Raw genomic sequence first — 72,089 nt, 5'->3', positions numbered from 1 at the left:
ACATAGATTTGATTTTCCAATTAACAATAGTGGTTGATGGTTTTTATTTTGCTAAAAGCTTGGGTCACAAGTTTCTTTTGCTAAGAACATTTTTGTCGCACCCCTATCTCCATTTAAGAACTTATAATGTGTCACATGTCCATTCGAAGGTAGATGTCATGCTACTCTAACAATGATAGTGGCTCAATGTGTAAGGATTTTGTACTCTCATATATCTACATGAAATATGTCTGTGATATGTCTAACAAAAGACATGTACTGGTTGTTGCACATTGACATTGTAGGAAGAGGTCATGTGAACTATTTTTAAAAATGTCTAAGAGTTCTCACAAGCTCTGAATTAAGCCATATGTTAAATATTGGAAGATCATTTCTAGGTGGTCAACAAACTAATCTACCCTGAGTGTAATGTCCTCCCATTATCATAGACAAATTGAAAATTCCCTCGAGTCTGTGAGATAGTGAGATGGAAAGAATTACAAACAAGGTGTCTAGTAACACCATGTGTCAAGAAGCATTGACATTCATTGAGTCCCTTTAGATGACTCATATGCAACAATATTTGATGAGCATGAATACCACAATGAGAGCAGAAAAATTCAAACAACAATTTAAGTTAAGACTTGTCTTGGTTGGAGAGCTTCCATGATGAAGGGCTCATGGCCATAGGGTTTAATTCTAATAAATAAAGAATCAAACATAGACACATCCTTATTTTCATCCACAAAAAGAGTTAGATATAATTTCAAGACTTGATGATATATGTGGAGGTGAAATCCAAATCATAGGGGTTGCTCACAAGTGTATTTGATCACGATAGTTGTAGAGCCAAGTGGTAGTTTCCACACTATGGCATGGACGACACATAGAATTTCAATATTATTATTAAAATGTCATTTAGGACTACTTGTGACAATTACAAATAGTTTGGGAGACTTCATTTCCTAATACATTTTCATAAATTGAATTGGTTAATAAATCAAAGTTCCTAATATGATTAGAAGAGCCACCTGTCCCAAAGTACATTCACCTTTGATTCCACAAACCTCCCCATTACTTTTACCCTTATTAACATAATATCCATAAAGTATGTGCCTAATAAAACATAATAATCAGAAGTCATATAAGTAAAAAGGAAGGAAAAAACAGTTCTAGAATTTGGTTTTTATAACCGGTAACCATCGATAGAAAGGAAATAAATATCCTAACAAAAGAGAGAAAAAAGGTTCCAGATTTTTTGAATTTTCCTGAGGGGAGACTTTGAGCAACAATAGGATAAGGGACTATGAATACAGGGAGAGAAGGGAGGCAGTTTTCCAGATAGTGTTTTTTATGTGTATCAATCAACAAAGTCTATTTTGTTTTGTTGTATTCAGAGGAGGGTATTTTTAGTACACCAGAACTTTGAGTTTGAGTTTTAAATCTTTGATAAATGTTGATCTTTACATTTTCTTTGTTATCTCTAAATGTAGTTTGATATATATGATTAATGTCATAGTTATATTTTGCACTTTGTGCTTTAATTGTTTGTGTGTTTGGAAAGGACCATTCATCTTTCTCTCTATGATCATTAAGTAATGTAGCATTCGAGTAAATGAACTTTGTGTCGTTTACTATTTATTTCCTTTTAGTCAATTAGTTTTTCAACATCTATGTCATGTTTATGGATAGATGTTTGAAAACCTTTCTTACTTTCAGGTTAAAAGCATTATCAAACATAGTGTAGTTGATTCATTGTAAATCTTACATAGGAAGTTGTTCTAGGATAAATTCAAAGGCTGTTTACATTTTTTCAATAGCGAAGTGACCCAACTATTAATGTTGATTTAGTCTTCCTTTTTGGACATTTGAAGTTAATTTTTATCTATTTCTTTGGAGTACAATCTATTCACTAACCATATGTGTGTGTGTGTGTGTGTGTGTGTGTGTGTGTACATACATACATACATACATACATATATATATATATATACATATGCATATATATATATAAATATATGTATATATATAGATATATATGTATATACATATACATATATATATCTATATACATATACATATATATATCTATATACATATACATATATATCTATATATATATATATATATATATGTATATATGTATATATATGCATATTTATATATATATACATTTATATATACATATACATACATACATACATACATACATACATACATAGATACATACATACATACATACATACATATATATATATATATATATATATATATAAATATATATAATAAGAAAAAAATATGATGTGAATTTTTTTAAAATAAAGATAAAATTATTAAAAAACACATAAATAATATAAATATTAAAGTTATAATATAATGATTTCATTAATATTAGAAAGATTTTTAAAATAAATAAAGGATTTATTAATAATAATATTAAAATAAGAGTGAAAAATTGTAATCTTCAACATGATGCCATGTGATTTTTTCATTTACCTTTTATTAATTTATAAAAAAAAATTGTGAAAAAAGAGGGGTAAAAATTTGTTCAATCAAAATCAAGTTACAAAGCATAAGCCCAAGGCTCAAGACAACACTACATACTCCTGTCTTCCACTAATAATTGCTCAAAGATCTCAACATACTTAGAAGGTAACTCATCCCTACCACTAATTTCCCATCTACACTCATTCTCTGAAGCCCACTTTTCAAAACAATCTGCCACTCTATTCCATTCGTGAGGGATATGATAAAAGGAGACAAAGTCCAAGGAGCTACAAATACTAAGAATTTGTCTAGCCAAAGAGGCAAGTTGCCAACTAACATCCTCCAAGCTCTGGTTATTCAGAAAATCCACAACAATTTGGGAGTCAAACTTATAGATGATCTTCTTCCACCCTAAAGAGCATCCACACTCAATTGCCATCTTAATAGCAAAGGCCTCGATCAGATTATTAGAATGTTGACCCTTGTAAATAGAGAAGAGGAAAACAACATCACTATCATAGCCTCTACCTATAGCCCCAATACCAGCATGACCAAGGTTCCCTTGAGAAGAGCCATCTGTATTAATCTTCAAGATCCCAGCTAGAGAGGGGGTCCATCTCCCAACCTGACAAACCCATTGCTTAATAGGGCAAGATTTTCTTCCAAGAGTGCATCCCTGACTATTATCCCCTAAATTAAATTTTTTCACAATAACTTGATCATCAGGATCTATGGTAGCAGAGATATCACACCTTGCATAAATAGTTTCCTAAAGCCTATTAAGAATCATCTTCCATAGTTGAAGGCTTCCTAATTTGGAATCACAAAAAAATTCTGTGATTCCATTCCAACCAAAGGTTAATGAGAATGAAAATTGGCCCAACCATCTAGGCAACCTGCAAGAAAGGAGTCTTTGTTGGAGGTCTGCCCAAACTATCCAAAAAATCAATTAGAGAAGTAGAGTGAATACAACCCTGACACCAAGCTTCCCACCATCTATGCCATACCTCCCTCGAGAAGTGGTAGAGAAAAAAAAAATGGGAGACACACTCCTCATTGTGTGAACAAAGAAAACAAACATAGGGACCCTAAAAACCTCATTTTTGAAGGTTCTCCCAAGTAAGGCATTTCTTCTAAGCCAAAAAACATAAGAAAAAATTACATTTGGGCCAAGAAAAGTTGCTCCAAACCTTCTTCCACCACTGCACTTCATCTAGACCATGTACATTCCTATCAAGTATAGCATATCCTTGAGCCACAGTAAATTTACCTTTTGAGCTAGGACTCCAAGCCAAAATGTCTCTCTCACTGAGGGAGCTGCTAAACCTATTCTCCAAATCTTTATAAAGGAGAGCTTAATCCTCATTAGAGCCACTAGTAGGTCACTCCTAAGGATCCTTCCAGCAAGTCACCTCTACCTGACCCAATTGCTTGATAGTCTTAAAATGTTCTACCATAAACCATCTAGCATTAGTAAAAGTTTGACAAGGAGGTTGAAGCTAGGGATAGCTAGAGAGAATGGGAGGATGGTCATCCCAAGAGACCTGCCAAAGCAGAGTCTCCGAGCCTCTGTTACAAATCCAAAAAAGACCTACCTTAATTAGCTAGGTTCCCTTCTTGAAAGTATCCCAAATACAAGAGCCTTTACCCTCCAAAAGAAGCCTTGGCACATCAAAGAAATCAACTCCAAGAAAGTAATTATGGGTAAGAATCTTGGCCTAGTTTTTATCTTGATTGTTGCACCATCTCCAATATAGCTTGGCAGCCAAAATTGTAACAACAAGAGCCATCGATCTTAGTCCAAGGCCACCTACATGCTTTGGCCTACATATAGTCTCCCACTTGACCAGACACCACTTCGAGGATAGAAGGCTACCAGACCAAAGGAATTGCTAAGATAAAACATCAAAGTCCCTCACAAAGTTAGAGGGGGAACCTGAACACAACACCTATAAATGGGAAGAGACTGAACCATAGTCTTTAACAGAACCACTCTCCCAGCAGAAGATAACCACCTGTAAGTCCAGTGAGTAACCTTGCTCCAAAATTTATCCAAAATCCCCTACTAGTAGCCCCTCCACTAATCAGCCAAGGATAAAGGGACCCCAAGGTACATCAAAGGGAGGGATCCAATTTGGAATCTAAGAATTCTAGCAATCTTGCTCTGTATAAGTCGAGGAGTATTAAAGAAATAAATAGAAGATTTATCCTCATTAATCCTCTAACTTGAGGCTTTCAAATAGGTATCCAAAGCTCTTCTAATATTCACTACCTCACTGATTCTAGCCATGCCCATCAACCTGGTGTCATTCACAAGCTAAAGATGGGAGTAGGGAGGATTATCATTATTCCAACTCCAACCTTGGATGAGGCCCTACCACACCAGAGATCTAAGAAATCTGCCAAGACCTTCTGCCATGATGATGAATAAGTATGGGGATAGAAGATCCCTTTGTTAAAGACCTCAAGAAGCACCAAATAGATCTAAACATACCCCATTAATAAGAACAGAGAAGGATGATGAAGTCATATAGCTAAGAACCCAATTCACCCATTCCTCATCAAACCCAAAAGCCAAAAGAATTTTCTGTAAGAACACCCAACTCACCCGATCATAGGCTTTAGACATATCCAGTTTAATGAACATAGCTTTCTCTTTAGAAGTAGCCATAGAGTGGACCACCTCCATTGCAATCAAAACCCCATCTGGAATTTGTCTACCTTCAACAAAGCCACCCTATTCAATAGAAATCAATGAACTGAGAAGTGGCTAGAGTCTTTCAATAATCAATTTGGTAATGATCTTATAGACAATGTTGCATAATGCTATAGGATTGAATTGGTCCAACTAATCGACCCCTTCTTTCTTGGGTATTAGATCCAAGAAGGTAGAATTCAAAGACTTCAATATATGTTTGTTCCTATGTGATTCTTGAACCACATCTAGGAGATCATACTTCACTATCTCCCAGAATTCTTGAAAAAACTCAATTGGAAATCCATTTGGGCTAGGGGCCTTACCTTTCTTCATATTAAACACAACTTTCTCCAATTTAGGTAGTAAGATAGGTCTTAAGGAGGCCTCATTCATCTCAATAGAGAAAAGGTAGGGAGTCCAATCCAGGATGGCCTGCTCCTCGGCCCCAGCAGAAGCTCGCTCTTCAGCCATAGTAGAAATGTTCTCCCTGCTCAATAGATTAGAAAAGTAACTGATAGCTTCCCTAGAAGGTAGTGTTCCTATCCCACTTTTGAAGCTAGTCAATGCGAGATTTTTGCTTCCAGAAAATCTCCTCCTAAAGCTCCCATTCTTCCAATCCCATTCTGAGCAACAAGTTTCTAAGCATGTAAATTCCTAAAATGTTGTTTATTCTATCTCTTAAGCCTGAACTTCACATGTTGGAGCCTCTTACTAAAAGAAAACATAGCCGTCCCATGGGCAGGCTTCCCCTCATACCACCAATCTAACATAAAGTTTGGAAGGGACAAGTTTGTTAACCACATCAACTGAAACTTGAAAGAGGGGTTTTTGGTGGCACTATAAGAGGTGATAGAGAGTTTGATAGGCTAGTGATCAGAGCCCCTCCAATCAAGAATTTTAGAACTGGTGACCCAACTATTGTTTGTCTAGTAGCAGGAAACTAAAAATTTGTCAAGCCTTTTTGAAATAGCCTCACCATCGCATCTTCGATTATTCCATGTAAAATACCATTAGTTGGCTTCACATGAATTAGATTCAAAAAACCAATCATATCCCTGAGAAAATTTGAAGACATATCCAACCTAGCTAATCCACCATGTTTTTCATCCATACTGGTAACAACATTAAAATCTCTAGCCACAATCCATGGAAGAAATGGTTCTAGGGATCAGATGAATATGATATAAGCCCATAAATGGGACTTACCTGAAAATTCAGTAGGAGCATAAATATTGGATAAAAGACACCTTTCTCCAGTCTCAAAACTAGAGGTAGCCAAAGAAATGGAGGACCGGCTGGAAATCCACCATAAGGGGGAAACTTTCCTTGAGTTCTAGAAGCAAGCCACCCCACACCCCCCGCCCCCAAACTGTTCAAAGCTCCAAACCCCTACAAAGAGCCCTAGGGCCAGATCTATGGGGCACAAATAGCCAAACTATCCACTTTAAGCTTGGTTTCCTAAATAAAGACCACATTCAGAGACTGAGACTCAATTAAATTGTGAACAACCTTTTATCTGGGGATTTTGTTCAACCCCCTTAGATTCCATGACAAAAAAATCATTTATGGGGTTGGGAGAAATGAGAATCAATGGGTTTTACAGACCCAGACTCAACCAAATTTTCACCCATTATCTTCACCTTCTCTTGATCAATCTTTCTAGCACTTTTTGATGGTTTGTCTAAAGGACCTTTTTTGAAGGATTTCTATTCTATGCCTAAGACAAGATGAGCCTTAATACACTTTGAAAAATTTGGGGTCCCCTTAGGTGCAATGGGATTAGGAGTCACCAAGACTAAGCCCTTCAAACCCTTTGACCCTCTCAGGTCTCGAATATCCTAAATAAGAGGCGGCAAATCAATATCCAACTGTCTAGCATATTGGCCTCCTATAGATAGAATCAGTTCCTCTTTCTATATACCTTTAACTAGAATTTCATGTTGACCCATAACCCTAGTAGAGAGCTTAACTAGAATTCCTTCCTCTTGAACCATATCCCCAAGGGCTTCAAATCTATTAAAGGTGTCATCAATCTGCCTGTCCATCCAAGTTCTCTTCTTTCCCTTGCCTTTGTTATGAGACTTGACCTACATAAATCCCTTAGTATCAATAGGTCTAGTAGATGAAGGGGCCTTCCCCACATGCTCCTTAGGGGGACCGAGGCCAACCAAAAAGGGGGACTTATTCCTAGGACATCTATGATGTAAATGACCATATTCATGACAAATTTTGCATCTAAATGGAAGAGTCTCATAGTCTAGCTATTCGATCCAGGAAGATGACCCCATACAAATATCCATAGAATCTGGCAATGGATTATTTAAATCAACTTCAACATAGATGTAGGTAAAAGAAATTACCTTACGATCTTGCGTCTGAGTAGTTGAACCCACAGGTTTTCCAAGAAGCAAAGAGATCAAGTGAAGAATGTCTTCCCTCTAGAATTCCAAAGGAAGCCTCAGCAAGTGAACCCACACTGGAACTCGCAAGGGGATCTCCTCAGTAGAGTTGAATCACATATGCCAAAGTTTGATGAAGAGCCCCACCTGGTTAAAGAAATAGGGTCCCCCTTCAAAGGTCTTATTCCTATCCACCATGCTTGAAAAGATAACCATAAAATAGTTATTGGCTGCTAGCAAAATCTCCATATCTCCTTCTGGGTTCCACACCTAATGGGCCCAGGATTCTAACATAGGAAAAGAAAGGTGAAGGCCTAGAAATTTACAAATAAGGACATGATTACTTCAGTATTCAACATCCTCTGATACTTGTTCTAGTTGAATAACCAAAACTGACCAATCCTCAAATCTCTACAAGCAACCATTAACTTTCTTAATTCATAACATCCCTTTTAGAGAGGGAACATTTTCCCCCGCTTGGGGTTTACCATTTGGAGTCTTATTATTGACATGCATAAAAAAATATGGCTCACCCATCTCCATATCTCCCGCACAAATCTATGAAGAGACTATTCCTGGGTCCCCCATTCACCAAAGAATCTGGATGCAACAACCAGGAAAAGAAAGAAGGGGTAAAGGCACCAAACTCATCGAGTGCCGCAAATCTCCCTCCAAAAAAAGTGCTTTGGCATTGTAGACTTCACAAAAATGACCCCCATGGGGTCAATGTTGGCCAGGCCAGTCCAACACTAGCACCCACCCTTAGCAAATGACACCCAACCCCCAAAACAACACTATCCTCCCTCCACTATGCAAAAACCAGACACAGATTAGCTAGGGCACATAGGCCCTAAGGCAAACCTGCAGTTTGATCACCATCCTCCTATTAATTTATAATTTTACTTTATAATATAGTTATAAATAATTTTGTATAATAATCTTTGTAAAAATAAATAAAGAATAAAAAATTATAAAATTATAAAAAATTATTGTTATTTAGAAATCTAACTTCAATTAAAAAAATTTAAACTAAATAATTGTATTAAAAAAATCATGCAAACCTTCACCAAATTCCATATATCATATAATATAGAAATCATTTGACTTGGATAATTTATTAAAAAATAAATCAAAAGGTGTCAAACGATATGTGGAATTGCACAGAAGGATGAAATGGCCATGTACAATTGCATATGGTATATATGGGGCATGGCCATCCAACCAAAGGTTGGATAGTCGATGCCAATTTCTAGTGCCCATGTAAAAATCCTTTACCAATTGAATTAAATAAATAATTTTAAAATAATTTTTTCATATTCATATAATAAATTATTTAAGTTTGAATATGTGTTTTGATAAAGAAAATGTTTATTTGTACTCATAAAAGAATGGCTGAAGTGTTCAAAATTAACATCATATTCATTAAAGTTTAATTGTAATGAGGATGTTCTTGTTTCAATAATGTAACACTCAATGGTTTTTTAAAGAGTTAACATTTTCTTTCATTTATCTATGCAACAATCAATCTTGCTCTTGATCAAAGCCATCTTAGCAGTTAGTAGGGGGTTACTATGTCTTGGAATCATGAGGTGGGAGCATACCATAATTTTTACTCATCAATAAATCATGACAAGGCAACAAGTAAAGTCACAAATTTTTCTATTTAGAATGGAAGAGTTTTAGGAAACTAAAGTTGATGATTACAGTACTTTGATGAGGTGTAACAACCATTTAATAAATGCTATACATATTTTGCGGGCTATCATCATTGTTACTTCTCATTGTAGCTAATAATTATTGCAGAGTGAAACTAAATTTCTCTGGTTCTACAATTGACAAGATGGGAGGAAACTTAAAAAGAAGGGAGATAGGGAACTGTGAAAATGGAGAAAAGAGAAGGAGGTTTGGGAGAAATTAGTTAATGGATTGTTGGTTCCATAAATAGAAAGAATGAAAGATGCAAAGTCAAATATTATAGTGCTATTTCTCAAGGGTTGTGACAAAGGTATGTTGAATTTGGGTGGAAGAAATTTGTACTTTAATGGAGATACCATGGGTCTAAGCCCTAAAGTTAACATTTTTTTTCATGACAAAAAAGTCTTTGATATTGCTGTTAGCATTTTCCCTATAGAGGAGGATGGGAATTTTGTTAAGGAGAAGGGTGGGGTGTATGTTGTGTCATCCATCAAACTTCTATGGAAAATGGTTTTGATTGTTGTGATGGAGTATGTGATCCTTGACAGGAGGTATGATAGGGCTATGAATACATATCATTTTATTTTACTCAACCATTTTAGAAATAAAAAGAGAGCATGTTTCCCTTTATTCATTCTCTATTCTCTCACTCACAACATTAAATATTTCAAAGAAAAACTGAATAAGTTGACCCTTCACGATGGGTTAAAGAGGCTGATTTATAAATACATCAAGAAGAATATCCCTCACCTTATTATGTTCAAGGTTTCAAAGTTGAAGGAAAAAACTAGGGGTTCAGATAGAAACAAAGGTAAAGGTAAAATGAATTATTTTTGAGCTTGATGCTTCCATGCCTAAGCCTTCTAAGAGGAAAAAAGAACCAATTAAGTATAATGATCTTGCTACAGAGTCAAAGGAGGAGAGTGAGTATGAGGAACACAAAAATGTTTTGGGTAAACAAGGGAAACATAACATGGAAATAGAGGAAGTTGGGGAAACTAAAAATTATTTTGAGATAGTGGTAAGTTTTTTTAGACCCACTATTACTCATCCTCCTCCATACTCCATGCCCTATGTGCAAAAGGATGTATCTACACCTACGGTTAATAGAAAAGCTGACAAACCTGATAATCAGGAGGACAGTGCTAAAGAATAGGAGAAGGAGGTTATTAGACTAGTGCATTATAATGATTCACTTGACCATGATATCCAATTGTCTCCCCACTCCTTAGGTGAAAAATTGATGGAGGATTTTGGTTATATTATGAAGGAAAATGAGAAAGGGGTTAAGCAAAAGGAGAATAGGAAAACACACATTTCGATGCTCATTGTAACAAACACTGATGAAGTCAATGTCAAAATTTTGGAGAAGGATCTTAGGGATGTTAGTATTAATCCATTGCTTAGAGTACTTCAAACTGTGAAAGTTGTCTCCTTGTACAATTTCAGGCTTGAGAAATGGTCCTTCAATTCATTCAAGACCCTTAATTTGAAATGTAGAGCCCTTGAGGCCAAAGTTTATGAGCTTTAGAGTAGGGAGGTTGAAAGAACTTTGAAGGAGAGGGAAGAGGTGAAGATTAAAAATGAGATTTTTTTCAAGGAGATAAAAAAATAAATCAAGAGCATCTTGGGTCTTGGAGAAATCTTGCATCAACTGAAAATATTTTCTTTACTAGTTTGTTGTTTGTGAAGTAGCCTTGCTGCTAGAGTGATACTTTCTATTTTTTGCATGCTACTTGTGGGTCATGTAACTAATTATTTTTAATTATTGAGAGGTTTCTCATTTTAGAGATTGAATAGGGCCTAGATTATTATCTTTAGTTAAAGTTTCAAGTCCTAATTTATCATGAGTTGGGAGATATGGTCATTTTCCTTGCGTATCAATTTTTTGCCAGTTTTCACGTTTGATATTTGTACATGACTTTCATGATGTATAAAACATTATCCTTAATGAATTGGCCTTTTATATTTTAAAGAATTAATTAGGACCTAGATTAATACCCTTAATTAAAATCACAAGTGCTAATTCATTCAAAGTTGGAATATATCTCAATTTTCCTTGGATATCGATTTTTAGCCAGTTTTCATGAAATGTGTGAAGTTTTTCATCTTGTGTAGTTCTATATGATGAAATGGGACCTTGTTAAATTAGGGACATATTCTTGCATCATGTGTGGACCTAAATATATCTTGGTATTGAGTTTTGTTTATATTTTCTATAGTTTTGGTTTACTCTTCCAATGTGGACCTATAATGTAATTAACTGCCAGACTAACTGACTTGTGGCTTAGCTAGCTATACAAGAAGCTTGGATTGATGGACAAAATAATTATGTAGAAGATAGATCATGAGAAGATCTTAGAGAGGAAGGAAATATGCAAGCTTGGACTTGATTTCATAATTCTTTATATATGGATACAAACCAAAAGGCCACACATTCGGGCACGTTTGGATTTCTTTTATGAAAGTTAATTGATTATATATGTATGGTTGTGTGGAATTTGGTATATGATTCTCTATTATTTTTTAAATTTTTATGTTTCTTCTGTGCATAACTCTAAGCAGGGGATGTTCATAGGTTTAAGTTGGACTCATTCCTCTTGAATCTGTTTGTCCCTGCATCAACTAGATTAGATCATGGAGAACCTTATTGGATTAGTTGTAGGGTGGTAGATCTGAAATCTAACCTATAACTTATAGAAGGTTATGGTCTTGTGGGAACTATTTTGAAGATGGATCATGGTAGAGGAAATGTTGATAATTCTATAATGGACGTGTTGAAATAGATTGCAACCAAACTTGAAGCTATAGAGACAACCCAGAGAAGAGGTGTACATCTTGAAGATGTTAGTGATGAAGAAAAGGCAACATCTAATCCTAAGCCTATACCTATATAGGACTAGAAAATTGGTTAATATCTAACATACTATGAGCAATCACAAAACTTAATAAACATACGTTAATACTCTCTATTCTACCATGAAATAAAAATAAAACAAAGAAAGCAACACAAAGTAAGACCCCTTTTAGTTGTAGCTCCCATGTCCTTCTTTCTTCTTCATTTGATGTAGTTCCAATGGCCTATATTGCACACAATCTAAAGAAAAATCCTCTTGATGAGATGATCCTATGAGAGTACTAGAAGAGTGATTTTAAGCCTAATGGATGCTAAGAGATGATAGGTATCATAGACTCTAAAAGATTAGGGACCAAGGACAAGAAACATGAGCAAGAAGGGTCAATTTATAGCCAATGTGCAAGAGGAGAGCATTGAATGAGAGGATGGACACTTGTCAACAAAAATGTGCAACTTGGCACAATATTCTTTAGGATATATATGACACATTTGACACAAGATGCCAAATGTGAGATTCCATGAAGTACGAAAGTCAACATGTCTAAAAGTGGAAGAGAATCTATGACATGCATATGACACCTCAAAGTCACTTGTAGGATTCTATGATGCATGGAAGTCAACATGGCTAAAAGTGGAGGACGATCTATGATGCATCATGTGACACCTCAAAGCCACTTATAGCCAAGAATCTATGATGATGGAGGCTTATTATAGATATGCGTAAGGAATAAAATATATGGATTATGACATATTTTAGCCAAGTGTAAGGATAGAATCCATGATGTAAGATGTCCATGTGGCAAGATTATGTGGAATATTTGAATTAAAAATCCATATATCCACACAAATAGAAATTTGTAAAATGGAAATTAGGGGTGGAAAATATAACTTAGGAAATTGTGAATTTCCATAGTTTATGAAGATGAATCAATTAATTAATAAAATATCAATTAATTGAGAACATTAGTTAGGAAGAATGATTAGTAATGCGAGATGAAAATGATTGGACTGACATAGGATTAGATTATGGGTTATCTAATCCTATAAGATAAATTAGTAAATGATTGGCCAATTTTATGAAATTAATGGTGATAATATCCTTTGATGAAATGTGATGATTATGCATATTGACTAGGACGATGATGGGTATATCAAAGCCATGATCAAATTGAGTGAATAATTATAATTGATAACATGTGAAGGACACATGACATGGATTAAGGACATGTAACATTTAATTGACATTGTAAATGCTATAGGATCAAAATTGATTGATTGATTTGATCATAATAACATCAACGAACATTATCAATGTTATTAAACATATTTGATGATGTCACAATTTGACACCGAGGGACTCAACAATGTCAAATATTAGATGATGTGAATGATAGTTTGACCTAGCACTAAGAGACATGACAGTGCTAAGGTCTAGTTTGATAATTTTTATAGGTTTCGATAAGTTTCCAAAGCATTGAGAGACATGACAATGCCTAAGATTGGACAAATGATGGTAGATCTGGGATAACTCTGGGTTGATTTGATATGAGTTCAGGTTGCGTAGATGAGATTCCAAAATGATCTACAAATGATGAAGGATATGTTGAGATATAATCAAATGACAATCAAGTTGGCAAAAAGATCAGAATTAGTTAAATGATAAAATGGGATGAGTTAGTGCAAAAAAGTGATGAAATTATAGACGCAAGCCCTTTTGAGCATCTAAATTTTTCCCCTCTTTGATACAATGGGATTTAGAGCATTGTTTCAAAGAATAACTAATGAGAAATCGATAACAAAATGCCCCAATAGGGATGATATATATGGGTGCCCCCTCAAGAAATTTACTGAGATATGCATATGATAGGTCAATTTGTCAACAATGAGAGGAAAAATCCATAGCAACTAATGGATCACAAATTAGAGCTCAAATGTGAGAGTTAAGGGGTTCAAAGTACAAAGAGGGGTCAATCAAGGCCCAGGAGCAGTTTCATTGGTTCCCACTCAAGAAAGTGATTAAATAATGAAATGATATGTTAGTTTGTTCACAAAAAGGCTACTGTAAGAATTTGGTATAGCTCTAATAACATGTAGGAATTTGTCTTTGGGAAAAATTCACTCAAGACCAAGGAACTCAAGCACAAACACAACAGTAGACAAAAAGAGTATGATCAAAATAACAATATGATACTCAATTCAATGTGTAATTGATATGAATTGATATTATAGTACACTAGAGGTACCTGTATATAAAGGCCTCTATGATGCATCTAGAATTCCTAGGAGTTAGCAATATGATACGTCTTACAACTAGGCACATGTCCACTAGGTGTGAGTTATCCTCCATTAAGCACAAGAGTAAGTGGGATGATTGGAGGATAAGCTTACAAAGGTTTAGCACAAAAAATAATGTTTTAGATACCATGTGCTGAAACAAGAGTGCAAATAATTGTGTTGTTTACATGACAACTCAATTAATTATGCAAACTCCAGTATTGTAGACACCATGTGCTAAAGTAGAGTTTCTTACTCAAACTCCTAAGTGTCTCACCTAAGAAATAATAAAATAATGCAAAATAATAAAATAATGCATTGATCTAAATAAACTTAAGTAAAGTGTAATAAGTAAATACTTATTTACACCAACACCCCCCGTTAAGTGAAACCTAGGGTAATGCACTTAAGCTTACAAAAGCTAGGATGAAATGCAAGATGGGTCCTAGCTACGATGCCATGTTAGGTACCCATGTGCATAATGAAATGAAATCTCTCATAAAGTGGAGAAAGAGGTAAAACCTCATGGGAACACCCCCCCCCCCCCCCCCCCCCCCAAAAAAAAAAAAGAGAGTTGAAAAGATAAGATGCATGGATGGATGGAGTAATGAAGACTCCCCCATTATGACATACATAAAGTATATACAAAAGAGAAGTAGGAGAAGGAGAAAACCCCATAAGAGGAAAGAGTCCCTCCCATAAAAGAGAAGAAGAAGAGAGACAAGGTAGTCCCCCCCCCTACACACACAAATATAGGGTGTCGATCAGTGATAGCTGCTCCAATGTAGAAGTTGATTCATGACTGTTGAATAATATTCCTCCCTTTTGGAAGAAACAATATCATAGGTACATATGAGATGCTTCCTCTATGTGTAGCAAGAATCTTGAAGATCAATGATGCCTCTAAAACCTACTCAACTATCACTGACTATCGCCCCTTCCAACGTTGTTGAAAATAACAACATCAAATCTAGCAAGGATGGATGTAGAACCTATCCCAAAAAAATATCTTTCTCCTCAAATGATAAAGAGACCTCCTCCAACTATTGTACATAAGGATCCACAATTAGATCAACCTATGAAGATTGATCATGTAGAGATTGGACATGAGGGTAAAAGTGAGCCCTCACAACAACTAGAGAAAGATCTTCTTCATCAAAGAGAAGATGCATATCATCAATGATGTCTTCCAAATCTTCTATCTGTGACTCCACAAAAAAACTTGAAATATCTGTTAAGAAGTCATCCACTAATACTGGAGATGGAAGACAAGGTGTACCTTGCTATTCTGGACCTATCACTATGGTTATGGATGAAGTATTTTCCTCAAAAAAGAGAAGACAAATATCATCGATGATGTCTCCCACATCTTCAATGTGAGACTCCATGAATAGACCTACAATGTATGGAAGGAAGTTGTCCCATGAAGCTGAAGTAGGAAGACATGGTATTTCCTGATGCACTAAATCAAAAGCATTTGTAGCTGGAACTAGATCAGTAGAATCAACAGGAGCATCATGAAGTGGGATCTCATCTGGAGTGGAAGGAACCATTGCGGAAGTGATGAAAGATAGAATTTCCTCAGGAAATGGAGGGACTTGTGGATCTCCATATGCTTCCCAAAGAGCCATCCAAACATCATGAGGAAAAATTTCCATACAAAGAGGAGCAAAAAGATTCCTTACTCATATTGTTATACATAAAGTGAATAAGAAGATCAAGATAATTTGTCAAATTAGGATAGGTGGTGGTATCTTTGAGTAGAGATAAGGAAACACTTCGTGATGTTCTCTTAGATGATCAATGATTAAGGAACTTTATTTTTGATAGTTCCTTGGTGTCAACTTCGATCTTAAAATAGATTGGCATATTTGACAAGATTCTATGAGATCAATGTATGTATGCACCCCCCAATGGATTATTCAGGCATTTTATAGCCACTTGCCAATTTAGGACCTATTTTTGAAAGTAGTATTTCTATCCATAGAACTTATAATCTGATTCTAGATCTGGAAAGTAGATAGAAAATTATGCACTTACAAAAAAAATGGAACTTGAATATGTGTCTAGATGAGCTTGTAATAAGCATTTGAAGTGGCAAAAATTAGGATTTGCGAGTTGCAAAAAAATTCAGGAACAAAGATCTCAAGCCACCTATACCAATGTGTAGATCATGAAATTCTACCCCAAAACAAAAAAAATTGCACAAAAAATGTAGTCCATACGAGGGAGATCACTTTTTGAAAATCACCTCTGTAATTTGTTTTCCTGAATCACAGTTGTCGCACCTCTAAAAAACAAATGGCTCTAGATTTTGACTTAGATGTTCGGTTTGGATGAAAGAAAATTTGATTTGGGGGTTTTTTGACCTTTTGAATGTGATGCAAATATTTGATTTGCACCAACAAGCTTCAATCTTCACTTGTAAAAATCTCTCCTACTGGCCTGATGGCCAAAAAAAATTTGGAAAATAATGTAAATCTAAATTTTTTTTTATAGAGATGTAGATGAAAAAAATGCAGATCTAAAAATTAAATGTATAGACCTGAAATGATCATATCAATTCCTCAAATCAAAGCCTTCGGGTTGCTAGTTTGCAAAACAAAAATGTTACCTCAATTTTGACTATGGCCCAACATAGGTAAATTTATAGTCAATTTATTGAATCGACATTTTGGATGTAATGGCAAGGTCTCCTTTGGCTCTAGATACTCCCAATTTCTACGGATTCTCTGGATCTAGGTTGAGGTACTGAAGCAAAAATGATCTCAAATGACTATGTGAAGAGAATGTCCTCAATTTCTGATACCATGTAAGAATTTACCTTAGGGAAAAATTCAACCAAAATCAAGGAACTCAAGTACAAGCACAACAGTAGACCAAAAAAGTATGATCATAATAACTATATGATATTCAATTCATTGTGTAATTGATATGAATTGATATTATAGTACACTAGAGGTGCCTGTATATAAAGGCCTCTATGATACATCTAGAATTCCTAGGAGTTAGCAACAAGATAAGTCTTACAACCAGGCACATGCCCACTAGGTGTGGGTTATCCTCGATTAAGCATAGGAGTAAGTGGGATGATGAGAGGATAAGCCTACAAAGGTGTAGCATGCAAAATAATGTTGTAGACACCATGTGTTGAATTAGAGTTGCTTACTCTAGTGTTGTCAACATGACAACTAATAAGAGTATGCAAACTCCTAAGTGGCTCACCTAAGAAATAATAAAATAATACAAATTAATAAAATAATGCATTGACCTAAGTAAACTTAAGTAAATACTTATTTACACCAACAACTATGAATCCAATGCAACTGATGAATCACAAATTGAAGTTCAAATGTAAAAGTTATGGGCTTCAGAGTGCATAACAGGGGTAAATCAGGGGTCTAGGAGTAGTTTTGGGCATCTAACTACCCCAAGTGCACCCAAAAAGAACCCAAGTGCACATAGAGTGCACTTGGTCATGCCAAGTGCACTTTAAGATGACCAAGTGTACATTGAGCACACTTAGGAAGCCCAACTGTGCTCTAACAGTGCAAATACTGCCCTAGAAGGTTATGGGGGCCAAAATCAGCCTAACTGGACTCAAAATAACTATTAGGTCTCACCTTGTTAGAATATTTCAACAACCTATTAGAAGTGTGCCTGGTTAAAGGAATTTAACTTACAATTAAGCACCTTGTTAGAGGATTTCATATAGCCTATTAGGACAACTCTATTAAGAGATTTTAACTAAAATCACCTGTCAGAATGTCTCAGCTTTGATCCTATGGTTAGCTCTTGATTGCTTGATAACAGATCACCTCTAAACTGATGTCTTCTTGATCCTCATTGATTAGATTTCTCTTTGCTAGATCCTTTTCTTTTCCTCTGTTCTACTCTAATTGATTCTAAATGTAATCTCACTTCATAACTCCTTAGCCACCATAAATGCACTATTTTCACATGAAAAATACTCCCTTTGCAACATAGATAGTTTAAGGTTTTTCCTCCTTAAAAAGACTTTGGTGACTTAGGGTTAGGTATGAATCTCTGGCTGAGATTCATCCATTTTGCCCCCTAAACATTCCCTTTTTTTGATTGGCTACATGTAATTGCATAGGGAATCCAACTTGAGATTCATATTTATCTCCAAAATATTGAAATACAATATTAAGTCAACTAAAAAATGGTTTACATAATTGTTTGTGCCTTTACAAAAAATTATGTCAAAACTGTGTCACTTGGTATCTGAAGTCTCTGATGCTTGACATATACTATTCTCTATGCTATGACTCGACATCTATGTTACTTGACTCCTATGTCACTTGACATACACTATTTACTCAACACTTGAGTGACTTGACATGAGTGACTCAATACTCACTGTGACTCGACATGCTCTAATAATATACATGTTATGCTCGGCATGCACTATTTTTTTGACATGAACTAAGTAAATAACTTAAGTGTGTTGACACTCACTTGTCAAAACGAATCTGAGATCAACACATCATGGGCCAAGGCCTTGGGTATATGTACCTTCTCTCAAGAAGGTGGTCATGTCATGCATTCAACTATTATAATTCTCACCATTAGATGATTGTTGATCTTTTAATACAAGGGGAAACCTCCAAAGGTGTCTCAAAAGATGAGATCATATATTCACATAGTCCCTCTCCTCTTACAGGATTTTTATTCTCATGTTGATTTCATATTCGATGGATTTGATTATCCATCCAAATCTCTTCTTGTTCATATCCTTATTCGAAAGGAAACCCTTTCCACTTGCATGTGAAACTAAGAGTTGGATCCTATTATTACACTCATGCCTAAACTTATTCAATGCTCGACATAGCTATAATTAAGCTCATAACCTTTTATTTGTTCATTACATAGGTATACTTGATATCATAATCTTTAAATCCTTCACTAAATAAATAAATGGGATGTCAAAATTATTATTATTTAGCTATATCAGGATAATTTAAATGCTTGATTCCCCTTCAATGTTATAGAAGATGAAATCCTTTTAATAATCAAGGTTGAAAAGAGTAGGATCTTGAGCAATTTCTTGCTTGATTTCTTCATAACTAGAATTTTCCTCCTTTTCCTAGCATAAAATTGAAATTTCCTTTAACATAGATGTGAGATGATTCAATTTATTAGAAACATTGGGAATGGACCTCCTCGCAAATTTGATGCTACCAAGGAAATTCTACACTCCCTTTTCGTGACCGAGGAGTGGGAGAGAAAGTATTTCTTCTTCCATTTTGGGATCAATCAAGCTATCATTTGATACAATATGTATTAAAAACTTAATTAAACACTAGCAAATGCATATTTCCTTTTATTTAGGGTAAACTAATTCTTTTCACGATCAAAATGATCGTATATCATCAAGGTATATGAGTAAAAATTCTTCTATTATACCCTAAAATGCATGTACATAGGTATCTAGAAGGTGGAACACAATCTTGTATTGATTTTATTCTTGGACTAATCTATATGATTATAGACTAACTGCCAAGAAAGAAATTTTTTTTGAGCCACTAAACTTGGACAATATTCTTGCAATAGAAGGAAGGGGATAGTGATCCTTGAGAGAGGTTCTGTTGAAATCCCTAAAGTCCACACATTATTTGATTTCTCCATTATTTGTTCTAGCAAGGACAAGGTTAGCTACTTATGAAGAGATTCTTAACATGGAAGATAATTTTTAGAAAATAATTTTCTTCATTTTGCAATAAATTGACAACTTGTTTATGTAGTTTAAAAACTTACCAATTTTATTGAAAATTTGTAACAACAATCCTCACTATATGTCTCATAAGTTATTCCTTTCTACCTACAACATGTGCTAGTATGTCATATTAAGTAGCTATTGGTCCAAGTCTATCAATGTGTTTGTTTCGATTCCTATGAACACCCTAAATATTGAAGGCCTCAAATCCTTTATTTAAGTCCCAAAATCTATGTTTGTGTGATTTAAGGAGATTATTTTTAATACTTCAATTCTAAATCTGATTAACAACCAAATACATATCTTCAAAAGAATATACGGCTTATTTTTTTATTTTTTACTAGTTGGAGACCTTGGGTTAAGGTTTCATACTTAGTCACATTTTTCCACTATTCATATTTCTTGAATTGTCAAAAAATATACTCCATAATCCATTTGTATCTTCTCAAGTCTTCTCCTCATGAATGCAATAGGTTCCAAGGCAAGTTTCCTTAGCTTCACATAATGGACTGAAGTGAAAAGTATTTTGTCCTATTTATTTGGTAAGCAATCAGGAACCTCCTCTACAATGTGAGTAGGCTCATGGACTATACATTCATCTGCTTCATGTAAGGTGCAGTTCACATTAACAAGACTAGGATTGTATGGATCTATGTGGTTTGTAGTAACGAGCTCTTCTTTTATAGTTATTCTTGTGTCTTATCTTGTTTGAATTTGGGACCAATACGAGGATAAGTACCCACTTATCTTGGTCATAAATGCCCTAGATAAGTGGATGAAAAATAAAGTAGGGATATCTATATGTCTTGTAGGATGGTGCGTGTAGTGAAAGAATGCAAGGTTATCTTTAAATCATTTATCACCTCTACTATCATGCCATCTAATTGGACACCCCCCTTAGTCACTAGTTCATATTCTAATCCAAGAAAGTCAACTACACTCTTGAGCATAAGAAAGCTACTAGCTCTTTAATATATCATGTAACTGTGAACCATAGGATTGGGTTGAGGATCTAAAACCACTTGAAATCCCTTGAATCCATCTCAGATAGGTGAAATACATCCACCATAGCCTTTGGGGGGGTATTGGAGCTGTAGACAGGACAATTGTTGTTTTGTGGCTTTAGAGAACATTGCTTTTCCCTTGCACATTTTTACATTATGAACTTGGTTGGGCCCCATCACACTTGTCCACTGCATCAAAAACCTTGTGAGAAGGTTGGAGATTGGGTAGTTTGTTGGTTGGATGAAAGAGTGGGAAAGTCCATTTGAAGCTACCTAGTTGTGCACTCTACATCACAAAAAGCGAGAGAGGTCCATGCTTTTGTAATTATATTCAATCTATTGAATCAGTTGGATCTACTCTACATTTTAATGTCTCAAGTACTACCTCGTGGTCTAAATCATGAACTTTCGAAAGAGTCTTATTATGTGGTTTTCAACCATATTTTATTATGTGGACATTTGATGTGAGAACAAGGTTTGAATAATGAAGAATCTTCCTCTTTGTTTACCAATCCTTGAATAACCACAAGTTAGGGTTATTCATAGAATATTGTCTAAGCCATGTACTGGTTACAACTACCATACCTATATGGTACTCTAAATCTTCACCATCTGTGATAAAGTGATCCAAAAAAAAATTGGCCTAAACACAATGACACAAATAATAATATTTTAAGTGCTTCTTCATTATTTTTAGGTTTAATAACAACAAAACCATGGCCTGCAGTGATAAATGTACATAATGCAGTCATTAATTCAGCAAATACTTAGGTAAAAGTGATAAAGTTACATATTGAATTTACACACACACACACATTACTAGGTTGTACTAGATTAGACAAGCTATCAAAGTCAATGGATGAATCCATCTATACCATTTCCAGTGCTCGTGGGAGACGATAGGTGTCAATTGAGTCCAAACCCTATATATCCCATTTGTCCACCCATTTAGTCAACTCACACTCATCCTAATTTTCCTCTGCACATGATGGACAAAATCATGTCATTTTTCAAGTGTAGATACTCCATGAACTTGCATCAGAGCTTCTAAAAGAGTGTAACTCACTTGATCCTATCAATGTGCAACAATCTTCATATGGTGCAATGTTAGTATTATCTATCAACCAAAAACATCTATGAATCGTAGACTCACATTCCTTACCTAGACCCATTGTAGCATTAGACCACTAGAGGATGGATTTTGCATCTATCAATGTTGGTCCATCTTTGTGCTTTAATTCTTCATGAGCTAAGGTTCTTTTGATGTATGCGCCTGCACCATCACGCTCTCCCTTTCCATGACTAGCCTTTGTGAAATTCCACATATATTGAGTTCTAGACAACTTGAGCATCCTGCTCAACCAATAGAACATTCATGCATTCTTGAATTGAGATGCACAATTGTTTGACCAAATAATGTGTTAGCGATATGGTATGCCCTTGTTACCCAAATATCTATAAAATAGTTGAAAACAACCATGTAAAAATTCTGTACAATGTGATTGATCATCATCGATGTAAAAATGGTACTCCCTTACTATCTTTATGTCATCCTCTATACTTGTAGGTGCATGCATGAATTTTATGTGGACAAATATGGAAATCTATTGAGAAGTATAATACTTTTCTTGCTCCTCATTTTATGGTTGTAGTGTGTAGTTATTTGTGAAGTCTACAACGGAAACAATGATATCTAGTGGAAATGTATCCTTGCACAAATTGAATTGAAAATCCAACCATCGAGCTCTATGTTTATGCCTTGCATACTCGTAAATAATTTTTTCACAAAAAATCTTCATGAACTCATACACTGGAATCTTTTCAATGACTAAATCACATCTTTTACCTTGTTTCTCATCTTTTAGAGCATATGTCACTATCTTATATTTTCTATAATCTACTATTTCATTTCCAATAGTATGTGTACTATCCATATGTTCACAAGTTGATGAAAGTTGCAAAGAACCACAAAATAAGCATGTACCATCCAAGCATGAAATCTTGTAAAATTGTTGGCCATCCCCTATTTCACATAAAATGTTAGACATAAATTCTCTTGAAGATCTAGGTGGCTCATTTAGGTCACAATCCTACAAAACAAACTTAGAATTCAAAAACACACATATATCCTTAAAAACAACAAAATAGTTAGAAAATTCAATATGTATCCTACAACAAGAAGTTGTGCATGTGTGATTTATCTTCACATAAAACGGTTTACCCATCTCAAAATATATTTGACTTATTCAAAATTGAAGATACATACCAATAAATTTTGCAAATAATTGTTTCTGAGTTGAGTCCAAAAAATGTTTTCCATGTGAATCGCCATTTCGAGTATCAATCCTCCATCTTACAACATCTCTTTGATTAGGGGAAACACACATTATTTGTCCAAAAAACTTCAATCAATTATTTCAAAGCTTCACTAATTTCTTTATCCTTTCATGGTAGTCTATTTCTTAATGTCCATAACTCATTCTTTGTTGGACCTTCCACTCTCTCATGTCTTACCATGGCTCCCCTTAGAGTACCTCTACCGATTTTCAATGTTTTTCTTGTCTTTCTCATGAGTTTAGCTTTCTTCATTTGAGTACTTACTATTGTTGATGTAAGTACATGTCTTGCGATATTACAATTTTTTGTGCATGATTTAGAACCCTCTTTGTCATATGCACTCATTAGATTCTTTACAATATTTTTTTCATTTGAATCATCCATTGTTCTTAGCCCAAGAATCTTCATGATGAGCCTAAATTTCAAATTCCTCACCATTTCAACAAATAATTGATATTGAACTATCATATTTAATTCTTCAAAGAATAATCTCTACATATGATTAAGTTTTCTTTGACAAATATGCTTGCTAATATTGTTAGACATTGATTTCAAAATGTTAGTATCAATATCAATCAAATATTTTTCTCTTCTAAAATGAATTCTAGAAGGTGTTATAATCTCTTCCATTCTCTCAACATTTTGAACATCAACATAAGGTTGAGTGTTTTGCGAACCTTAAACTGAAGATGATGTGTCATGGCAATAAGATGCAAAAGATGGAATATCACCTACTTGATATGTTGATGTTGTGCCTTCAACATGACATTATAAAGTGTGTACATCGTTGGATGTAGAAATTTGCATCTCTTAAACATGAGATGGATGATATGACTCCAACATTGGAAGATCACATAGCTTCACAATTCAATTGTCTTCTTGAGCATAAGAGTCCCATTCATTCTCTTTCCTTCTTTGCATTGGTGGTTCATGTTCCTGTTCAAAAGATAATGCTTCATTATAGCATTGCAATTTTCTTTGTTCTCATAGTAGTTTCATTTTATATTTTTTAATTGCCAAATCTCTCTCCCTCTCTTCCATTGTTTGAGTTTTTTGTTTCTTCCTTGGCATGATGATGATTTCTATATTTCAAATTATTCAAATGTTTGAATTACTTAAAAGTTGTGAAACACAAATCATTCAAATACATATACAAATTACAATTATTTCAATGAATACATAATATGTATTAAATAACTTGTCAAATTTCTAACCATTTCCAAATAACAATTCATTCAAACGTACAAATTTTAATAAATTCACTATATATTAAACAATTTGTCAAATTATAATAAATTTTTTCTCTATAGTAGTAAAGAATATTTAAAAGGACTGCACTAACCTTTTCTATAGAAATAATGTTCACATAGTGTATCCAATGATCGAATTTGGTGTTTGCTAGCTTCCAATAGGATGAAACCCGTGTTTTCTATCAGAACAATAGATTAGACAACAAACAAAAAAGAGAATATGGTTCAATAGGGACCGAAACTTTTATTGTAACCATTTTTTAGTGTTTTCACATAGTGTGTATGCACTATAAAGTGGGCACACATTGTGAAAAATCTCTCTCTCCCTATCCCACCCTCTTCCATCCCCTACTCTCTCTCTCCCTCTCTCTCTATCACTCCCATACCCTACTCTCTCTCTCTCTCTCTCTCTCTCTCTCTCTCTCCCTATCCCACCCTCTCCCACACTCTCCCACCCTCTCCCATCTGCTACTCTCTCTCTCTCCCCCCCCCCCCGCCCTCTCTCTCTCTCTCTCTCTCTCTCTCTCTCTCTCTCTATGTGTGTGTGTGTGTTTCTTCCTCCCTCTCTCCCTATCCCACCCTCTCCATTCTCGTACTCTCTCCCCATCCTCTACTCTCTCTTACTCTACCCTCTCCCCCTCTCTCCTTCCCTCTCTATTTAAATTTAGGCTTATAAATTGCATGCACACTATAGTGCATACGCGCTATGTAAGCCTAAACTAAAAAATTCTTTAAATAGGGTGTGCACACTATTTAAAAATTTTGATTCTACCAAGCCTAAGGCTTGGATTTTCCTTGGGGATCCAACTCAAATGTTTGGAGTCTCTAAACTAGTCTGAGGTGTATTTTGCAGCAAACATACAAAAAAATGATTGATTTTTATTGTGTGCTCTCCTTCAAGTTTCCTCATCAATGAGCATCGATAAAATTAGGTTACATGATATTGTATATCTCCATGTTAGCTATCTAACCATACAATTTATTTTGAATTTGAACTATTTTAAGCCTTTCAACTATAATTTCTTTTGAATGTATGTCCATTCTCTCTAAAAAAACATGTACTAATTGGGTTGTAGATTTTAGCTTGTTCAATGAATTTCACAAGAACTTAGTTTTTGAGAAACTAGACTCCATTCTAAACACTTTGAAAAAAATAAGTTTTGATTTTAGATTAGTTTTCAATCATTTCAAGGGGGAGCACATAGATATTTAACATTTTTGGAATGTGTCCAATTACAAAATTCATAAAAAAATTACACATTATAAAATTACCTGAAAATTTTGGGATAAACTACAGTGTTAGGTAACTTTTGACCAGAGTGATTAAAGAATTTCAAGAAAAAAGGTAAAATTTTAGGGGGGGCCACACTTTGCACTATGTTATGTTTTTTATGAAAAAAAATGGTACGAATTTCTATGGCCCCCTTTTTTGAGGACCTAAAACTAAACCATTTTGAAAAGAAATTAGTATTTTAGAAACTAGATTCAAAAGACTACTATTTTTTTTCTTGTCATATCTTAAGATTTTGAGCATAACTATCTTCAAATTCTTGTCAAAGTTTAGAAAGTGTTGATTTCAGAAAAAAATTGCCACTTGTACCCCCCTTTTGGCACCACAACTTGGTGCACTTACCCTTATATCTTCTAACTGATATATAATGCATGATCAGTAAGTTATAGAAGATAGTATGATGGTGATGCCAACAAGTGCGCAAGCCCTAGTATCACACATATGAGAAGTTGTATAGACTGCGAGCCCATAGTACTATTGTAATTGTGAATTAATTAGTTATCTTATTATAATTAATTAGGAAAGCCTCAAGGCCAACTCAAGGAATTGTTTGAAGATAGGGTATAAAGGAATGATATTTTCCTTGTTTGTAATATAAGTTCTATGTGAAGTAATTAAGGAAGTGAAAAAATTAGAATAGTGTTCGATGAATGCGAGTAAGCGATCCAAGGGATTATTGGATGAAAGGTTTGTGATCTGGTTACAAGATTAGAAGGAGCAAAAGTCCCTAATTCACCCCACCATCACCCTACTTAGTATTTTATTGTCCAATTAAGACTTCCAACACTTACCTCCACCTTAATGCATGCAAATAAGTTCTAATCAATGATTTATCTTCCTCTACAACCATAACATGTTTGGAGATATGCAAAATAAGATGCACAACTCTTTTGTAGAATGATACTTGGAACATCTTAAAAATTTCACTAATATTTCTGTTGAAAAAAGAAAAGGTTGTCTAAACATCTTAAATAGTGAAATAATTGTATTTCTATTGAGAAAAAGAAAAGACTATCAAAGAAAATAGTAGCATTCAATAAGAAAAGTGTAATTTGCATAAATGACATCACACTAATTCCAATATATCATCAAAACTATACTTTTGAACAATATTATCCCACATGGCACAATTTTCAAGGAGCAAAGTCTTAGTAGGGACAAATAATTTTCTACTTTTAGTTTTAAATTTTAAGTTCTAATTTAGAATAGGAAACTAGTTAATATATTTGGTTGAAATAACAATAAATAAAAATTTCAAGATCTATTATTCAATTTTGTGTACATATCCAAAAAGAGAAATGCACAATCTAGCTTATATTTTGTGAAAAAATAATTTCCAATTGAAAGCTATAAAATTTTATTATAGATAAACTATTAAAATTTAAAACAACTCAATACATCTTTATAGAAAATAAATCTAATTAATAACTTTATTTTTCAAATAAAAGCAATTAAAAAAATATTATAATTTTTTTAATTTTACAATAAATAATCAAATCACAAACTTTCTAAAAAAATTAGAATTTTAATTTACTTTAAAAAAAATTATCAATTAGACCGGCCATAATATTATATAACACTTCTTATATTTTATAACTACAAACAAATAAACTTTCTATAACATAAATATCAAACAAATAAATCTATCAAGACAGCTCCATTAAATATAAATGTTTTTGAACACTTGAAAAACCAATCATATTTATGCAAATAGAGTACAATAGAATACTTATATTCTTTAATGTGAATGGAATAATATTTTGTGTAAAGTTTTATACTATAAGTGTCTTTGCACCTATAATTTGAACATGGAAATCGACCATATTTCTTTCCAGCAAATGTAGTGACAAAAGACCAACTTTTTCAAATCCTACCAGTTTCACGGGCTTTGTCAAGGAGTGGGAGATAGCCGGCTATACAGTAGAACCTGAACTTTTGAAAAGCCTAAATTCCTTGCATTGACACGTCGTACTTCTTCAATGCTGATCTCATTCTCTCCCAGTTTTCCTGCAACTTTCTGTCTCTCGAATTCCACTTTTCTCCATTCTTTCTGCTTTCCCTATTGACAATGTGCACTTTTATTTCTTTTATGTCTTCATTCTTCCTGATTTCCTTTTCCTCAATCTGCTCTTTAACTTCCATTGTGTCTTCATTATTCTCGCTTTGCTTATGTTTTGTTGATGTCCTCGTTCTCCCTGCTTTCCTTTTTGACATTTTGTTTTTAAACTTCTTTTAATTCAGTGGACAATAGCTTCTGTAATTCCCTTATATCTTTCTTCAAGTCATCGGAGACCATCTGTTTAAATTCTTTCATTTCTTTCTTCAGTTCAACCAATGATTTCTCCAATGCATCAATCTTGTTTTCCGTGGAATTGGACAATTTCTCTAAACTAACAATTTCTCTGTACTCCGAGCTGGTAGCCTTTTTATTCATTAAATGCTCAACGATCTCCAGTAGTGAAGGGGCACCCTTTTTAAGATCACCAATTTCTTTCCAATTCTACAAAGCACGGTACAATTTGTTTCTATAAAGATCTCTATTTTTACAAATTATAAATCTCAATTGCGTATAGAACTAATGAGTTAAATTGCAGAATGGCATACCTTTATGACAATATTCATGCATTCCTGCCATTCCCAGCAAACAAAAATCCACGTTATCAACTCTACTTGCCATCCATAAAAATTCTTTGCTTCGTTGCTGATAGAGAAGATGTACTAGACTAATCTGTGGTAATTAAGAAGCCACTTCCACTCATGAGGTTGTTTTCTGCAGCCTATAGCCAATTCCTGGAAGTATAGAAAAGCATCCTCCTCTCCTCCGCGATATCTCACAAATAACATCTCTCTGATAAGAATAGGTAGACCAAGTTTTTCTTTCCCTGGATCATGAAGCGAGATCAAACTTAACATCATCTATCGCTGAATGCATAGAAGCACAAGCAGAATGAAAGCAATTGCAAAACACAATGGATCTCATTTGTTACTTCTCCTTTTCCAGTCCATAGTAATACCTTCATCTCCATCTGATGGTGCCGGATCTTCTCCTCTTCCTTCATCATGTAAACTTCTTTTGATTAAATTTATACAACCTATAAAAAGAGGTTTTTATTGTCAACATACATATGAATAACATAAATTATATTTAATTGATAAGTAGGAGATAATTTCTATAGCAAGTCAAATTGTGATATTGCTATCAAGATTTAACTGTGTAATTTTGAGTCAAACTCATTGACTCATATTATATTTAATTATTTTCCACATTTCACCCATATTAAATATGTGGCTTGATTATATTCTTGTGTCGTTACAGTTACTATAAACATTTAATCAAAAGAGATAAATTAAAACTAAAAAATAATAAGTAATTGTACAACACAAACCTATGACACAACCCTTTTGATGCTAACCCATGTCTTCTGTTTCTGTGGATATGTCTATAGAGTGGTCTTTGGCTGCATTATTTTGTAGCATATGAGCTTTTCTTTTCCCACCACCATTGCCTGAGCTGCTATCATCTGGGATAGCAATATTGGAAGAGATTTATGTACAGGCGATAAGATAATAGGAAAACTCGAAGGATTTAAAAGAAAGTATGTTTTTAGTAACTTTTAAGTGAGTCTATTCTTACCCTTCTTAGAAGCCATACTTCTATTGGTTAATACACCCAACTGTCCTCTCAAAAACTTCCTTGACTCCACAACACCAAGAATAGGGAGATCCAGTGGCAGCTGTATAATTTTTTCTAGATATATCTCTGCCAATTCTTGATCACTTTCAAGAGATTTACTACCGTTTATATCTTTATATTTCTTTATTATTGCTCTTTTTATTAATTTTTTGTCCATTCCTATCACAACGCTGATTTTTCACTCTGCTAATACAAGATTAACAGCTGACAAAAATTGTCCAAAATACGGAATAGAAGTATGATATAAGATATATTATAAACTGAACACCAAGAATACATTCAGAAAGAAATAAATGAATTACCACTAACATACCTGCAAGATCACAGATTCCTGGCATCTATACAATTGTCTACAAAAATCAGGGGCTAAGATCACATACCCTTCCTAATGCAGGGGCTAAGATCACTTATTTTAGTAGCCTCAGGAATCCACTTATCTTCACCTTCAACCATGAAATCCAGAAGATAGACAACGTCTTTTAAGCAATCACCCATTATACTGAAATAATCAGTTTTTCCAAGGTTAAATCGTTCTTCTTCCTCTCCCTCGTTCAGATGCTTTTTTAAAACCTCAATACCATTTCTGTCCCTGAACCTTACATGCACTGGATCTTTGATCCCTTTGCCCTTGAAGATGTATGCTTTCAATGGTTTCTCTGTCTTCACTTCTACTACATATGAACATTTTCCCTACAAATATTAACATAGTCATAATTTAGTTCATGAGAAATCTATAAGGTTTGAAAAACAAAAAAATTAAAGGCAGACAAATTTCTCAATTGTTTATTCAATTTTCTATTTATTAATTTAAAAAACAATATTTTAGAAGTCTATTAACAAATATATCATGTACTAGTAGCTGTTCCCTTATATTCATAATATCATATTTTTAAGACAAAGACATTTATAATTGAAATTGTTGTAATGCATGATTATAGTCTATAGAGATATTTTTGCAGAAGAATAATCAAATATTGAAGAGTTATAGTATATAGTTATTGAGACATTTTAGTTTGAAGGTAAGTGGTAGAGCAAACTAGAAACGAGAAAGAAAACAAAGGTAAACTGTTAATGCTTTTTGTTCGTATATTTATTAAGAATGTAGACAGTTGATTACATTTGCGGAACTGCTGCTCCTCTTTCTGCATTAGAATAAAACAACAAAACAGAGCTCCCCTGCTCCTGCTGCTATCGTGTTGTTGCTACAGCAATTAAAATCTCCTCTTCTTTTCATACCCTTCCTAATGCAGGGGCTACATTTGGAGCTTCCATGGGTTTTTCAAGGCTTCCACGACGAAATATTAGTCATGAGATCAAAGATCCCGTAATAAGGCCCTAGAGCATTACCAAGGTGGTCAACACCTAGGCAAGGACAATGAATACCCAATGAGCTCTTTTACCAAGTTCATCTTTCAAGAAACAAATATCTGAAATTACTCGTTCCTGATAACCCAATTTGTCGCTATGATCTGGGAATGAGATATAATGCATTAGTTGATACTAATGGGCTTTAAAACGCCCATTATTGACCTTGTTAGAGTCCACATAGTTATTACTAGGGCTGCTGGCGGCCAAGCGTATTTAGCCTTTCCCCATTCCTTTAACTTGTCACTGTCGAAAAGCACCCATGCGATCCATGTAAATGGACCTACCAAAACCAGCGCCAGAATAGAAGGAAAGAAAAATTCAATCCACAGAGCATATTTATTCTTTGCCCAAGTGTTTCGCCAACAGGTGTTGAGCCATTGAGCCTGGGTCATGATTCCTTCCAATTCTTTGGTCACCTCAACTGCTAAACCTACCAAAGCTTATGTATCATCCCTATATTTCCAGGCATTATATTGAACAATTAAAACTACTGGCACTTTTTCCTCTGGTGACATATTTTTTCCCAACTGCGAATGACAATGAGAAGAAAATGTGAATCTTTGATACTTTTGGAAATTCTTTTAAATTAAGTTCAGAAAATTTTGGTTCAAGCTTTGGTAATTAGAATCAAAGTGGTTTAAAACTAAATTACTTTAGTAATTACCATCATTGCTTGCCATGTCACTACTGTCCATAGCAGCCAGTGCTTTGAAAACCTTCAGATGCTTAGGTTTGTCATACTCATTTAGAAATTTCTTCAACAACTAAACAAAAATGTCACACAAAAATGTCACTGAATGTTTAGTAAAAGATATATTCTAAACTTCTGATTAATAATAGAATAACAATTTAAACGAGATTAGAATTCACCTTTTCCAAATTTTCCCCCTTTTCCGAATCTTTCTCCTTTTCCGAATTTTTCTTTTTTCTTGTTTGTTCTATCATGCTAATAATGTCGTCCCACAAGATTATAAAGATGTTTCTATAAATTGGTCTTCCAGACTTGATCTGTCTATATATGTGTGCACATATCCTTATACCTTTTCTTGATAATTGACATGATTTCACACCTGGCAATACTAAACCTGACGTTGATAATTTTGAGAATGGCAACAATATCATCTGAGCTACTGTCGTTAATAAAATGCGCTCAGTCTGCATTATTTAGAAAACAATCAAAATTTAGATGATGTCTCTTACCTTATTTAAAATGTTTGGTACAAGTTAAAAGCCGAGTTAGATGATACCTGAAGCATTAGGCTAGATTTCCCCATACCCCAAGAACCGGTGATGCCGACAGCTATGGGAGGCTTAATGTATAGATTTAGAAATAGTGCTGCAAGACCTACTGCATAGTCCAATTTCCCTGTTTTCATTGCATATGAATGAATTGGAATAAATATATTATTGTCATTAAACATTTGATCAGTTGTTTCTCATGCAAAAGAGCATAAAATATTTATTTACCGAGACTGTCTGATATGGCCGGATTATCATTTCCTTGCTCTTTGATAGTATCAATTTGTTTTAGCACTGCAAAGGAAGTCGAGAAGTTAACGACGATTACAAGTTATGACCTAAAATCATCGGTAGGATTAAAAATTACCTTTCTTTACATTCTCTTTTTCATTTCCTTTTAATTTTTTCTGCCATTTTGAATCGCGAATGTCACCAATTTGATAGCCTCTGCTAACCAGTTCCTTCGCCATTTCAGTGTTTCCGAGAATAGCAGCCGTTCTCAACAAATTACGATCTTTTAATCTTTCCTTTTCATCATTAAGAAATTTATGAAGTGGGTCACTTTGACTTAGATATTGGTTGGCAGTACCTAAGCCTGCTGCAGAGGCCCATAAAAGGAGTGATTTCTCTTCGTCTGACTTACATTGCCACAAAAGCATTTCCGCCAGTTGCTATCTATCTTCAGTTTCTGCTTGGACTGCGTAATGAAGAGCGGTTCTGCCATCGCAGTCGCGCTCCCCCAGTGGGTGGGCACCAAGCTTCAGCAAATTTTCACCACTGAATCTAAGTTTCCACGTTTTACTGCCTTATGGAGTGCCGTTTGTGCGAGGATATCTCCTCTGCTTAATATCCTGTTTTGATTTTATCTTTGGACAAAAGCTCTTTCAGAGCATCAATTTTACCTTGTGAAGCAGCAACATGTAGTGGCGATAGCCCGTCGCGGTCTACCAAATCATTCTAAGGTACATCTTTCTTCAAGTATGCTTTCAAAAAATTGTTATACAGAGTTGTGCTCATGTAAGCTCCAGTAACTGCATCATATAATGGGTTTCGGCCTTCTAAATCTTTGATATATACGACTTCTGAATTTAACTCTAGAAGACCTGGGCAGAGCTTTCATGTCCATTCAAAGCCGCCTCATGGAGCACTGTCCTCCCTCCTCTATCCTGCTTCGCTACATTGTTTTTTAAAATATCTGGAGTTTCTCCCCGTATCATGGAGACAATTATTTTAAATGCATTTGACTCATTATCACACATAGCAGCTAAATGCAAAGCTATTTTCCCGTATTCATCACATTCACCAGCTGGCAACTTTATTCCTCTCTGTAACAGCTTATGCACGACATCCACAGAACCAAGCACTAAAGAGTTACGTAGGAGCTGTTCCTGCTGACCCACTTTACTAAAATAAGGTTCTGGCTCTATTGGCTTTGATAAAAAATTTGCTCTTGATTCGTAGTCCATAAAAGGAACAGTTTTATCTAAATAAGCTTCTAAATCCAAGTAAGCTTCTGACTCTTTTGACTTCTCAAGCAACTTCGCTATTGACTTGGAATCCATATGGGCAAAAGCTTTTTCTAAAAATGCTTTTGGGTCTTTTGACTTCAATAACAACTTCGCACTTGACTTATAGTCCATTCTGGCGAGACTTATTTCTAAGGGCGTGGATCCTCTTTTTTCTTTTCATTTGAGTGATTTGGTGACATGCGGACTTCTCACTAACTCATCTATAACTTCATCAATTCCTCCTTCAATTGCGCAGTGCAGGGCTGTCTTACCCTTCATGTCTTCAAAAGACACTAAAGCACCGTGTTTAAGAAGCAGTTCACACATACGTGCGCTTCCGTTAACTGAAGCATAGTGAAGGGCACTTCTCCCTTCCTCATCTGTGGCATTGACGAAACTATCCTTACCTTTCTCATCGCTTCTGCGTAGCAAAGCTTATGCAATCTTTATTCCCACATCTTCAACTTTATCGATCCCTCCTTGAAATGCATAGTGCAGGGCGGTGATACCCTCTTTGTCTCGAACATTGAGTAAAGCTCCATGTTCAAGAAGTAGTTCACACATAGGTGCATTTCCGTTGTTTGAAGCATAGTGAAGAGCAGTTCTCCCTTTCTCACCTGTGGCATTGATAAAACTATGCATACCTTCCCTATCACAACTGCATAGCAATGATTTTGCAATCTCTACCGCAACATCTATATCTTTACCATTCCCTCCTTCAAATGCATAGTGCAAAGCTATCATGCCCGTTTTGTCTTGAACGTTCACTAAGGCACCGCTGTCAACAAGTAGTTCGCAGATACACGTGCTTCCTTTCTCTGAAGCGCCATGCAGAGCAGTCCTCCCTCTCTCAAGATCTACGGCGTTAACAAATTCACGTATTCTTTGTTCGTTACACTCGGCCAACAAAACTTGTGAAATCTTGGTCCCCACATCTAGAACTTTATCAATCCCTCCTTCGAATGCATAGTGAAGGGCTGTCATACCCTTCTTGGTTAGAGCAATCACTGAAGCACCTTTTTCAACGAGCAGCTCGCAGGCATCTACATCTCCTTTCTCTGAAGCACTGTAAAGAGCAGTCCTCCCTCTCTCATCCGCGGCATTCACAAACTCATTTATACTTTGCTCATTGTATCTGTTTAGCAAAGCTTCTGTGATCTCTTTCCCTACAACTATTACTTTATCAATCTGGCTTTCAAATACATAGTGCAAGGCTGTCATGCCCTTTTTGTCTTGTGCGCTCAATGAAGCACAACCATTAACAAGCAGTTTACAGACATGCGTATATCCTCTCTTTGAAGCTGCGTGAAGAGCAGTCTTCCCTCCCTTATCCTCGACATTGATAAACTCTTTTATATTTGTTGGAATATTAAACAAAGAATACGTTTGCCCCTTGAGCCAAACGCTCACCTACCCCCCTGACGTCCAGAACAGACAGAAAAATTAATATAGGTAGGTGAGGTTTTCAAATTCTGAAAAGAGGGGGAAAATAGAATGTGACAAAAAAAAGAGGAATGTTTTATTCATTATTTCTGTAGTGTTCAAGCAGATCAAGCAGATCAGAGAGAAGTTGTAGAGCTAAGCAGAGAAGGAAGAAGGAAAGAAGTTTGTGCCTGCAGTTGCACGTGTTTCCCTTGTTCACTCTATAAGTTTGTTGTTGTTTGGATTTATCCTGTTGAAGTAGTGATTGCTCCAACCACCATTGTATGCAGCCAATAGAGTTGCAGGTTTAAAAGTTTATTGAAGTTTGAAGTATTATCAGTTTAGGGTTATTTTATGGTTTCCTGGTTGAAGCCGAATGCTCCCAGATTTTGTAATAGTTTAATGAAAGATTGAATAGAAAAGCAAGCAGGCATACTTGAATCTATTGTTCTTCCTCTTCTATTCATTGTATTTGAGAAACTTGGTTGAAAGGTTAAAGCTCGACTCTTTGGTTTTAATCGTGAAAGCATTCACGTTAAATTTTTCTAAGTAATAATTTTTATTTTGTTGGAGCCGACTTTACTCGGCATCCATTGTCTTCTTTGAGTGCCGAGTTAACTCAGCACCTCTCCTTTGTGTGCTGAGCTCACTCGCCTCCTATTCCCTGTCACTCGGCACCTTCAAGTGCCGAGCATAACTGGCACTCGACACCTTCCTGCGCCGAGCAATTTTTTAAGTGCCGAGTAAAATTTTAGGTTTAGGGTTATGAGTTTAAGTTTGATTTTAATATAATTCTCACATGGGGTAAGAGCACAAAGTTGTCGTGCCAAAAGGGGGGTATAAGTGGAAACCTTTTTCCTGAAATCTGCAAATTTTGAACTTCAACAAGAATTTGAAGATAGTTAGGCTCAAAATTTTTAGATATGACAAAAAAAAAGTCGTACTCCTTTGAATCTAGTTTCTAAACTACTAATTTTTTTTCAAAATGGTTTAGTTTTAGGTCCTCAAAAAAGGGGGCCACAAAAAGTGGTACTGTTTATTCCAAAAAAATATAGCACAGTACAAAGTGTGGCCCCCCTAAAATTTAAACTTTTTTTTTGAAATTTTTTAATCGCTCTAGTCAAAAGTTACTTAACACTATGTAGTTTATTCCAGATTATTTGAGTAATTTTATAATGTCTATTTTTTTTTTAACAAATTTTTTAACTAGACACATCCCAAAAACGTGAAATATCTATGTGCTCCCCCTAGAAATAATTGAAAACTAATCTAAAATCAAATTTATTTTTTTTCAAAGTGTGTAGAATGGAGTATAGTTTCTAAAAAACTAAGTTGTTACAAAATTCGATGAAAGAGCTAAAATCTATAGCCCAATTAGTACGTGGTGGTTTTTGACAAAAAATGAACATACATTCAAAAGAAATTATAGATGAAAGGCTTGAAATAGTTCAAATTAAAAATAAATTATATGGTTAGATAGCTAACACAGAGACCTATAATGCTATGTAACCTGATCTTATCGATACCCAATCACGAGAAATCTTGAAGGGGAGCACAAAAGAAAAAACAATCATTTTTTATATTTTTGTTGGAAAACACGTCTCGGGCCTGTTCATCAAATCCAAACCTTTGGGTTGGATCTCCAAGGCAAAACCAAGCCTTAGGCTTAGGTTTGATTAAGGTTTAAATAGCGTGTGCGCCCTATAGCATGCACGCACTATTTAAACCTCAGCTCTTAATAGCGCGTGCGCGCTATAGGGCGTAAGCACTATAGTGTGCACACACTATTAAGATGTAAGTTGCAAAAGAGAACTAGGTGGGGGGGGGGGGGATAGGGGAATGACTATGTGTGTGCATGAAAGAGATAGAGAGAAAGTAGGGGATAGGAGAGGGGAGAGAGTACAGGATGGGAGAGAGAAAGTGAGAAAGAGTAGGGGTGGCAAAGAGAGTATAGGATGAGAGAGAGAGAGAGTAGGGGTGGCAAAGAGAGGAAGTGTGAGAGAGAGTACAGGTGGAAAAGAGAGAGTGCGGGATGGGGGAAAGAGATTTAAAGTAGGGGATGGGAGAGAGAGGAAGTGTGAGAGAGAGTACAGGTTGGGAGAGAGAGATTAAGAGTAGGGGATGGAGGAGAGAGAGAGTAGGTTATGAGAGACAGAGTGGGAGAGGAAGAACTTGAGAGAGAGGAGGATGGGAGTGCATGTGTGTGAAAGAGAGAGAGTATGGAATGGGAGAGGGGGAAGACAAAGTAGGTAAAGAGAGTGTAGGGGATGGAAGAGAGAGTAGGCGATGGGAGAGGGAGTGGGAGAGGGGGAGACAGGGGGGAATAGAAATGTGTGTGTGTGTGTGTGTGTGTGTGAGAGAGAGAGAGAGAGAGAGAGAGAGAGAGAGAGTAGGGGATAGGAGAGAGTGTGAAAATTTAAGAGAGACTAGAGGGTAGTAGAGAGAGAGAGAGAGTGGAGAGGGAGAGAGTAAGAGTGAGAGTGAGAGAGAGAGTAGGTAGTGGGAGAGGGAATGGGAGAGGGAGAGCAAGTGAGAGAAAAAGTAGGGGATGAAAGAGGAGAGAGGGGGGATGGGTGTGTATGTGTCAAAGAGAGAGAGTCAAGAATGAGAGAGGGGAGAGAGAGATAGAGAGAGTAGGCAATGGTAGAGGGATGGGAGAGAGAGGGAGAGAGAGAGAGATAGTAGGCGGTGGGAGAGGGAGTGGGAGGGAGAGAGAGGTGGAATGGAAGCATTTAAGAGAGATAGAGTAGGGGATGGGAGAGAGTAGGCAGTGGGACAAGGACTGTGAGAGAGAGAGAGAGAGGGCAAGAATGGGAATGTGTATTTATTTATAAGAGAGATAGAGTCAAGGATGGGAGAGAGTGTGAGAGAAAGTAGTAGGGGATGGGAGAGGGAGAGAGAGAGAGAGAGAGAGAGAGAGAGTAGAGAGGAAGAAAGAGAAATTGAGAGAGATAGACAGTAGGCATTCGAAGAGGGAGTGGGATAGGGAGAGGGAGAGGGAGAGAAATAGGGGGGATGGGAGTGTCTGTGAAAGATGTAGAGAGTAGGGGATGGGAGAGAAGAAGAAGAGTGGGGGGATAAGAGTGTGTGTATCTATGAAAGTGAGAGAGTAGGGGATGGGAGAGAGTGTGAAAGTGTGAAAGTAGGGGGTGGCAGAGAGAGAGTACGATGATGGGGGAGAGAAAGTAGGCAATGGGAGAGGAAAAGAGAGAGTGGGGATGGGAGTGTGTGTGTGTAAGAGAGATAGAGCACGGGATGGGAGAGAGTGTGAGAGTGTGAGAGTAGGGGGTGGATGAGAGAGAGAGTACGACGATGGGGGAGAGAAAGTAGGCGGTTGGAGAGGGAAAGAGAGAGGGGGGATGGGGGTGTATGTGTAAGAGAGATAGAGTAGGGGATGGGAGAGAGTGAGAGTGTGAGAGAGTAGGGGATGGGAGAGGAGAGAGAGTAGGGGATGGGGGAGAGTGTGAGAGTGTGAGAGAGTAGGGGATGGGAGACAAGAGAGAGAGCAATGGATGGGGGAGAGAAAGTAGGCAGTGGGAGAGAGAGTGGGAGAGGCAGAGAGAGCTTGTACAAGATGGGAGAGAGAGAGAGAGAGTAGAGAGGGAGAGAGAGAACTTGAGAGAGAGATAGTAGGTAGTAGGAGTGTGAGTGTGAGAGAGAGTAGGAGGTGGTAGAGAGAGTACAACGATGGGGGAGAGAAAGTAGGCAGTGGGAGAGGGAGACAGAGGGGAAATGGGAATGTGTGTAAGAGTGACAAATTAGGGGATGGGGGAGAGAAATTAGGTGGTAGGAGAGGGAGAGAGATAGGGGTGATAAGAGTGTGTGTGAGAGATCTAAAGAGCCGGGGATGGGAGAGGAGAGGGGTGAGAGAGGTAGGGAGAGTAGGTGATGGGAGAGGGAGAGTGAGAGAGTAAAGGATGGGAGAGAGTAGGAAGAGAGAGAGGGAGGATAGAGAGTAGGGAGGATGGGGAGTGATGTGTTTTGAGAAAGTAGGGGGTGGCAGAGAGAGAGTACGACGACGGGGGAGAGAAAGTAGGCGGTGGGAGAGGAAAAGAGAGAGGGGGGATGGGAGTGTGTGTGTGTAAGAGAGAAAAAGTAGGGGATGGGACAGAGTGTGAGAGTAGGGGGTGGCAGAGAGAGAGAGAGTATGACGATGGGGGAGAGAAAGTAGGCAGTAGGAGAGGAAAAGAGAGAGGGGGGGATGGGGGTGTATGTGTAAGAGAGATAGAGTAGGGGATGGGAGAGAGTGAGAGTGTGAGAGAGTAGGGGATGGGAGAGAAGAGAGAGAGTAGGGGATGGGGGAGAGTGTGAGAGTGTGAGAGAGTAGGCGATGGGAGACGAGAGAGAGAGAGAGCAGGGGATGGGGGAGAGAAAGTAGGCGATGGGAGAGAGAGTGGGATAGGCAGAGAGAGCTTGTACAAGATGGGGGAGAGAGAGTAGAGAGGGAGAGAGAGAACTTGAGGGAGAGAGGGGGAATGGGAATGTGTGTAAGAGAGACAAAGTAGGGGATGCGAGAGAAGAGAGAGAGTAGGGGATGGGGGAGAGAAATTAGGTGGTAGGAGAGGGAGAGGGAGAGGAGAGGGGGTGAGAGAGGTAGAGAGAGTAGGTGGTGGGAGAGGGAGGGTGAGAGAGAGTAAAGGATGGGAGAGAGTAGGAAGAGAGAGAGGGAGGGGATGGGAGAGAGAGTAGGGAGAATGGGGAGTGATGTGTTTTCAGATAGTGCGTACGCACTATCTCAAATCACAAAAAAATGGTCAAAAACCAACCTTGGGGGCCCATTTCATCCATTTTTAACTTTTGGTCTGTTATGCTCTCTATTATTCCGACAGAAAACACGGGTTTCAACATCTAGCAAACGCTATTTCAACACTTTTGGAAGCTAGCAAACACCAAATTCAATCATTGGATATGTGATTTGAAGAAATTTTGAATATTCTTTTAATAGAAAAGGTTAGCGCAATCCATTTTAAATATTGTTTGTCGATATATAGATACAAATTTGATTATAATTTGATATGTTATGTAATATATAGTGAATTCATTAAAAATTGTATGTTTGAATGAAATGTTATTTCAAAATGGTTAGAAATTTGACAAGTCGTTTGATATATATTAGTATTCATTCAAATAATTATAATTTTTATATGTAATTGAATAATTTGTAATTTACACATTTTAAGTAATTTGGATGTTTGAATAATTTGACATGTAGAAATCATCATCATGCCAAGGAAGAAACCAAAGATTCAAAAAAATGTAGATAGGGAGAGAGATTTGACAATTGAAAGAGATAAAATGAAATTACTACGTGAACAAAGAAAATTGCAAAGAAATGATGAAGAATTAACTTTCGAAGAGGATCAAGAACCACCAGTACAAAGAAACAAGGATGAAGAATTAGAAAGACAAAGAGAACGAATGAGATTGTTACGCTCAAAAAGATAATTGAATTGTGAAGCTACACCATCCTCCAATGTTGGAGTCATATCGTCCACTACACCATCTTTGAATGTTCGAGTCATATCATCCACTACACCATCTTCCAATGTTGAAGTCATATCATCCTCTCATGTTGAAGAGACACTGATTTATAGATCCGACGATATACACACTCCATCATGTCATGCTGAAAGCACAACATCAACACATCAAGTAGGTGATATTCCATCTTTTACATCTTATTGCCAAGGCACATCATCTTCAGTTCAAGGTACACAATACACTCAACCTTATATTGATGTTCAAAATGTTGAGAGAATTGAAGAGATTAGAACACCTTCTAGAATTCATTTTAGAAAACCAAAATATTTGATTGATATTGATACTAACATTTTGAAATCAATGCCTGATAAGATTAGCAAGCATACTTGTCAAAGAAAAGTTAATCATATGTGGAGATTACTTTTTGAAGAATTAAATATTACAGGTCAATGCCAATTATTTGTTGAAATGATGAGGAATTTGAAATTTAGGCCTATCATGAAGATTCTTGGGCTAAGAATGATGGATGATTCAAATGAAAGAAATATTGTAAAGAATCTAATGACTGCTTATGACAAAGTGGGTTCTAAATCACAAACCAAAGATAATAATATCACAAGACGAGTACTCACATCGACAATAGTAAGTAGCCAAATGAAGAAAGCTCAACTTATGAGAAAGACAAGCAAAACATTAAAAATTGGTAGAGGTACCTTAAGGAGAGCCATGCTAAGGCATGAGAGATTAGAAGATCCAACAAAAAATGAGTTATGGACATTTAGCGGTAGACTACCGTGAAAGGATAAGGAAATCAGTGAAGCCTTGAAATCATTGATCGAAGATTTTTGGAAAAATAACACACATGTTTCTCCTAATCAAAGAGATGTTGTAAGAAGGAGGATTGGTAGCCGAAATCGCGAGCCACATGCGAAACATTTTTTAGACTCAACTCAGACACAATTTTTTGCAAAATTTATTGGTATGTATCCTTAAATTCGAATAAGTCAAAGATTTTTTGAGATGGGTAAACCTTTTTATGTGAAAATAAATCACACATGCACAACTTGTTGTTGTAGGATACATATTGAATTTTCTAACCATTTTGATGTTTTTAGGCACATATGCGTAATTTTGCAATTCTCAGTTTGTTTTGCAGGATTGTGACATAAAAGAGCCACCAAGATCTTCAAGGGAATTCATATCCAACATTTTATGTGAAATAGGGGATGGCCAACAATTTTACAAGATGTCATGCTTGGATGGTATATGCTTATTTTGTGGTTCTTTGCAACTTTTATCAACTTTTCAACATATGGATAGTACACATGCAATTGGAAATGAAATAGTAGATTACAGAAAATTCAAGATAGTGACATATGCTCTAAAACATGGGAAACATGGTGAAAGATGTGATCTAGTTATTGAAAAGATTCCAGTGTATGAGTTCATGAAGATTTTTCGTGAAAAGAATATGTACGAGTATGCAAGGCATACCCATAGAGCTTGATGGTTGGATTTGCAATTCAAGTTGTGCAAGGATATGTTTACATTGGATACCATTGTTTCAGTTGTAGATTTTGCAGAGAACTACACACTACAACCACAAAATGAGGTGCAAGAAAAGTATTATACATCTCAAAAGGTTTCTATATTTGTTCACATAACATTCATGCATTCACTTACGAGTACAGAGGATGACAAAAAGATTTTGAGGGAGTACCATTTTTACATCAGCGATGATCGATCACATTCTATGGAGTTTGTACATGGTTGTTTTCAACTATTTTATGGAGATTTGGCTAACAGGGGCATATCATATCGTCAACACATTATTTGGTCAGACAATTGTGCATCTCAATTCAAGAATGCATGGATGTTCTATTGTTTGAGCAGGATGCACAGGTTGTGTATAATTCAATATATGTGGAATTTCATAAAGGCTGGTCATGGTAAGGGAGAGCATGATGGTGCAGGCGCATGCATTAAAAGAGCCTTGGCTCGTGAAGAACTAAAGTACAAACATGGAGCAATATTGATAGATGCAAAATCTATCATCCAATGGTGTAATGCTACAATGGTCCAGGTAAGGAAGGTGAGTCTATAGTTCATAGATTTTTTTGGTTGATAGATAATACTAACAATGCACCATATCAAGATTGTTGCACACTAATAGGATCTAGTGAGTTACACTCTTTTAGAAGCTCTGATGCAAGTTCATGGAGTATCCACACACGAAAAATGACATGCTATTGTCCATCATGTGCAGAGGAAAATTGGGATGACTGTGAGTCAATTGAATGTGTGGACAAATGGGATATACGGGTTTTGGACCCAATTGACACCTATCGTCCCCTACAAGCACTGGAAATGGTAGAGATGGATTCATCTATTGACTTTGACTGCTTGTCAGATTTAGTGCAACCTGGTAATATATATATATATATATATATATATATATATATATATATATATATATATATATATATATATTTATATATCTTTGTAATTTCAATATGTAACTTTATAACTTTTACCCAAGTATTTTCTGAATTAATGATCATATTTTGTACATTTGTCACTGTAGGCCATGTTTTTTCTGTTATTGCACTTGAAGACAATGAAGAAGGGATAGATTATTATTTGTGTCATTGTGTTGAAGCCAAACAAAAATTGGATCACTCAGTTATAGATGGTGAAGGTTTAGAGTACCATGTTGGTGCAGTGGTTGTAACAGGCACATGGCTTAGACAATATCCTATGAAGAATGATAACTTGTGGTTATTCGAGGATTGGCAAACAGAGAGGAAGATTCTTCATTATTCAAACCTTGTTGTCGCATCAAATGTCCACTTGATAAAATATGGTGGAAAACCACATAATAAGATTCTTTGGAAAGTTCGCGAGTTAGACCAAGAGGCAATACTTGAGCCATTAAAATGTCGAGCAGATTCAGTTGGCTCATTAGATTGAATTGGGAGAGTGAGAAAAAGTGATCAATTGGTTCCAAATACAATGTTACAACCTCTTCCCCAAGACTATCACATGACTAAGGTGGACTTTATTGTTATGATGTGTAAGTGATGAGATTTAGTTTTGATTTGTTTAGAATATAGATACATTATTTGAATTTATATTAGATTCTTTAATAGGACCCATTTTTTTAATCTTATCTTAGATTTGTTACTGTGCTAATTCTTCATTTGTAGGTCACTAAAGAAGAGGGCTAATAAAGTTGACGCACAAGTGATAAAGGGTGAGATGCCAAAATCATTTGCGAAATGGTATTATCAATTCACATCCTCAATATTTATTAGTGTTCTTTGTTCAAGTACCATTGTATGCTAATCATCTTATGCCTGGAATTGTAGCTTTGGGATCAACACTATAAAATGAAGGATGTCATACTACATTCATAGAGGTACCAAAATATTTTATTTGATATGGAGAGAAAAGAAAATTTTTATTCTTCATAACTGCATTTGAGTCTCATGTATTATCATTTTCAGCTATTGACATCAGAGATACCTTTACATCTTCATCATTGTATTGATCAACGAGTGGTTATTGCACTCACTAGTTCTAAGCCAATGACTAAGGTATGAAAGAGTTTACATTAAAATTTCATTAGTACTAAAATTCAATATATAATTCATAGGCACAATCAAGTGGTAACTTTGATGGTTTTTGTAGGGTCTTATTATTCCTGATCATCAGTGTATCCCTGAGGTGTATATATAGAGGAATTATTAGCTAGCTGTAAGAAAATATTAAGTTTTATGTGTAAATATATTTTATTTTTTAATATAAAATAGTTATTTATTCATATATAATTTTGATTGTAACATGTCGAGTTACAAAAGATTCTAGACTAATGGACTAGTGAGCATGTTAGGAAGACCTTGTTATATACATTGATCATCTCCCACTTGTTGGCAATTAAAGACAATTAGGGATTTATTTTGTTTCCCTAGTTGGAAAGAGTATATATCTAATGATGTACATTTTACACCTATATGGCATTATTGGGCATATGTTTTGTATAGTTTTTTCTATGTATGTCATTTTTTACATATATTTCATGTATGACATTATTAGACATATGCTTATGATGTTTCAAATTATTGATAAATGAATTATATGATATTGTTAGACCTTATGGAATCAACTTTGATTTTTTGTTATCACATTGGTTTGATGCTTGTATTCAACCAATCAACATATTTTCCTTTTAATTCTTCCACATTTGGCATATCCATCTAACAATGAACTTATGATACTCCCATCAAGAAGTGCATGATTGCATGGTTTTATGGTGGACGTCCCTCTCTTTTTTAAATTCCAATTTTATTCATCTACATGAGTAAGGGAGATCAATTCCATTTCTTTCAATTGTATTTAAAGGTCATTAAAGTTTTTTCAAACAATGTGATTGAATAAATATTATTCAGCATTTACCTCTATCAGCAAGGTTGATTCATTCCTCCTCTTATTTTACCAAATAATTTGGATGAATCACCCATGGTTCCTTACATTTCTTGAAGAAAATTTTCAAAGACTTTGCAACATGTCTTCTCTTCTTCCATATAGTTCATGTTCATTGAAGACATTTGGTCAAACAATATATATGCTTTGTATATTCTCACAACACCAATAGTCATGGTACAATGCTTACAAGATCCACAAGCTTCTAGAACCATGGACCTATACTTAATTTTGTATTATTGCATGCATGTTACTTATGAAAGTGGAACTTTCACATAGATAAGTAGGGAAACCAAAATTGAAAGCCAAACTTAACATAGAAAAGTAAAGCAAGCCTCAACTATATTCTCATTAAACACTGTGAATTCAAATATCTTTGACAGGGCATGTCTCGGAGCTCGTGCAAGATATGGATGAGGTTTTAGTTCCTACAGGGCCATGTTGCAGAGACCTACAATAACCTCTCTCGCATTTTGGAGATTGCATTCCGTTTTCATTCTACAACGCCATCTCGGGTGATGTTGAAACTTGCAGTGTTGGCGAGTACAAAGTTGCCAACTGCCAAATCTCTCTCATCTTTCATCGTGGGATCAAACTGTCTACTCCATTAGCTTTGGGTGGCTAGGTAAACCCTACCCCCAACCTTGTCTTGTCCCTTTCAGTGCTCGAACATTCTCAGGCACACTGAACTGGAATGTCCCTAAGGGTCACTAAATCCCACAGAGCTACAATCTTTGACGGGGCATACCTCGAAGCTCGTGTGAGATATGGATGAGATTCTAGTTCTTATAGGATCGTGTTGTAGAGATCTAAAATAACCTCTCTCTCTTTTTGGAGATCGCATTCCATTTTCATTCTACAATGCCATCTCAGGTGATGTTGAAACTTGCAGTGTTGGCCAGTACAAAGTTGCCAACTACCAAATCTCTCTCATCTTCGTCATGGGATCAAACTGTCTGCACCATTAGCTCTAGGTGGCTGAGTCAACCCTATCCCCAACATTGTCTTGTCCCCTTCAGTGCTCAAACATTCTCAGGCACGCTAAACCGGAATGTCCCTAAGGATCACTAAATCCCACAGGGCCACAATCTTTGATGGGGCATATCTCGAAGCTCATGTGAGATATGGATAAGATTCTAGTTCCTATAGGACCATGTTGTAGAGACCTACAATAAAATCTCTCACTTTTTAGAGATCACATTCTATTTTCATTCTACAATGCCATCTCGGGTGATGTTGAAACTTGCTGTGTTGGCCAGTACAAAGTTGCCAACTACCAAATCTCTCTCATCTTTCGTCGTGGCATCAAACTGTCTACTCCATTAGCTCTGGGTGGCTGGGTAAACCCTATCCCCAACCTTGTCTTGTCCCCTTCAGTGCTCGAACGTTCTCAGGCATGCTGAACTGGAATGTCCCTAAGGGTCACTAAATCCCACAGGGCTGCAATCTTTGATGGGGCATATCTTAGAGCTCGTGTGAGATATGGATGAGATTCTAGTTCCTATAGACCATGTTGCAAAGACCTACAATAACCTTTCTCTCTTTTTGGAGATCACATTCCGTTTTCATTCTACAATGCCATCTCGGGTGATGTTGAAACTTGTAGTGTTGGCCAGTACAAAGTTGCCAACTGCCAAATCTCTCTCATCTTTTGTCATGGGATCAAAATATTTTCTCCATTAGCTCAAGGTGGCTGGGTAAACCCTATCCCCAACCTTGTCTTGTCCCCTTCAGTGCTCGAATGTTCTCAAGCATGCTGAACTGGAATGTCCCTAAGGGTCACTAAATACCACAGGGCTGCAATCTTTGAAGGGGCATATCTCGGAGCTCGTGTGAGATATGGATGAGATTCTAGTTTGTATAGGACTGTGTTGCAGAGACCTACAATAACCTCTCTCACTTTTTGGAGATCACATTCCATTTTCATTCTACAATGCCATCTCGGGTGATGTTGAAACTTGTAGTGTTGGCCAGTACAAAGTTGCCAACTGCCAAATCTCTCTCATCTTTCGTCATGGGATCAAACTGTCTACTCCATTACCTTTGGGTGGCTAGGTAAACCCTATCACAAACCTCATCTTTTCCTCTTCAGTGCTCGAATTTTCTCAGGCACGATGAATCAGAATGTCCCTAAGGGTCACTAAATCCCATAGGGCTGCAATCTTTGACAGGGCATATCTCGGAGCTTGTGCAAGATATGGATGAGATTCCAGTTCCTAAAAGACCATGTTGTAGAGACCTACAATAAATTCTCTTTCCTTTTGGAGATCACATTCTATTTTCATTCTACAATGCCATCTTGGGTGATGTTGAAACTTGCAGTGTTGGCTAGTACAAAGTTGCCAACTGCCAAATCTCTCTCACCTTTCATCGTGGGATAAAAATATCTACTCCATTAGCTCCAAGTGGCCAATTAAACCCTATCCCCAACCTCATCTTATCCCCTTCAGTGCTCGAACATTCTCAGGCATGCTGAACTGGAATGTCCCTAAGGGTCACTAAATCCCACAGGGCTGCAATCTTTGACGGGGCATATCTCGGAGCTCATGCAAGATATGGATGAGATTCTAGTTCCTATAGGACTGTGTTGTAGAGACCTACAATAACCTGTCTCACTTTTTGGAGATCACATTCTATTTTCATTCTACAATGCCATCTCGGGTGATGTTGAAAGTTGTAGTGAGTGCCAGTACAAAGTTGCCAACAACCAAATCTCTCTCAGCTTTCGTCGTGGGATCAAAATATCTACTCCATTGGCTCTGGGTGGCTAGGTAAACCCTACCCCCAATCTTGTCTCATCCCCTTCAGTGCTCGAACATTCTCAGGCATGCTGAACCGGAATGTCCCTAAGGGTCACTAAATCCCATAGGGCTGCAATCTTTGACGGGGCATATCTCGGAGCTCATGCAAGATATGGATGAGATTCTAGTTCCTACAAGACCGTGTTGCAGAGACCTACAATAACCTCTCTCGCTTTTTGGAGATCGCATTCTATTTTCATTCTACAATGCCATCTCGGGTGATGTTGAAACTTGCAGTGTTGGCTAGTGCAAAGTTGCCAACTGCCAAATCTCTCTCATCTTTCGTTGTGGGATAAAACTATCTGCTCCATTAGCTCTAGGTGGCTGGGTAAACCCTATCCCCAACCTCTTCTTGTCCCCTTCAGTGCTCAAACATTCTCAGGCACGCTGAACCAGAATGTCCCTAAGGGTCACTAAATGCCACAGGGCTGCATTCTTTGACGAGGCATATCTCAGAGCTCGTGTGAGATATGGATGAGATTCTAGTTCCTATAGGACCGTGTTGCAAAGACCTAAAATAACCTCTCTCACTTTTTGGATATCACATTCCATTTTCAGTCTACAATGCCATCTCGTGTGATGCTGAAACTTGTAGTGTTGGCCAGTACAAAGTTGCCAACTGCCAAATCTCTCTCATCTTTCGTTGTGGGATCAAACTGTCTGCTCCATTAGCTCTGGATGGCCGGGTAGACCCTATCCCCAACCTTGTCTTTTCCCCTTCAATGCTCGAATGTTCTCAGGCATGCTCAACCGGAATGTCCCTAAGGGTAACTAAATGCCATAGGGCTGCAATCTTTGATAGGGCATATCTCGGAGCTTGTGCGAGATATGGATGAGATTCTAGTTCCTACAAGACCGTGTTGCAGAGACCTACAATAACCTCTCTCACTTTTTGGAGATCACATTCCATTTTCATTCTACAATGCCATCTTGGGTGATGCTGAAACTTGTAGTGTTGGTTAGTACAAAGTTGTCAACTGCCAAATCTCTCTCATCTTTCATTGTGGGATCAAACTATCTACTCCATTAGCTCTGGGTGGCTAGGTAAACTCTATCCCCAACCTCATATTGTCCCCTTCAGTGCTCAAACATTCTCAGGCACGCTGAACTAGATTGTCCCTAAGGAGAACTAAATCCCACAGGGCTGCAATCTTTGACGGGGCATATCTTGGAGCTCGTGCGAGATATGGATGAGATTCCAGTTCCTACAGGACCATGTTGCAGAGACCAGAGATTAGCCAAGGATAAGGATAGCATAGTAAGAAAATGATTATTTATCTGGTGGATATAAGTCTTTTATATAACAAACCATTTATATGCATAGTAAAAGAACTGAATATAGATTTGAGACATATTGATGACCTGCAGTCTGATCATCTTCACAAGTATGCATCTTTTGTTTCACTATTTCATGCAGGTTTATTGAACTTTCTTTATGAGGTCATTTACAGATGGGATTTTCAAAGGTTGAGTTCCTATGGGCTGTCAATACTTTGACTATACTTTAAGTCAACGATTATCAATATGGGAAAAAATGGAACTCGTTGTATTTTGAAGTACTGATAAGATGGCCTTGCCCTTCCCTAGGAGTTTTAGAAATGGGAGACATTAGGTAAGAGAGTGAAAATGTTACTATCGCTTCAACACACATGACACAATTGGAAATGCAAATTTTGATGGTAATCATTTTGTGATAAGGGAGAGACTAGGGATGATCATTGTTACTATTTCTTTAGTAGTGGATTTTTGTTTTCTCTTGAATTTGGTGGTGGGGGATCAGTTGTAATTCTCCTTGGATATTCCTTCTTATGATGTTAGTGACAAGTGTTTCTCTTTGAAAACACTTGTACAATATTTTTTACATTATTAGATAAAAACAAAGAATTGTAAGTATTAAACATGATTAGCCTTTAGTTCCTAGAAGATCTTTATTTCCCCATCAATGCATTTAGAAAGTTAAGTTTTAAGAAGATCATAAATAGAAAAAATTAGAGAAGCGACTTAAACATTTATATTGATTGGAAACATGTGAGTCTTGAGTTTCCTCTGCCTTTTAAAGAACGTTCCTTAGCTAGCATACCTAATTCCACATTCCATAAGAGTGTCATTGCGCTAAAGATTTAGGAAACCAATTGCTCTAAGATAAAGCTTCTTGGTCAATAATAATCTACCTATTGAGGTACATAATACTTCTCAATTAAACTTGTGTTAATTCAGTATTAATTTTGTAATTAACTACAATTTAGTATCTGTGTACAGGGGGTGACTGAGAAAACTATTTGAGGTCCAATTTGAAAAAATATTTTTAAGGATCTCGACCAAGGTTCACAACTTCGATAATTAATACATTCATCTAGGCTACAACCTCACTACAAAAAAAAATATATAAAAAAGTTAATGAATAACGTCATGTCTAGACCCAAATCAACCAATGAAAGTCAAATCAGCATAATGTGGAACAACAATATATGCATTGAGTGGGTTTTCATAGAAAAGCTTCAGAATAAAATTCATGTCTAGAATTAAAAGACCTTAAAGAAAATTTATGCTTGTAACACAAATGGCCATTCAAAATTGAATATGATTACAATATGTGAAATAGCATTACGAGAACTTGTAATGCTCTTGTGAACATCATGTTAATTCTTGTAAGAGTCCCTAAGATGCTTGTTATACTCAAAATTTTGTTGAAATTGAATTAATTTTTATCCTGTCGGTTAATTGGCTTAGGGCGATATATGCTTCTTGGATGGAATAATGAGTTCGTGATTAACTCTGTATTAAGATTCATAGCATCTTCTAGTTATTTGCAAAGGAAATTTATAAATTAAGCTAATGTCATATGGCTTGCTTGAGAAAGATGTCTGTGTTCTTATTGATGGGTACTAATGACTGTCCACATTTAGTTCTTCAATATCCTATTTGACAAGCTTTCCATAGACATTTCTTTGCCATACTAAGTATTTTTGAAAACATATTTGAGTAGAAGCACTATAGTAGATACTACATGATGTTTTAACAAATAAAGTAATGGGTTAGAGACTATTATTTCCAAGGTATTATGTCATAGTATTTTAATTGTAATGATCTTAGACTAATGATATTCTTGAAGGTAACTTTGACATGCAGCAAGAAAGACAACCTACAACCAAGGCTATATTGTGCCTACAACCATAGCCATAAATGCTCACAGCCAAAGCCACTAGTGCACATAGCCAAAGCCATGGATGCTTATAGCCAAAGTTATGAGTGTTCGCAGCCAAAGCCATGAGTACATGAAGTCGATGATCACAATTGTTTACAACTATTCACCAAAAATAGCTTCTTTACAATTTTTGAGAAATACTAATAAATCAAAAAATAACATCTACTAGTTGGTAGACATAATGGAAACTCTCTAGCAATTGAATTTAATTTCATACATGCACATATCTAATTTAATGTTATACACGAACATATCTAATTTAACGTCATACATGAACAAACATATAATATAAAATGATAACCAATAATGTCATATACATTAACAAACACATAATATATTATGATAACCAATAATGTCATATATGAACAAAAATATCATATATTAACCAATAATATCATACATCAAATAAATGTCATACATCAAATATAGAATGTCATATGAACATCAAATGTATGTCGAATATGTCTCTCTGATGCCTATATATATACATGGGGAAGGAAACAAGTCTCTCTCTCTCTATATATATATGTATCAAATATCTCAACTACATCTTTTCCTTCCCATGAGGGGAAGGAAACAAGTCTCTCGACGTCCTCTTCCATCGTGTGGAGGGAGACAGTGGAGATGACGGGGCCCTCCTAACACGCTCACTTGACCTCTTTTTTGAGGCTCTTCTCCAGGTCCAACTGATACAAAGAAAGTAGATATGAGTCAATATTTATTATACGTTAAAATCAAATATGTGTACACACAAAATCAATTATTTTCTTACCACCAACAAATAGTCACTCTATAAGTCCACCTCAAATGCTCGTGGACGATTAGGCGTGACAAGACCCTACAACAATTCAATAAATATAATCACTTATAAATAACATTAGAAATTTTGAGATTAACTATTATAAACAACAACTAAAATGAAGAATATTCATTCATACCTCCGTCAGTGGCTATGAGCTAGTCACAGCTGCAACCACTCCACTATCAACAGACTGTCACAGATGAGGAGGTGTGTCCGACATAATGAGCTGCATGTCATACAATACACATTATATGTAACATGAAACATGGAATAAATATAATCAAATGAATTAAATTAACATGAAACAACTGTACCTGTGTGAAGCTCGTATGATGTCTCTACTCTGTGTCTATGGTAAAGGTTGAGGGTCCTGTGGAGAACTAATGCACATGCATAATTTTTTTTGTCAATCCTTAATATGATTACGTAATAAATATATGTATTAATTAAAATGATTAAATTGATACATACCTCAAGACTCATCAAAGGGACAAAAAATGGGCCTAGAGGATCGCTACTAGGCCTAGCAACACTTTGACCCTAAATTTTGAACAATGTCAATAAATGCTAATTAATTAATCATTCACTATACATATGAAATGTGATCAAATTAGTAATTTACCTGTGTGTCAATGCCAAATGTGTCATTTAGGAACTCATCGGTGACAAGCCCATCATCCGTAGCATCTCTGGCATGAGTGCCAAATGTGCATAGGGATTCGCATGAAGTGCACATGTGACCATGACACATAGAAGGTTCCCCCTCAACTAATGGGCTCGTCGAATGGATGAGGGTCGGTTTCAAAGCATTAATGGTCCCTAGAGTGCTAGCCTCTACATGTTCCTTCACAACTGAAGGAATAATCACATGCTCATGCTGTGGATGGACCACAGGTGCCCTAACTACATTAGGGTCATGACGTGCTCCTGGCCTCTCAAATGATGACCCCCCACCTCTACCCTGGGAGTCTAACATATCAAAATAATTGGGGATCTCCCCAAGGACAAACTCACAATATAATTTCTTCAAAAAATACATGGGGACCTCGTGATTGTTGCAAGGAGGGGCATCAAAAACCATCCACCATCTATCCCAAAAATTATTTCTAATAGCATCATGTATGCACTAATGGACGGGGAATCGTTTAGTACCCTCTCTAACAATATTTGGCTCACTGGGTTTTCTAAATAATGCACATATACTACCTTTTGATATTTCTTTTTTTTAAACATCTTCATATGACAATTTATTTGCATAAAATCTTTTTTGTTCATCCCTCTTAGCCTGCCAAATATCTAACTGACCACTAACTGAGGCTATCTGAGTGTTAATGGATTCGAGGGATGATGCCATTTGAGCCCTCATTGGATTGGTTTGTCCGAATTCTTTGAACCGAGGAATGAGTCTTTCTAATTCAGTTTTGCCTCTCTGTATTTCATTTCTTATATTTTCTTGTGTGCCTGGCGGAGGTCTTGCAATTGGTTCAAGTTGTGAAATTTGTTGTTCTTCTTGAGGAGGGTTTTGATTTTGAGGTTCTTGAGGGTTTTATGGATTTTTCGGTTGATTATGGACATTTCCTGATAAAAAATCAATTGAAATCCAACTAAATAAACAAATCTAAATGAAATTTGTAAAAACCCTACAAAAGAATATCAAAAACCAATAAAACAATATGGAAAACATATTAAACAATGCAAAGTTAAGTTTATATCACTTACTTTGTTTTCGTGGGTGTGCTCGTTGTCTTAGATTTCATCGGTGAGGAGGCATTTTGGCAAATGGTGGTGAATTTTTGTTGTCAAACCCACGTACGTGCTATTGGAGAGCTAAAAAAAAAAATGAAAATGATGGGCCGTGAGTTTGCAGCCCATCATATAACTTTTTGGACATCAGAATAGCACGTACGTGCTATAGCGCGTACACACTATGGCTTGGGTGACCCAAGCCATTGAAAATTAGAAAAAAAAAAAAAAAAAAACTTGTCATCTTTTTGTCACCACAACTCGGTGCATATACCCCATGGTACAAGAGCTTTGAGGCCTCACATCCATAGTGAGTTAGGACATTTGTTTTCTTGGGATATTTCACATGGTAGGAGATGTAGGAAAGATATGGCAGCAACCACCACCCTTCAATGGGCAAAATTATGACACATGGCCAAAGAAGATGAAAACTATTATGGTTGCAAATGATTTTTAAGAGTTTGTAGTTAATGGATTCAATAATGTGACTGACCCAACTCAGTATGCTGCTCTCACAAATACATAGAAGACTCATTTGAAAGAGTCAAGGAGGAAAGATGCAAAAGCATTAAGTTTGATTGAAGCATCAATGATAGAGACAATATTCTCAAAGATTGCAGTAGCAAATTATGCAAAGGAAGCATAAGATATCCTTGAGACAAACTTCAAGGGGACTGATAAAGTTCATACAATAAAGCTACAGAATATAAAGAGGGAGTTTGAGAACCTTCAGATGAAAAAAAATTAATCAGTTGCTGACTTTAGTTCAAGGACCTCCGTTGTGATTAACCAATTGAAGTCAAATGGAGAAGACTATCAAGAGCAAAGGACAGTGGAAAAGATATTGAGGAGTTAACCTCATAAATATGACAATTTGATCATGACCATAGAACAGGCAAAAGACCTCACTGTTTTGACAATGGATGAGTTGATGGGTACACTTCAAACCCATGAGCATAGGATCAATAGATCCACATATTCTTCTTCTCAAGAGCAAGCATTCAAGGATCAGTCAAATCCAAGAGGAAGGGGGAGAGGAAGAAATGGCTCAGGAAGAAGCTCCAGAGGTAGAGGCCGAGGTAATGGAGGACAAAGGAATGTTGCAGCAGAAAGCTCAGGAAGAGCAGATGGAGCAAGTAGCTCACAAAATACCTCAAGAGGAGGTAAGAAAAACTACAACTCAAATAAGAGTAATGTAGAATGCTACTACTGTCATAAATATGGGCATTATGCAAATGAATGCTGGAAGAAGAAAAATGATCATTCAAGACAAGCAAATGTGGCTGATGTGAATATGGGAAGTGGAAACAATGCCACTGCCTTCATCATGTGTAATGTTGGTGAAGAAGGAAGCCCTAAAGTTTGGTACCTTGACAATGGATGTAGCAACCACATGAGTGGTAATGAAACCTTATTTTCATTCATTGACAAGAGTTTCAAATCAAAAATTAAGATGGGTAACAATGGAACCCTACCAGTTGTGGTTAAAGGATCTATTATGTTCCACACAAGAAAGGTGAGAAGAAAGAAATACAAAATGTGTATTTTCCCCTTGGTATGAAGCACAATTTGATGAGCATTGGTCAGCTCATTCAAAATGGATACAAAGTGCTTATGGAAAATGACAGGTGTGTCATTCATGAAAAGGATGGGAGCAAGAACTTACTTGCAACAGTTCAAATGACAAAGAAAAGAATGTTTCCCTTGAGGATAGAGACAAGTTTCTAATCTCAAGTTTTTGCTACACCTCACACACAATCAGCTCTAAGGAGTGTGATTGAAGACCCTTCACAATTATGGCATCTCAGGTATGGTCATCTTGATTATGTTGGTTTAAATTTATTGTCAAATAAAAGAATGCTAGATGGTTTTCCACGTGCAGGAAATTCTTGTGACAAGTGTGAGGCTTGTATTTTTGGTAAGCAACATAGGCTTCCTTTTAATTCTGAAAATTCTAGGAGGGCTAGATATCCGTTAGAGTTTGTGCATACTGACGTAGTCGGTCCTATGCAAGTTACTTCCATTGGGGGGAGTACTTATTTAATGACATTCATTGATGATTTTAGTTGTAGGACATGGGTGCATTTCTTAAATTATAAATCTGAAGCATTTGATAAGTTTGTAGAATTTAAAGCCCAAGCTGAAAGAGAATGTGGACATTATATCAAGGTCCTAAGATCAGATAGAGGAGGGGAGTATACCTCCAATTCTTTTGTAAATTTTTGCAAGAAACATGGCATAAAGAAAGAGCTCACAGCTAGCTACACACCACAACAAAATGGAGTGGCTGAAAGAAAGAACAAGACCATTGTTGAAATGAAAGGAGCATGACGAAAGAGAAAAGTCTCCCAACTAAATTTTGGGGAGAGGCTATGGCAACAACAATTTACCTAATTAATAGGTGTCCTACAAACATAGTTCGTGAAAAAATTCCAATGGAAGCATGGTCACCAGGAAGATGGACAGTTAAACACCTAAGCGTGTTTGGATGTGTTGCATATGCACATGTGCTTAAAGAGAAAAGGTAGAACTTGGATGACAAAGGTGTGAAGTGCATCTTCATAGGGTACAGCTCAGAATGAAAGGAATATAGATTGTATGACCCATTGAACAATAAGATGACTCTTTTAAGAGATGTGGAATTTCTTAAAAATCAGTCTTGGTATGGTCTAACTGATGAGTCACCAAGAACTTCAAGTAAAGTGCCAATTATGAGTGAAGAAGACACTGATGAACAAAAAGAAGAAGGAGAAAACAAAAGAAAAGGCAACCAAGTTCAGACAGTGTCGAGCTCCTCTAAGCAGGATCGAGTGTCAGTGCCGAGTACCAGTGAAGATCAAGCTAGTCGACAATGTAGTAGCAGTGAAGATTCTGATCCCACACTCTCCTCCCTGTCACCAAGAAAGACTCAGAGTCTTAGGGAGTTATACCAAGATGAAAGGTATGAAGATTATGATGAGAGTGTTAATTTTCCATTATTTTCTCATAGTGATCCAATATATTTTGAGGAAGCTATTAAGGATAAGAAATGGTGTAAGGCCATGGATGAGGAAATAGATGCTATAGAAAGAAATGAGACATGGGAGATAACTGAATTGCCTCCAAAGAAGCAAGTGATTGGAGTGAAATGGGTCTATAAGACCAAATGCAATGCTGAAGGTAAGATTGATAGGCATAAGGCAAGGCTGGTAGTGAAGGGCTACAAATAGTAGTATGGAAGAGATTATGATGAAACATATGCCCCAGTTGCAAGAATGGAAACCATGCATGCTATCATAACAATTGCAACTCAGCACAAGTGAAAGGTATTTCAAATGGATGTGAAATCTACCTTCCTAAATGGTGTATTTAAAGAAGAAGTATATGTGGAGCAGCCACCTAGTTATGAAGTTACAGGTGAAGGGAACAAAATATATAGATTGAAGAGAGCTCTTTATGGGCTCAAGCAAGCTCCATGGGCATGGTACAACAGGATTGAATCATATTTGATGAGCAATGGCTTTAGCAAAAGCAATGGTGAGCCCACTCTTTACATCAAGGCAACAGATGGTAATGTATTGATTGTTGTCTTGTATGTAGATGATTTAATTTTTACTGGTAATTATAAGGCTCAAATTGGTCAGTTCAAAGAGGCCATGAAAAGTGAATTTCAAATGACAGACCTAGGTCTCTTGAAATACTTTCTAGGCATAAAAGTAAAACAAAGGCATAATGACATTTTCATCTCTCAAGAAAAATATGCAGGGCAGATCTTGGAGAGATTTAAAATGCATAACAGTAAGGCAGGCCCCACACCAACAGCACTAGGTCTGAAGTTGAGCAAGGAAGACTCTAGCAAGAGAGTAGATCCAACATTATACAAGACTATGGTTGGAATTCTAATGTATTTGACTGCAACTCAGCCAGACCTACTGCATGCAGTAAGTCTAATTTCCAAATTTATGGAAACATCAAAGGATTCCCATTGGCAAATAGGAAAAAGGATCCTTAGGTATGTGAAAGGTACTAAGGGATTTGGGATTTTGTATACTGCAAATAATGAATTCAAGTTGGTTGGTTACACTGATAGTGATTGGACTGGATGTATAGATGATAGGAAGAGCACTTCTAGATACATGTTTCATATGGGATCAGGTGCAATTTCATGGGCATCCAAGAAGCAAACTATTGTTGTTCAATCTACAACAGCGGCTAAATACATAGCAGCAAATGCAGCAACATGTTAAGCAATTTGGCTAAGGAGGATCTTGACAGATTTGAATGAAAGGCAAGAGGTCAGAACCACAATTTATTGTGACAATATCTCATCAATTGCATTATCCAAGAATCTAGTCTTCCATGGGAGAAGAAAATACATAGAGATCAGATATCACTTCATCAGAGAGTTGGTGGAGAATGGGGATATCAAGATGGAATTCTGCAAGTCAGAGCAACATCTAGTAGATATTTTCACCAAGCCATTAGGCATTGGAACTTTTATACACTTAAGAGAGAGTCTTGGTGTAGTTGATTTGGATTAGTTGTGATCCTTGCTTGTTTGGCTCGGGACAAAGGGGGAGTGTTGGAATATTAAACAAAGCATATGTTTATCACTTGAGCCAAACGCTCACCTACCCCCCTGACGTCCAGAACAAATAGAAAAATTAATACGAGTAGGTGAGGTTTTCAAATTTTGAAAAGAGGGGGAAAATGGAATGTGACAAAAAAAAGAGGAATGTTTTATTCATTCACTCTGTAGTGTTCAAGCAGATCAAGCATATCAGAGAGAAGTTGCAGAGTTGAGTAGAGAAGGAAGAAGGAAAGAAGTTTATGCCTGTAGTTGCACGTGTTTCCCCTGTTCACTCTGTAAGTTTGTTGTTTTTTGGATTTGTCTTGTTGAAGCAGTGATTGCTCTAGACACCATTGTATGTAGCCATTAGAGTTGCAGGTTTAAAAGTTTATTGAAGTTTGAAGTATTATTAGTTTAGGGTTATTTTAGGGTTTTCTGGTTGAAGCCAAATGCTCCCAAATTTTGTAATAGTTTAATGAAAGATTGAATAGAAAAGAAAGAAGGCATACTTGAATCTATTGTTCTTCCTCTTCTATTCATTATATTTGAGAAACTTGGTCAAAAGTTTAAAGCTCGACTCTCTGGTTTTAATCATGAAAGCATTCACGTTAGATTTTTATAAGTTATAATTTTATTAGTTGGAGTCGACCTTACTCGGCATCCATTGTATTCTTTGAGTGCTGAGTTAACTCGGTACCTCTCCTTTGTGTCGGTACCTGTTCCTTATCACTCGACACCTTCAAGTGCTAAGCATAACTGGCACTTGGCACCTTCATGTGCTGAGTAAAACTGGCACTCGGCACCTTCCTGCGCTGAGCAATTTTTTAAGTGCCGAGTAAAATTTTAAGTTTAGGGTTGTGAGTTTATGTATGATTTTAATATATTTCTTACAATATTTTGACAATTACAACTGTTTAGCAAAGCTTTTACAATCTCTGTCTCCACAATTTTATCATTTTGTCTAGTAAGTGCACAGTGCAGGCTTGTCATACCAATGTTGTCTTGAACAGTCACTAAAGCACCGTGTTCAACAAGCAGTTCACACATAGGTGCATTTCCATTCTATGAAGCATAGTGAAGAGCATTTCTCCCTTTCTCATCTGTGGCATTGACAAAACTACCCATACTTAGTAGGAAAACTTGTGCAATCTCCATCCCCATATCTTTAACTTTATCTATCTCTCCTTCAAATGTATAGTGCAGGGCTATCTTATTCATTGTGTCTTGTACATTCACTGAAGCACCACGCCTAACAAGTAAGCCACAACTATTTATGTTTCCATTCTCTGAAGCATAGTGAAGAGTAGTTCTCCCATTCTCATCTTTGACATTAACAAGCCGATATTGACTTTTTCGATCACACCTACCCAAAAATGCTTGTGTAATCTCTGTCCCTGCAAATTTAGCTTCAGAAGTCTCTCCTATAAATGCATAGTGCAGGGCTATCATATCCTTTTTGTCTTATGTGTTCACTAAAGCACCACGGTCAACAAGTAGTCCACAGACACTTGTATATCCTTTGTTTGAAGCATAGTGGAGAGCACTTTTCCCTTCCTCGTCTTTGGCATCGACAAACTTGTATATTCTTTGCTCATCACAATTGCGTAGCAAAGCTTGCGCGATTTCTATCCACAAGCCTAAAACTTTATCAATATCTTCATCAAGTGTATAGTGGAGGGTTGTCATGCTCTTATTGTCTTGAGTAGTCACTGCAGCACTGCAATCAATGAGCACTCTGCAAATATACACATTTTCTTTCTTTGAAGCAATGTGAAGGGCGGTCATACCACTCCCATCTGCAGCATTGAAAAACTCACAAAGACTTTACTCATTACAGCTACGTAGAAAAACCTTTGCAATTTCTATCCCCACATCTATGACATCGTCAATTCCTCCTTCAAGTGCATAATGTAGGGCTGTCATACCCTTCTAGTCTTGAGCAGTCACTACGGTACCCCAATCAACAAGTAGTTCACACATACGTAGATTGCCTCTCTCTGATGTGATATGCAGAGTAGTCCTTCCCCTATCCCCTGTGGCATTGACAAACTCATTCATAGTTTGCTTGTTATTATAATGCCTGGGTATCAAAGCAGCTGCAATCTTTACCCACTTGCCTTCATTAGGAAATTTGACAACAGAGTGTAATACTATTTTCTTTGTGTGCTTACCAAATGCATATTGTCCTCCAGGCTTGGCACCACACTGCATTAGCATTTCTAAAACCTTTCTAGCTGCTTCACAGGTATTCTTATGTTTAGATTTTTCCATTAGGACTAAAAGCTTATCTAGGACACCGTATTTACCCGTCTCACCGTAGGACCTCCACATTGTGTTGTTTCTTAGAATTTCATTAAGCAATTTAGAACTACCGGTGGCCTTCTTTGTAGCATGAATTATAATCTTTTGGTCATAACTGTTCTTGCAGACAAGAGCCATTGGTTCGTGTATGATGTCAGATCATTAATCAAAAAGGTGCAAGAGAATGGAGGTGGCAATCTGTGAGGAATATTAATCAACTTCAAAAACTCACAACCCTAAATCTAAAATTTTGCTCGGCACAAACTATTTCCAAGTGCCAGTTTTGCTCAGCACATGAAGGTGCCAAGTGGCAATTTGCTTAGCACTTGAAGGTGCCGAATGAGCTCGGCACACAATAAATGCTCAGCAACAATGGAAATGCATGGCACCAATGGATGCCGAGTAAGCTTAGCTCCAACTGAGAAAAAATTATAACTTAGAAAAATTCTAACGTGAATGCTTTCACCATTAAAACTAGAGAGCCAAGCTTTAACCTTTCAAACAAATTTCTCAAATGCAATGAATAGAAGAGGAAGAACAATAGATTCAAGTATGCCTGCTTTCTTTTCTATTCAACTGAGATTTAAACTATTACAAAATCTGGGAGCATTCAGCTTCAACCAGAAAACCCTAAAATAACGTTAAACTAGTAAAACTTCAAACTTCAATAAACTTTAAACTTGCAACACTAATGGTTGCATACAATGGTGCCTGGAGCAATCACTGCTTCAATAGGTCGAATCCAACAATGAAAAATTTATAGAGTGAATAGGCAAAACACGTGCAACTGCAGGCACAAACTTCTTTCCTTCTTCCTTCTCTGCTCTACTCTGTAACTTCTCTGTGATCTACTTGATCACACACACTCTAAATAAGCAATCTCAAAACATTCCTTTTTGTCATATTTTCCCCCTCAACGTCCAAATTCAAAATCTCACCTACCAAAAATAAATGATAGTCATTCATGGAACACACAGATAGGATAGACGGGCATGGGGCTCGAGGACAACCTACTAGCTCTTCAACGTTTAATTTTTCCAACACTCCCCCTTTGTCTTGAGACCCACAAACAAAGATCACTGCTTTAGGTGTACAAAAGTTCCAATGCCTAATGACTTTGTGAAGATGTTTGCTAACTGCTGCTCAGACTTGCAAAATTCCATCTTGATATCCCCATTCTCCACCAACTCTCTAATGAAGTGATATCTAATCTCTATATGCTTGCTTCTTCCATGGAAGACTGGATTCTTAGACAATGCAATTGATGAGATGTCACAATAAATTGTGGTTCCATCCTCTTGCCTTCCATTCAAATCATTCAAAATCCTTCTTAACCAAATAGCTTGACATGCTATTGCATTTGCTGCTATGTATTCAACCTCTGCTATAGATTGAGAAACAATAGGTTGCTTCTTGGATGCCCATGAAATTGCATCTGATCCCATATGAAACATATATCTAAAAGTGCTCTTCCTATCATCTAAACTTCCAGCCCAATCACTATCTGTGTATCCCACCAACTTGAAATCATCATTTGTAGTATACAAAATTCAAAATCTCTTGGTACCTTTCACATACCTTAGGATCCTCTTTCCTACTTGCCAATGGGAATCCTTTGGTGTTTCCATAAATCTAAAAATCAGACTTACTGCATGCATTAGGTCTGGCCAAGTTGCAGTCAAATACATTAAACTTCCAACCATACTCTTGTATAATGTTGGATCCACTCTCTTGCTAGAGTCTTCCTTGCTCAACTTCAGACCTATTGTTGTTGGTGTGGGGGCTGGATTACTATTCTGCATTTTAAATCTCTCTAAGATCTGCCTTGCATATTTTTCTTGAGAGATAAAGATGCCATCATGCATTTTTTAAACTTCTATGCCTAGAAAATATTTCAAGAGACCTAGGTCTATCATTTCAAATTCACTTTTTATGGCCTCTTTAAACTCACCAATTAGAGCCTTGTCATTTCTTGTAAAAATTAAGTCATCTACATACAAGACAATAATCAATACATTACCATCTATTGCCTTGATGTAAAGAGTGGGCTCACCATTGCTTTTGCTAAAGCCATTGCTCATTAAATATGAGTTAATCCTACTGTACCATGTCCTTGGAGATTGCTTGAACCCATAAAGAGCTCTCTTCAATCTATATACTTTTTTCTCTTCACCTGCAACTTCATAACCAAGTGGCTACTCCACATATACTTCTTCTTTCAATACACCATTTAAAAAGGCGGACTTCACATCCATTTGATATACCTTCCATTTGTGTTGAGCTGTAATTGCTATGACAGCACACACGGTTTACATTCTTGCAACCAGGGCATATGTCTCATCATAATCTCTTCCATACTACTGTTTATAGCCTTTGACTACAAGCCTTGCCTTATGCCTATCAATTTTTCCTTCAACATTGCATTTGGTCTTATAGACCCATTTCACTCCAATCACTTGCTTCTTGGGAGGCAATTCAGTTAGCTCCCATGTCTCATTCCTTTCTATAACATCTATCTCCTTATCCATGGCTTTACACCATTTCTTCTCTTTGATTGCTTTTTCAAAATATATTTGATCACTATGAGAAAATAATGGAAAATTAACACTCTCATCATAATCTTCATAACTTTCATCTTGGTATAACTCCCTAAGACTCTTAATATTTCTTGGTAATAGGGAGGAGAGTGTGGGATCAGAATCTTCACTGTTGTTGCATTGCCAACTAGCTTGATCTTCGCTGGTACTCGACACTGACACTCGATCGTGCGGAGAGAATCTCAGCAATGACTGAACCTGCTTGCCTTTTCTTCTATTTTCTCCTTCTACTTCTTGTTCATCAGCATCTTCTTCACTCATAATTGGCACTTTACTTGAAGTTCTCAATGACTCATGAGTTGGGCCATACCAAGACTGATTTTTGAAAAATTCCACATCTCTTGAGAGAATCATCTTGTTGTTCAATGGATCATACAATCTGTATGCCTTAGATTCTGGGTTGTACCCTATGAAAATACATTTCACACCTTTTTCATCCAATTTTTTCCTTTTCTCTTTAGGCACATGTGAATATTTCATACATCCAAACACCCTTAGATGTCCAACTGTCCATCTTCTTCGTGACCATGCTTCCATTGGAATTTTGTCATAGACTGCCTTTGTAGGACACCTATTGATTAGGTAAACTATTGTTGCCATAGCCTCTCCCCAAAATTCAATAGGGAGACCTTTCTCTTTCATCATGCTCCTTTCCATTTCAATAATGGTCCTATTCTTTCTTTCAGCCACTCCATTCTGTTGTGGTGTATAGCTGGCTGTGAGCTCTTTCTTTATGCCATGTTTCCTGCAAAAATTTACAAAAGAATTGGAGGTATACTCCCCTCCTCTATCTGATCTTAGGACCTTGATATAATGTCCACATTCTCTTTCAGCCTGGGCTTTAAATTCTACAAATTTATCAAATGCTTCAGATTTATTCTTTAAGAAATACACCCATGTCCTACAAATGAAATCATTTATAAATGTCATAAAATAAGTACTCCCCCCAATGGAAGTAACTTGCATAGGACCGACTAGGTTAGTATGCACTAAGTCTAATGGATATCTAACCCTCCTAGAATTTATAGAATTAAAGGGAAGCCTATGTTGCTTACCCAAAATACAAGCCTCACACTTGTCACATGAATTTCCTATGTGTGTCAAAACTTCTACCATTATTTTTTTTGATAACAAATTTAAACTAGCATTACCAAGATGACCATACCTAAGGTGCCATAGCCATGAGGGGTCATCAATCACACTCCTTAGAGTTGATTGTGTGGGAGGTGTAGCACCAACTTGAGATGAGAAACATGTCTCTATCCTCAAGGGAAACATCATGTTCTTTGTCATTTGAACTACTGCAAGTGAATTCTTGCTCTCATCTTTTTCTTGGATGACACACTTGTCATTCTCCATTTACTCTTTGTATCCATTTTGAACGAGCTAACCAATGCTCATAAAATTGTACTTCATACTAGGGGAAAAATTTACATTTTTTATTTCCTTCTTCTCACCTTTCTTGGTGATGACCATAATAAATCCTTTGCCCATTACTGGTAGGGTTCCATTGTTACCCATTTTAATCTCAGATTTGAAACTCTTGTCAATGAATAAAAACAAGGTTTCATTACCACTCATGTGGTTGCTACATCCACTATCCAGGTACTAAACCTCAGGGCTTCCTTCTTCACCAACATTACACATGATGAAGGCAGTGGCATTGTTTCCACTTCTCATGTTCACATCAGCCACATTTGCTTGTCCTGACTGATCATTTTGCTTCTTCCAAAGATTCACTTTCATAATGCCCATATTTATGATACTAGTAGCATTCTACATTACTCCTATTTGAGTTGTAGTTTTTCTTACCTCCTTTTGAAGTATTTTGTGAGCTACTTGCTCCATCTACTCTTCCTGAGCTTTTTGCTGCAGCATTTTTTTGTCCTCCATTGCCTCGGCCTCTGCCTCTAGAGTTTCTGCCTAAGCCATTTCTTCCTCTCCCCTTCCTCTTGGATTTGATTGAGCCTTGAATGGTTGCTCTTGGGAAGAAGAAGATGTAGACCTATTAATCCTATGCTCATGGGTTTGACGAGTACCCATTAACTCATCCATTGTCAAAACAGTGAGGTCTTTTCCCTCTTCTATGGTCATGACCAAATTATCATATTTATTAGGTAAACTCCTCAATATATTTTCCACTATCCTCTGCTCTTGATAGTCTTCTCCATTTGACTTCGATTGGTTAATCACATTGGAGGTTCTTGAACTAAAATCTGCAACTGATTTATTTTCCTTGATCTGAAGGTTCTCAAACTCCCTCCTTATGTTCTATAGCTTTATAGTATAGACTTTATCAGTCCCATTGAAGTTTGTCTCAAGGATGTCCCATGCTTCTTTTGCATAATTTGCTGCTGCAATTTTTTGGAATACTGTCTCTGTCATTGCTGCTTCAATCAAACTTAATGCTTTAGCATCCTTCCTCTTTGACTCTTTCAAATGAGTCTTTTGTGCATTTGTGAGGGCAACATATTGAGTTTCATTTGTCACATCATTGAAACCATTAACTAAAAACTCCCACAAATTATTTGCAACCATAATGGTTTTCATTTTCTTTGCCCATGTAACATAATTTTTTCCATTGAAGGGTGGTGGCTACTACCATATCTTTCCTGCATCTCTTGTCATGTTAAATATCCCAGAAAAAAAACTTTTCCCTAACTCACTATCGATGTGGGGCCTCAGAGCTCTGATACCATGTGAGGAATATAAATCGACTTCAAAAACTCACAACCCTAAACCTAAAATTTTTCTTAGGACAAACTATTGTCGAGTGCCAGTTTTGCTTGGCACATGAAGGTGTTGAGTGGCAATTTGCTTGACACTTGAAGGTGTCAAGTGACAGGAAACAGGCATCGAGTGAGCTTAGCACACAAAAGAAATGCTCAACAACAATGGAAATCCTCGGCACCAATGGATGTCGAGTAAGCTCGGCTCCAACTAAGAAAAATTTATAACTTAGAAAAATTCTAATGTGAATGCTTTCACCATTAAAACCAGAGAGCTAAGCTTTAACCTTTCAAACAAATTTCTCAAATGCAATGAATAGAAGAGGAAGAACAATAGATTCAAGTATGCCTACTTTCTTTTCTATTCAACTGAGATTTAAACTATTAAAAAATCCGGGAGCATTTGGCTTCAACCAGAAAACCCTAAAATAACCCTAAACTTGTAAAACTTCAAACTTCAATAAAATTTAAACTTGCAACACTAATGGCTGCATACAATGGTGCCTAGAGCAATTACTGGTTCAACAGGTTGAATCCAAGAATGAAAAACTTACAGAGTCAATAGGGGAGGGTAAAAGCATAGATCTTTGTCACCATTTGTGATACAAAAACCTGTTTTGGTCAAATCTCATTTCTCTATTAAAACTCAATTTTAAAAAAAAACTAAAAATACCCTTTTATAGATTTCAGATTCAATATCATCATTATATAATTTTTTGAGTGTTTTGATTAGTTATAATATGCTATAATCTAAAAATATTATAAGTCGATATTTCAACATTTCAGAAGATGCTCTCTCAAAAAATGAAAAAAAATAGTAAATCATATAAAAAATATATATATATATATATTTATCACTAGAGGAGAGAATCCTATTCATGAATATGTAATTTTTTTTCAAGAAGGTATAGATTTGATAGGGAAGTTTTGACGGGAGGAAAAAACTATTGGATTCTGACAAGGTCGAACTTGAGTACTTATAACAAAGAAAATATACATCAAAAATAATTATTTCTTTTTTTCTGCACTAGCTATACATGTCATCTATAAAATATTTTCAAATCATAACAAAAAAAGATGATTTGCACATACTTGTTTGATGGGAACTACATCCTATTTTTTTACAGTTAAAAAAAGAACTCCAAAATAAAATAAAATGAATAAATTCTTAGTCAAAAAAAATAATAAAAATTATAGGCATAAAATTCATACAATTCTACACATTTCATCATTTTACATCATCTTCATATTTTAAATGCAAATACCATTTTTTTTGTCATTAATGTTGAACTGTCACATTCTGATATCACTTTTCTTTATAAAAGGTGACACAGGTTTGTGCTTTTACCCGGGAAACACATGCAACTGCAGGCACAAACTTCTTTCCTTCTTCCTTCTATGCTCTACTCTATAACTTCTTTCTGATCTACTTGATCACACACACTCTAAATGATCAATCTCAAAACATTCCTTTTTGTCATATTTTCCCCCTCAACGTCCAAATTCAAAATCTCACCTACCAAATATAAATGCCAGCTGTTCATGGAACACATAGACAGGGTAGATGGGTGTGGGGCTAAAGGATAACCTGTTGGCTTTTCAACATTTAATTTTTCCAACACAATCAACATATTATCTTGACAGGTGCTTCTTGTCTTCATCTCATGAATATCTCGCAGGCATGTAAGAGCACAAACTTCTACTATGTAGCCTGCAAAACTATCGCACACAAAACTCCATAATGGCTCTACAATATCTTCTACCTTTATAGAATCTGGAAGACAATATTCATCACCTTCATAAAATCTGAACCTCCAAGTCATAGTAGGACCCATGAATTGTATAATATCATCTTCTTTTGTTACAATTTTAATCATGCTCGACAACATTTCTTTGATTGAATCCTTGCCATTATACTTCATATCTCTTGCTTTCTTGAGCACTTTTCCTCCTTCTACCCCAAGTCTTTTGGCTACATAACTTATCAATTTATTAATCTTTTCAAATTTAGTGGCAATACGGAATGGTATATTTCCTCCACTCACATCACTCTCATTCATAGTTTGAGATTTTGAACAAGAGTTTAGCAACCAGTAAACTACTTCATAATTCCAATCATGTACACACAAAAATAATGCCACTTCTTTTCTTCTTGCTGTGAGACAAACATCAGCGTACACACCACCCTGAGGCACTTTTTTAATGAATACAGGTCAGTTACTATTGAGCTGCAAATGATTATATATATTCATAAAAAATTAAGTGACAGAACAATAATGCCATTTCTTGGAGTCGAGTCTTTAGAGAGCTCAATGATAAAATAGAGCTATTAAGCCACGAGAACATCATCATTATCATTGTTAATATAAATTTATGCACCATCTAAAATTACTCCTCAATATTGCCCAAACACTACATCATTAGATGATGGTTTGTTGATAAAAAAATAGTTTGTGAATGTAAATTTTTCATTTATTTTTGTGAACCATTATTCATGAAACATAAGTCAGTAAGTTTAACTCAAAAAACTACACAATTGATTCTTGATAACAACATCACAAATAATGTGTGAGTCTTAATACTTTTACTTTGTATTTGAATTATAAAGAAATATCTTGATTGCAAAAAATATATTTCCAAATTCAAATATTTTCTAAAAAGTATTAACAAATAAGAAATTGAAATTGATTTTTTTAATTATTAATGTGTACAAAAGATAATAAAACTAGATATTAAATTAAGTATAATAGTTTAAGAAAGAGTATCCAAACCATCATTTATTAAAGAGAATTATAACTATGCTATGGTGGACTCTAGTTCTTGGTTGGAGTTTTGGTAAAAGTATGGTTAATAATTAAACAAAAATTTCAATTATATATAAATGATTTTCTAATATGAAAATAAAAATAATGCATTTGTACATTCTAAAATGGGAGCAGTCTCTATGATTTTGGGATACTACCATATATTATGGTGTTGTGATGGAGTGTAATGTATGAATTAGATGATTAGCTGTCTATATAGTACACCACTAGTTAGATTGTGGCAACAATAGAGGTCATATATAGGTGTTGTATATAAAGTTCTAAAATAATATTTTACTTGACAACAATAGAGGTCATATATAGGTGTTGTATATAAAGTTTTAAAATAATATTTTACTTGACAAGGATGTTCTTTAAACTTGTCTCAATACTCTAATTTTTTCCAAGCATGCCTTCTTTAATGGATTATGCTAACACTTCAATCATTAGTGACCAATTACGAAATTCATCCAACAAGCCTTCATGGCAAAATGTATTATTTAATTCATGATTTATCTCTAGGACTTATACTCAACACATGTTCTAACTTGCACAAAGATAACAAAAAACTAGGTTTTGAGGTTGTTTGTATTTCTCTCTAGACTTTATTAGGTTTCCAAGCTTCTACGTACTAGTATGTTTTCCTTCTATTCCCTACTCATGTTTTGTCTTTGAAGGAGGGAGAAAAAAGTTGATTCCAATCTTACCGTAAGCATCACGGGCCCAAAAAAATATTGTTCAGAAAAAAATTACATGAAGGTATTTAGTAATTGTGCACCCAAAAAAAAACTCATAACAATATACAATGGATACTCCTTAAAATATTTGATCTTATTTTAAGTTTCTTGTGCATTATAGAAACAAATAAGCACACATTTTAAAATAGTTATACATTCTAAAAAGAAATAATTACTAAATTTAAAATAGTTACATGATTATTTTTACCAAAAGCCAAGGGTTTTGGGAACATGCCTATATATTGCATCAATAGTTTCTCCAATTCTCCTTATTCAATACTAATTTAATATGTTCACTTCATGTCTTTGTTACTCCAAAATTCCTTTTGTCAATGCTAAATATGCATAGAAGGTAAATTTTTATTCATGCACATGCATGATGAGTCCTATGAATATAACAATGATTCATTAACTTGTTAATCACATAATATTTGGTATAATTAATCCTTCATATCTCTTTTTCTCTAAGTTCCAAATTCCAAGCTTAGCTTGCCTCCCCATCATTGCATATTCCAAATCCTTAATCAACTATATATTACTTCTTTTATCTAAACTTACACCTTTTAGACTAGAGATGGTAGATTTTGCTAACCATTGATCTCACTTCCTACCCTTTGGTATCCAGAATTCATTTCCTTTAACCTAATTTATTCACTAGGACTTGCAACCTACCATACCTCTCCATCTTGTATTCCCCAAAAGAACTAACTAATTAGAATGGTCTCCCCACAGTTTCTTTTATGTAATTTGGTTTATCATTTTCACCCCTCCATTAAAATCTAGAGCATTCATAATGCTTTCTTATCCCAAGTATTAAAAATATGGAACATTATGAACACTAATATCTTACTATGGACATTATTTCAATTTCCATGGGTTAGTAGAGTTTTCCTTCCTCGTTCAAATAAAATTTCCTAGTATAATTTTCCATAGAACATTGTACACATTTATATTTTACTATCCATTTTTTGATTTCCTTCGATTAGTAAGGTTTTTTCTTCCTCGTGACTTTTACCTTCCAATCCTTCTTGGTGTAATAGCACACACTTCTATAAATTTCCATCTTTAGGGCTATAGGATATTTCTATCTCTAAACTCTTTTGCAATACCAAAACATCAAAACTTGTCACTAAAATAAGAAAATATACTTGTAATACTCCACCATACTCTAGAATAAGATTAATGACATCAAACAAAAAAAGCAACATATAAAATGGATCCCTAGCTTATCTTAAGAAAATTATATGTATATTAACATACACAATGGTTAATACATTAAAAGTCAAAATTTCCCTCAAAGATGTATGCACAACTTATAGTTCTATAATAAATAATAGTATGTGGCCTATAATAGCCTTTTCAAAGCATTAGTCTCAAACATGACTCTAGAAGACATAATTAAATTGTTGAGTACAATCTACTATAAAACATTTGTATGTAACAAGAGGAATTAAATTGGTCTTTCCTATTTTTGGTGGTGCTTTATTAATTTTGTTTCATGAAAAACTAATTAAGCTCCTAAGAAATGTGGCATTTTGTGTTTCATTTTACTTGGTTTGTATTTCCCCAATTTGCATGCGTAAGATCACATGCCTAGTTTGTGCTTCAGTAATATACATACATGCCTATCTCATGCAGAAAGGTGGAAGTTTGTTCCATGTGCATCCTACAAGGTTCAAAATGCCTCCTTTTTCTCTTCAGCTTTTAATGATTTTTGAAGGCCACTTTTCAATGGAGTGTCATTTTCTTTGAATCATTAAATTAGACAACCCATGTCTAGTCAAGAACAGTTTGGTTTTCCTACAAATGGTAATTATACATCCAATGAGTAGGTGTTTCTAGGAATTAATGTTTCTTGTCTTAGCTAAACTTCCACATTCTACATTTATGGCGGCATAGTTTTATTGATAACAAAAAAAATCTTCTTCCCAAAAGCCCTAATTTTACATAACACAATATCTTGTAATAGAAAACATTCTTTATAAGAAAATACTAAAGAAACAATCATAGGATTTGTATTGTTTCATGTAAATTTTCTATTAACTCTATTTCTATTATTTTCTACAACATTGTATATCAGCAAAAAAGTAGTTGTGGGAAGATTTACATCAATAATATTTGGGTGGAAATTTCATGGTTTTGGTGTGATACTTCTCTTTCACATGTACTATGCCATAGTTTATGAGCACCATTATGTATCGCTCAACCATTTCCTCCATAAGTTTCAATTTGTGTTGTTTTTCTATCTCATATCCTATTTCAGAGAGAGCATTAAAGATAACATATATCTAATCCTAGAATTCCCATCTTGGAAAGTCAAGAATATGTATTCCCCTATTTTGTTAGGGTATGATAAGATGACTAGTAAGGGAAATTCTAAGAGTGCATACTCAAAAGGGGAAGATTGAAGCATAAATGACAATTCTAACCTAATTTCTCTAGATATGAGTGTAAAATACCTAGGGTGATTAAGAAGAGAGAACACAGAACAATATTTTCTTTCCATATGTTTGTTTCTTCCTTTGATGCTTCTAAGAATTATTCTCATCTAGTTGGTCCTATAGGGTGATTCCTAGACATTGATTATAATGGTGGGAATGCCTTTTCCCATGAATTAGC

At 35.9% G+C, this 72,089-nt stretch overlaps 2 protein-coding genes across 2 annotated transcripts; both read right to left on the bottom strand.

Moving 5' to 3' along the window:
• Positions 1-34,252: 34,252 nt before the first annotated feature.
• On the bottom strand, positions 34,253-59,349 carry LOC149562577 (uncharacterized). The gene is made up of 2 exons (XM_089828000.1): positions 59,194-59,349; positions 34,253-35,227 (listed from the first exon to the last, which is right to left on the bottom strand). Exons 1-2 carry the CDS (start codon positions 59,347-59,349, stop codon positions 34,253-34,255), a joined length of 1,131 nt encoding a protein of 376 aa, XP_089684126.1.
• Positions 59,350-59,364: 15 nt separating this feature from the next.
• Positions 59,365-59,751, bottom strand: LOC149562576 (uncharacterized). Its single transcript, XM_089827999.1, has one exon. It carries the CDS (start codon positions 59,749-59,751, stop codon positions 59,365-59,367), a length of 387 nt encoding a protein of 128 aa, XP_089684125.1.
• Between the last annotated feature and the right edge of the window lie 12,338 nt (positions 59,752-72,089).

The sequence above is a fragment of the Cupressus sempervirens genome, chromosome 4 (assembly GCF_028749045.1).
Source record: "Cupressus sempervirens isolate cs-2001-9-10 chromosome 4, ASM2874904v1, whole genome shotgun sequence".
Lineage (NCBI taxonomy): Eukaryota > Viridiplantae > Streptophyta > Pinopsida > Cupressales > Cupressaceae > Cupressus > Cupressus sempervirens.
This window is presented reverse-complemented; position numbering and strand designations above follow the sequence as displayed.

What these genes read in the sequence shown, in the direction of transcription:
- LOC149562576 (XM_089827999.1), bottom strand. Translation starts at nt 59,751, where the DNA reads ATGATAGCCCTGCACTATGCATTTATAGGAGAGACTTCTGAAGCTAAA.
- LOC149562577 (XM_089828000.1), bottom strand. Translation starts at nt 59,349, where the DNA reads ATGTGTGAACTGCTTGTTGAACACGGTGCTTTAGTGACTGTTCAAGAC. An exon ending in GTTGTAATTGTCAAAATATT is followed by an intron (nt 35,228 to 59,193) that starts GTAAGAAATATA and finishes TCAGGGGGGTAG; the next exon opens with GTGAGCGTTTGGCTCAAGGG.